The sequence below is a fragment of the Squalius cephalus genome, assembly GCF_949319135.1.
Source record: "Squalius cephalus genome assembly, chromosome: 1".
NCBI classification, from domain to species: domain Eukaryota; kingdom Metazoa; phylum Chordata; class Actinopteri; order Cypriniformes; family Leuciscidae; genus Squalius; species Squalius cephalus.
In genome coordinates this window covers 44,067,576-44,138,145 of record NC_137122.1, presented here as the reverse complement: position 1 = coordinate 44,138,145, position 70,570 = coordinate 44,067,576, and the positions used below count along the sequence as shown (strand labels likewise).

Here is a 70,570-nt window from a genome sequence, read left to right as displayed (position 1 = left end):
GCTGTCAATGGACGGACAGAAAGCGCTCATATTTCATCAAAAACATCTTCATTTGTGTTCCGAAAATGAACAAAAGTCTTGCGAGCTTGGAATGAGATGAGAGTGAGAAATTAAAGAAAGAATTTTCATTTTGGGTGAACTAACCCTTTAAATATCTTGGGATCTCAAAGTAAAACAGATTTTTATTTTTATTTATTATTATTTACAATTACAAGGAAATGAGCCAAAACATTATTCCGTTAAGTAAATGAATCCCATATGTGTAAGTCCCATAACATTAACTTCCGTGTCACTTGGCAATGATAATGTGTTGGTTTTCACCCACGTGCCATACGCAAACAAAAGAAGAACCAATTTCTGTGTATGAGAGAGAGAAAGAGAGAACGAAAAACCATTACGTAAACTGTCCCATGTAATTGATTACAACAATTTATGCACAAATGGATTTAAGTACAATTTACACAGAAATTTGTTCTGCTTGTATTTTATGAATAGCCTAAGGTCATGTGTTTAAATAGCAGAAGCTGTAAATGTAAACTTTATAGCCACTAACCTTTGTCTATCCTTTGTCTGTCTTGACAACCATTCAAAGATGAATAAAAAGATGAATCAAAATAAAAGAAAATGTTTGAAAATGTGATTTATAAATAAGTAAAGGCAGGGTGGGTATTTGTTCCAGAAACATTTTTTGTTTTGCTGGTTGAAAGTCTCTTCACATCCTGATTGCAATCACTAAGTTATGGTCTAAATATGTATATATATTGTCTGTGGAAGGTGTAGGACCATAAAATGTTTGTCCAATCACAGGTAGGATACCCCTACTGCGTATTTTCATACCTCCGTGCACCCTGCTCGCGTAGACATCCCACGTCATCAGCTATGCAGAGTTTTAGACAGCTGCCTTTTACAGTTCTTGCTTAACCAAAACAACGAGCATATGCTACATTCACACCATAACTGCTTTTACACTCAAATTGATTCTATCTAACCCTGGTGCATTTGCGTGCATCTTGCGTCATCACAAATGTGCACGCCGCATGATAGAAAACAGAATGCGGGTCAACTGTTTATTTTATTTTACTTTTCTTTCAGAACAATTGCGCACCTGAGACCATGTTGCTTACAAATTCACGTGAATCGCAACACAGTTCTAGTGAAACCTAACTCAGAGCACCTCCTCCAGGTAGTCTCGGGTTCGGTACCTCAGTGCGCTCCCAGGTCATCATGACAGCTTTCACATTACCAATTTCTCATGCGAACCGTGCCCCGTTCCGAACTAAACTGCGGGTGTAAAAACGCCATAAGTTGTTTATGTTCACATTGTAACATTATGTGCTTGAGACATCTCTTGTGACGCTTTGCAGACTCTGCTCTGGCTGTGCGCTCTCATGTGTTTTGAAAGAGGCGTGGCTTTGGAGAGCGCTCTGAATGGAGTTGCTTTTGCTAGCCCCTCCAAAACTGCCTACTCTGTTGGGAAGTTCTTGTCAGAGATTGTCTTATTATAGGGAGATGAGAGGGTGTTTATATCTAACCATTGGAGAAAGCGTAACGGCTAACTTGGATCACGCAAGGTACCTCAGTTTATAGCGTAATGGCATGACATCAGTACCCGCTGTTTAAAGTTTTAGGCTTGTTCGACTTCATGCAGCGCTGCGCAGACCGATCAGCGGCTGACTTGAAGCAGTGCATACCGGTAAGAAATTTTGTCCGACTTGAGACAGCGCCGACGTCACATGACTGTGACGTATGCCAGCAAAGTACAGCGCGAGCGATTCGAGAGCAGCCGGATTATTCATTCTGCACAGCTTCTCCAGAGCGACTGCACGAGCGCTGATGATGACACAGCTGTTCCACAATGGGCCGGATTCACCACAATACAGCGATCACGTGTGTTTCGTATTTATTCTAAAACCTTCAGTTCCACTAATGCTCACAAATCTGTTTTTTAACAGTAAAATCTCTTTTAGTGTTGCGTTGTTATATTGTCATGTTTATCTAAATAAAACTGATAAAAAAAACGTAGACCACTTCATTAATAATATAGGCTTATGTTGAGCTTTATTATTGTACAAACAGATGTTGTATTAAGCAATACATTGAATGCACTCCTCTTAGCTTGTTAATTTCCCTGTTAGCCCCAAAGCTCCACCCACCCAATCTCAAGCCAATCAGAACTCTCTCACAGGCTTTATTAGCTGAACCTGTGCCCACAGCTTCTTCTTTATTGTTGCATGTGGCTGTACTGTGCAGAGGACTATGAGTTTTACTCCTTTCTATCTGTTTTCCCTGCGTGCGCATTGACCATGTAAAGTTCCTTTGTTTGATATTTAAAGATTATTTTGTATGACTTAAGTTTGTCCTATATGTGTTTATTTTTATGCTTGCTATATTTCCTTTTTAGGCTTGTGCTTTAGTTGTTTAAATGTGCATTTGCTTATAGTATGTGTAGATTACTTTATTGCCTGTGAATTCAGTGTAGCCTAACATTTGTAGTTGTTCCCTTTTCATTTCGGTATCTTTTCTCTACCTTTGCCATTGTATTATACAGGTATAGACTATTTTAATAGAGCCCAATTTGCTGCTGCCTCATAAAAGCAGGAAACTGAATTTTCCTGTAATTTATCTTTCTTCTTTGTGAAGAAAAATGAGAGAAGTAGAAATAACGTATGTTGTAAATGTGCTACTGCTTTTGAGATATGACATAGGGCTTACACTTTCCCAAGGATGTGAGAAATAGGGGTTAAGGTGCTCTAATTAACAGCACTGTCACTTTATAACGACTTGAAATAAAGTCAGTTTCCACCTTTACTCCTAATGGTATTTTTATTACCTACCAACCAACATATTAAATGGCATTAAAAAAAAAACTTTTAAAGGGTTTTTAACCGCATATTTCACTCTCAGGGCCGCTGACAACATTTTCATAGTAACAATTTATAGTAACATAGTAAAAAAACAACAACATTTTTGTTCATAAAACATGGTAGGATGCTATAATATAAAAATAAGCAATTAATTGTTATACCTAGTATATAGGCTACTGTAAGTCTTCTATTTGATCAAAAATCCTAAAATGACTGATAGTAATAAAGTTATCCCTACGGTACACTACATACCATCAACTGCCTATAGGGAGATAGGGAGGGAGATAGGGAGGGAGGGAGGGGGAATCAGGTTGGGTGGAGGCAAGAAAACTCCTGATGAAGGCAGGAGTACTTATTCTTCACAGGTCAATAGAGACTTGACAGTAGATGAAACAGCAGTCACAACTCAGACCAGAACAGAAGTATGCATTTTAACACAGTCTTCAGTGTGGCTGGGGCCATACTTCTCAACATAGCAGGTACTTCTACAAATAATTTGCTTTTGTTAAACTCTCTATGTTTATTTTTAAAGTATGTTAAATAATTGACTGAAATAGAATTGAATACATATTAATAAAGTCTTAACTCGTAACTCGCACAAACGTGAAAATAGCAACACAATTCAAGAAAAAAGATGATAAATAATAAAGTAACAAAATAATAAGTCATAGAATAATAGACGTAAAATGTGAAGTGAAAATATTTAAAATATTTGGATAAATCATTTAATTTTCTTTTTTTTTTTTCAACTGTTGAATAGCCTTGGTTAATATCTAAATCTATAAAATGTTATTAAAACATTTAAATAAGGATTATTTCCTTCGGCGGAGACACTTCAGATGCGCACTGTTCACCATGATGGTTTTGAATTGCTTGAAATCTGATTGAAAAAAGGAAAAAACAGTTAAGTGCAACGTCGTATAGGCTACATAAAATTATAATGAGAACATTATAATTGTGTGCTTGGGACATAGCTTTTAATAATGAGACTTTGTTTTTGAAATCAGGCTCTTAAAAATGATATCAACTTTTGGATTTAGATTTATCGGACAATATATCGGTTATCGGCTTTCAAATATAAAGAATTATCGGTATCGGTATCAACCAAAATGTTCATATCGGTGCATCCATACTTTTTAGTTCCTGTTTAAATATACATGAAATGTAAATTGTTTGTTAAATTTTGTCATTTTGTTTTATTATTTTGAATAATAATTATGTAATTTTTTTAGCCTATATTTACCATAGATAGCTGACTATAGATGCTTTCTTATATTTTCAGTTAAATGAAGATCCCTTTTAATATATTTAGGGCTACTACTTTTACTGTTAACAATTACAATTGTCGGTGACTCTAAAAATCTTTTTTGTGAATGTAGAATCTTTTTTCTACTTACAATTTGTCAGTTTATCAGCTCTGTAAGTGTTTCCTCCTGTATGGCATGGATCCAAAAATATTCACATGAATCTTGTTTTCTGTTTTATAAAAGTTTTATAATAAGACAAAACTACAAACAAAACTAAGACTAAACCAGTTTATCAGCTCTACCAGCACAAACGTCGTTCAATTTTTGGATCTCAATTTTGACTGATCTGAAAATGTAGATCAACAGGACTTTAACAATCTTGATAATTGATCTTGATCTTGATTTTTTTCTTTTTCTTATATAGGCTGCTTGGGTCAATTGGATGGTAAGTTGTTAATTCAAACTCACGTTCAGTCACACAGAATGTTTTGTTTTAAATGTTTTTTGAGCAAACAGAGAATTCTCATATTATCTTTTCTCTCATAAGTATGTGGCCAAGCCCCCCTCAACACCAAGATTATTGGAGGGCAAAATGCGACGGCAGGGTCTTGGCCGTGGCAAGCCAGCATTCAGAGTGTGTCCTTAGGAGGCTATTACTGCAGTGGGAGTCTAATCAATAAAGAATGGGTTTTGTCTGCAGCTCACTGCTTCATAGGGTATGGAGTGCCCACTTTTAAAAATAATTTCTTTTTTTGAATTTCAAGTGCCCAAGTATCATATAGTCTATATCTGTGGATTCATATAGTGTAATTAAATCAGTCTTGTATTTACAGTGTCCCCGTATCTGACATTGTGGTCTACTTGGGACGTCTGACCCAAAATGGCCCAAACCCACATGAGACAAACAGGACAGTGATTAAAGTCATCAAACATCCTAAATATAACAGTCTTGACCGTGATCTAGCACTGGTCCAGCTGTCTTCACCTGTGAATTTCTCTGATTACATTAAGCCAGTCTGTCTGGCTGCTGCTGGTAGTGTATTTGTTGATGGTACAGAGAGTTGGGTCACTGGATGGGGCACGATCAGTTCTAAAGGTGAGGAACATCACACCCATTCATGGTGTCACAAAAATTTGCTAGAAATTATGAAGCATTTTATGATGTTTCCACTAATCAATATATTTATTTTGTAACAGAAATTCAGTTACCTGACATTCTGCAGGAGGTGGAGACCCCTGTTTTGAACAACTTTGAATGTGATGTTGCCAATGGAGGCATCATTACAGACAACTTGATATGTGCTGGATTTTTAATTGAGGGCGGCAAAGCCCCATGTGCGGTAAGACATTTTATCAGGCACTTTTTATCCAAAACCAATGTTTTTCTCTATAAACGTGAGAGACCTAAATGTTGTCTCATCTTCTGGGTCACTCTACTAAATTACCAACTTAGATCTTTATCCATTTGTCAACCATCATAGCTGTGGTTGCAGGAACTTTTACTGTAAAATACAACATTAATAACAGTAACAACATTACAGGTTTTGATGGGGGTGAAAACATTTTTAATAAATCAATCTATTGAAGTACTAATATCTAAGAAAAGACAAAACAGTTGTTTCAATGAAAAATCATCAAATGTAAGCGGTCACACGTTGGAATGTCAATAAATGATAAGATAACTTGAATTTTTCACTTCCAAAACCTGTCAAATTAAATGTCCTGTTAGATTTATTAGTTTTTCACTGTATATAAAGGCAATTCTTACCACCAAATTATGATCATTTTTCACACTGTATCTCACACTCATGTCTGTATCCGCTGTCAATATGTCTTTGCAGGGAGACAATGGAAGTCCACTGGTCAGTAGGCAGGGCCCCAGGTGGATTCAGTCCGGAATTGCGGTGCACTCTATAGGATGTGGTCTACCTGAATATCCTGCAGTATATGTCAGAGTGTCTGAATATCAGGACTGGATCAGCTTTTACACGAACAGCAGCATGCCTGGATTTGTCCCATTCCCCCTTATTCTTTCTGTCGGAGATGGAGGCTCGATCTACCTCCTCCCATTTTCCTTTGCTCTCGCATTTTCCATCATCCCTCTCATCTTCTTACACTTTTAAAGACTGTCATGATAATTTTATGGATACAGTTCTGTAATGATTATGACAGTTTGCTATACACATAGGTGAAAGGTGTTTGTTTTTATGATAAAAAAACTTTCATATTGATTAAATTCTGGGATCATAAATATGTTTATAATGAAACACAAAAAACTTTGACATATAAGCATTCTCTTAAAAAAGATAACCTTCACTGACAAGATTCATTACAATTGCACCGCATTTCATTTTTTCAATACGATTTTATTAAAATAAATCAGCACCTGTTGCAATGTGATCATATACATTTTCCTGTATTTTCCTTGAACAAATCATTTTCTTTGTTGAATAAAGAAAGCACAAATGTAAAAAAGCTTTTGAATGATTGTACATCTCTATTGAAAAGTGTTGAAGTGAGTGTTATGATCAAGTCAAAGTGAATTTCTGAAATAATACAATTTCAAGATTTTACTTTGGTTTTCAAATCTGCATTCTATACATTTAGGACACTTACATTTTAAAATGCTGATGCTTTTAAGCCATATTTCATGGGTAAGACTAGTGTGTGGGAGTGAAAATAAATGATAACAAACGATAGAACACAGAAACTTGTGTTCTTGTTGGCATCTTATTTAACACATCAATCCCACAGTGTACAAAAGAACAAAAAATAGACTATTGTAAAATGTATTGCACTGACATTTGCATGACGATTAGTTGCTCATAAAACACGCAACTTGCAAACATGTGAAAAAGTCCCCAAAATATTCAATTCATCATGGCTACATGTATCTTGATACACATTTCTGTGAATGTCTCCCTATGCACTTCACTTAAGCTAAATGGGGAGTCTCCTATTCGACACCTACAAATTTATACTCCATTTGACACCTGCTTCGAGTCGGACGACATCTCGCCCCAACACTATCACTTGGGAATAAAGTCTCTAGTGTTCCACTTCAGCACTATCACTTAGGAATGAAAATAAGATCTCTAGTGTCTAGCCTGATTCAGCAGTAATGAGACAGACTCAGTCAATGCCTTCGAATATGCTTTAATAATGGCCGGGTGGATCTCAGACCAATTTCAGAGAGAATTCCCCCAACAAAAAGAGTACAAAAGTTTTTAGAGAATTGTAGCCAAGGTGACATGATTCATTACATCAATTTTCCACAATATGATTGGTTCTTCATATGTATAATTCAGCAAACCTTTCTGTTACTAGGTAAAAGCACATCTGGATTTCTTGATTACTTCCCCTTGAGGTATCAAGTCGTGAGGTTAAATGTTTAACTATCTAGGTTTGTTTCGTCTTTTAATTCTCAGACACACTAACTTTGGCCCTAGTGTTGGGGACGTTTAGTTTTCAAAAGCATATAATTGTTAATCCAGCAAGAAAAATAAATGTTAGTTATGATTAATTAAAGTCCTTCACAGTCTTTTGCATTGCTTCTTTTTTAAATCTTACTTCCCTATTTCCTTTTGCACTACAGATTTGTTCTAATGATATTATGTTTTATATTTAGCACCATTGTACTCATTTCCTTGTTTATCTCAACACATAATGGGATGACTTGAACTTGAATAACATTAACTTGACCAAAACTACTGAAGGAATGCAATTTAGCAGGTTGGCATAGATTTATGGTGATTGACCAGAATGCATGTGACTGTGTCACCCACACAATCTCCACGACCAGTTCTTCCTTTTCACCTCAGACACTTTCAGCTTAATGGATTGGTGCAAAATGTATCACAATACCAAGTAATCATGATATTTTAATGGAAATTCACACATAAATGTTATTAATATTATAGTGAATTATATATATATATATATATATATATATATATATATATATATACAATATATTAAAATATAAATATATATATAAAGTATATGAATAGTATACAAAATATAGTTTAGAATGTGTGTTAGTTTTTTCACTTTCACACAGCATTGCAATGCAATATCTTTTCTATAAAATAACTATAATCAGATGTTTACGTCTTTTTTATGAAGATGAAATAACTCTTTTCTTTGACAGAAACGTTAAAATAGAATCATCAGTATATGGTTTATAAAACAGCTAATTTTTTTTAGCTCAGTATTCTTTTAAACATCTCTAGTTTACAATAATCTACAAGCTGTTTCTCATACAGTATTGGGTATGAATTGAAATTTGGCCAAAATCTGAGGCACAAAAGTACGTAGAACACAAAGCATCCAGGAAATAAAAGTTTCCCTTTTATCATTCGCATCTCTGTGAGAACCGACATTTGAGACTGGCAAACCACAATTGAGGGCACTGTTTTTATACAGATGCACCGCATTCACTCTAATAAACTTACTTTATTTCTGTAACATAACCAAGCTGATCTCTTTTTCCTTTATTCACTGAATGAATACTGCCATGATCCCAGTCTTGTGATCCCTTGTTGTATAAAGGACTTTTGTGCTGAAGTGTATTTTATGTTCCTATTGTTTCTGTGTTCTTTTCCTGTGTTTAGTTCCCGTTTTCCCTTGTTTTATTGTCAACCTTGTTTCCATAGTTACTCTCATTTGATTTCATGACTACTAATCACCTACACCTGTCCCTCATCAGCTCTTTTGTATATTTGCAGCCTTTGTGCATTTATATCCCAGTGTTTCTGGTGTTCCCTGTCGATTCTTGTTCCTGAACGGATGTTATGTTTGGCGCACTCATTCTGTTCTTGGTTATAGTCTTCGTGGTTGATTTGTTTGTTTATTTTTGTCAATAAAACTGACTGCATTTGAGATCCAGCTCTCCTTTGTTTTTGAGTTCACCCTACGTAACAGAAGACTCGACCCACAAACGGATCCAGCAGTGAGGATTATGAGTCTCTTCCAAGGAAATCGAAAAATTGAGAACTATGTACAGGACTTTGTTGAGCTGGCTCATTTGGCCAAAATGGTGGAAATATCCCTCATGATCTTTTTCCGAGGGGGGCTATATGAGCACCTTAGCTTGTTCATGCCATTGCATGAACCTCACTGGACTCTGGAATTGTATAATGATCTGGCATTATAACTGTCCAGCTTTAAATTTCTGGGCACACACATCTCAGAGGATGATAAACATCACGGTGCTAGTAAATGCCTGGTGTCATTCTACCACTGCTCAATTGAGCGTGTCCTTATACACTGTAAAAAAAAAAAAAAATCTGTTAAATTTACGGTAAAAAACTGGCAGCTGTGGTTGCCAGAAATTTACCATAAAAAATACAGTAGCAACATTTTAGATTTTACAGACTTTACTTAAAATTACAGTAATAAACCGTATTTAATTATATGATATAATGTTAATTTACTGACTTATTGAAGTATTAATATCTGGCTTGTACTACAGGTATACACTGACAACCACCAATCACAGTGGTGATGACAATTACATGATGAATTATAGCTCATCACAAGCAGCTCCTTCACAAGAATATTAATACTTATATATAGAAGCTGCACAGTGTCATTCACACAAACACTAAACACCATCATGGTAACACACATGAAATTTAAAAAATGCAATAAACTTTAAATTAACAACATTAAATGTAACATAAAACCCTAATGTCATAACTAATTAGAAAAAACTAAGAACACTATGAAGAAACAGTTATTTCAACAAAAATACATCAAATGTGAAGTGTCACAGGGAATTGTGGGAATGTCAATTTACGTTTTTTCACTGTAAATTATACAATGACTTGTTCTTTTTCACTTCCAAAAACGGTATTTTACAGTAAAATTACATTAAATGTACCGTTAGATCTATCACAGTTGTTTACCATATATAATAAGGAAACTTTCTGTTAACCAATTAACAGTTTTTCACTGTAGCATTTTTATAGTCTTTGACCGTTAAAATCACGATCATGGCATGCTGGTTTGGTATGGAGGCATCACAAACCAAGTCACCTGCCCTGGATGATATATTTACCTCCCGTTGCCTGCAGAAAACACTCAACATTCTGAAGGACTCATATCACCCTGCCCATCATTTGTTTGAACTGTTGCCGTCTGGAAAACGGAACAGGTCTATCAAAGCACGCACCACAAGATTCATGAACAGTTTTAATCCTAAAGCTGTCACCAAACTGAACTTTGAAAATACACCTTCCAACTACAATACATCCTTGACATGCTAGAACCATCTATGTGCAAGAACATTATGAGCACCTTAATTCATTTTCAAAAAAAGAAAAGTGAAGTCCGCACACTGTACACTGCAGATTGCACCTGATGAAGACCTGATGGTCGAAACGTTGTGCTTTTAATAAATATACCTTGAGTAGTATGCAGTGTGCGGACTTCACTTTTCTTTTTTTGTTTATGTTATTTTGATGTCCTGCACCTGAGCCCAATCTGGGTGTTTGGGATGTGCATACCAGTTTTGCATTTTTGCACCTTATTTAATTTACCATGTATGTGCAATAACATTATGAGCACTTTATTTCATTTGCAATATGGCCTTCGTTTGTAATATGCATTTGATTATTCTTTAACTGTATAAGTTGACAAGTCCATCATTTCGTTGTATGTTTGTATGATGATAATGAAGAAAATAAATCTTAAATTTAAATCTAAATCTAAATCTGAAGGAATGCAACTTAGCAGGTTGGCATAGATTTATGGTGACTCACCAAAATGCATGTGACTTCACCCATGTTCCCCACACAACCTCCACGACCAGTTCTTCCTTTTCACTTCAGACATCTTCAACTTTATGGATTGGCACAAAATGTATCACAATACCAAATCATGATATGTTAATGACAATTCACACATTATTATTATTATATTATAGTGAATTATTTTTACTTTCACACAGCATTGCAATGCTGTATCTTTTCTTTGAGATTAAAGAACAATCAGATGGTTACAGCTTTTGGATGAAGATGAAATAACTTTTTTTTAATCTTTTCTTTGACAGAAACTTTAAAATAGAATCATCAATATGGTTTATAAAACAGTTTTTTTTTAGTTCAGTATTCTTTTAAACAAATCTAGTTTACAATAATCTACAAGCTGTGTCTCATACAGTATTGTTGTGAATTTGATATTTGGCCAAAATCTGAGGCACAAAAGTATGTAGAATGCAAAGCATCCAGGAAATAAGTTACCCTTTTTTCCCAGAACCGACATCTGAGACTGGCAAACCACACATGAAGGCACTTCAATTGTGAAGGCACAGATGCACCGCATTCACTCTATTAAATTTACTTTATTTCTACTAAGAGTTTCAATTGTGCACTATAATAATAATCCTGAAGAACCTATGTTTTTTACTGTTCCAGACAAAACTAAAAATCATCTCATTCTATTCGTAAAATTTTGGGGGTACATCCAGACAATGATTGAAACATTATCTGTGGTAACATTTTCACTTTAATTATTTTCTATTCGATTACTATTCAAGTTATGTTTCAATTTAAATGATGTTGTATGTTTCTATTCAAGTTATGTTGTATGTTGCTGGGGCCATACTTCTCAACTTAAAGGAACCGTACGTAAGATTGTGGCCAAAACTGGTGCTGCAATCACTTTCAAATTACTGTAGAGCGGTGTATCCCCTCCCCCCTGACTCGAGGTTGCCAGACAGGCTGCAGGATCCAGGGGGGCAGGGTTTTATATTTTTTTGAAGTTTCCCCTGGTGCCGCCATTGATTAGCGGACCCCCACTTGCTGTTAGCATTCCATTGACTCCCATTCATTTTGGCGTCACTTTGACAGCGAATAACTTTACATCTGAGGCGTTTAAAGACTCCATTTATCCATTATTTATTTCTAAAGAAACACGAAAATGTATAAAAGGCTCCATTACCTTGAATCTTACGTTATAGCCCCGTAGAAGCAGTTTTTGTAAAAATAGGCTAACGATTGCGTCATAACCTGCGACTCTCTGTCGCACAGTAGAGAAATTACCGTATGGACAGGAGGAGAAGCTCGCGGCCAATTGGGGGGACGAGGAGGCAAAATGACAAAATAATTAATCAGAATGCCTAGCAAAAGTTTCTCCTGCTCCTAGCTCATGGACACCTCCTACTCACGCTCTCTGTCTCTGCAAGATTCGGAAGGGAATGATTCAGATTTCTCTTGGCACAGCTACTAGAAGACAGACGGGTTGCTCACGTCACATCTACGTCGTCAAGCTCAGTTTGAGTCTGCGCAGTACGCTCGACCCCCAGGAAGTGTGTGCTTCTAACTGACTTCACTTGTCTCCGTTGAATCCAATGGGGTCGCTGTGTCCATTTCTTTTACTGTCTATGGCAGGATCCAGCAGGAACGTAAGCTGCAGTTTGTAGCTGCAGCTGTGGTAACTAGAGCCGCTCTACAGTAATTTGAAAGTGATTGCAGTACCAGTTTTGGCCACAATCTTACATACGGTTTCTTTAAACATAAAAAATACAAATGATGTGTCTGAATGAAAGAAAATTAAATACTCATTATCATCTCTTTTTTTTTTTGGTGTGTAACTCACCAACTGGGGAAAAAAAATCAACAATAAATAAAAAGGTGATATGTAGAAAAATATAAATGATTTACTAAAAATGATGAGAACTGAACTGAGCTGGACGATGACATCACTCTTTCTGTCAGGACCACGATTGTCAAAGATGATTGACAATTAACATACAGTTTGGACTGGCGGTATGGTTCTGTTCTGGGCAAAAAATGGGAGCTCTAGCGCAAGTTCTACCGGAAAGACTCTAATGTCACATCATTAACCACAGATCTATTCAATTCAATTCAATTCAAATTTATTTGTATAGCGCTTTTCACAATACATATTGTGAAAAGCAGCTTTACATAAAGTGAATTTCAGAAATGTACATAGAAAAATACAGTTAGTTAATCATGTATAAATTTAGGGCATAACATATCGCCAGCGCTGAGTCGTCTCTTCACAGGCGTCGAGTCGTCTCTTCACGGGCGTCGAGTCGTCCCTTCACGGGTGTTGGGGCTAGCCAATCATCACTCGACATATGGAGTATAGAGCTGGTAAGTCCCGCCCCTTCCGCTAACCCCGCTGGACCTCTAGGTTGAAAAATCGTTAATGCAAGTGAATGGGAGAAAATAATTATTTTCTGGTCCCGTTTGAATTGTGCCATGAATGTGAACATATGTTGTTTGTGAATTTTTTATATAATTTTTCGTGTAAAGAATGCTACAATTTAGCGGGTAGAAGTTTGATATGGTTAGACTTTGTGTGAGAGCACTTTGTGGACTTCACAGACAACATATGTTCACATTCATGGCACAATTCAAACGGGACCAGAAAATAATAATTTTCTCCCATTCACTTGCATTGACGATTTTTCAACCTAGAGGTCCAGTGGGGTTAGCGGAAGGGGCGGGACTTACCAGCTCTATATAAGTCCAGAATGAATAAGAGCCAAGGGGCAACATTCTCATCTGTAAATGAAGCCTACCCGGAAGTGCGAAAAACTGCAATACATCGAAAATCCGCTAGGGGAAGGTCCCAAAAGGGAGCAAATCTCCATAGCCCCCATGTCAAAATGTCCGTTTTCACAGCATAAATTCATGTTTTTACAGGTTGGTCCCATGGACTTTTATTGTATTTTTCGATAGGTTCCGAGTGCCTGACAACGGCGAGGGTAGTGAATTTTTTTCTAACTCGTTAGTTTAGATAGTATTTAGATATAAAATGTATGACAAATAAGGGCGTGGTTAACTTTGATTGACAGCTTGATTGACAGCTTAGGCTGCGCCAACTGGAGAATGACAACATAAGAAGCGCCATTTTTTAACACATTTGAAATATAATACTACTGTTTCTGTATCATGAAATGTAGTTTTAAGAGTTTTTCAGGCGAGAATGTAGTTGTTTAAAGCTCAAATCTGTGGTTTATTTAAAGATTTATGAAAATTTTATCCAGTTGTGAGATCCAGCGATGATGACCGGGCGCTCGGCGCATGTACCCCGCCTGCAACAGCTTTTCCTCGGCTAGTCGTTCGCCGCTGATCCTGGCGTCTCTGTAGTGGTTAAACATGAGGTATAATTCGTCTTGTGTATATCTAACGGGCGATTTTTGGTTTTGTGAATCTATAACTTGTTCCCTGGCCAATCGTTTTGGCTGAGGGGAAGTTTCATAACTTTATAAGCTATTTAACTTTACCGTTGGTTAGACTAGATCGAGCGCTGACTTTGTGTGTTTGACTGAATTGTTTGCTTTATTTGTATAGCTTCTTATACCTTTTACTTATACTTTTATAATGCTAATATTGATAAAACTGAAATTTAACAAAAAGAGACTGGGTTGAGTTTTGTCATTTTAAATTTTAATACAACGAAGATGATCTATAATGTTGTTTACTGCAAAATCTGTTGTTTAGTACAAATGCACATATTGCCTGGACCATATTAAAATGTTTAATATTTTTATATTATATTTAAAACGAAAAGAGGCAGGTTTGTGTTTTATATTTTGTTTTTTTATAAATAGGCAAACGTTATGTGCAGTGAATATAATCAATACGCGTTGCCTGAACCACATTTGTGTGGCTATAATGTTTAAGATTTCTTTAAATGAAAACGAAAAGAGTTAGTATGGTGTTTTATAACATATTTCGTTGCCTAAAATATACACAAAGATGACCGGAGTAGCAGAGTGAGCTGAGTGACGCGCGCTGTGTCAGAAGGTGGGCGGGGTTAGGATTTCCCAAGATTTCCCAAGATGGCGCCGCCCATACCCCCCATAAACGGCTTCAAAACCGTTCTTCAGAAAGTCAATGGGTGACGTCACAGACGCTTTGTCCATATTTTTTACAGTCTATGATAAGAGCACGGAGAGCAGCGATAACCCCCCAAAACAAAACCATATGCTGATATCCCACAAACTGAGGGTGAAAAATCTGAATGCATTTTTTTTCCATACTGGAAAATAGGGCTGCACGATATATCGAAATTATCAAAATATCACAAATGTGCATATCACAATATGTATATGGCAATATCTTGCAATATATAAAAGATTTTAATAGGTACTTTAAAATGTTGCGAAAAGTCAGTTTTAGGTCGCCGCATATAGCAGAGAATAGACTGGGCATGCGACTGTCACAAACGTGTGACTTGCTTGACATTAAAAAGAGTTAGTTATTAAGCACAGTAAGCTGTGGAAAACAACTTTGCGGTACACCCGCTGTCAGACACTCATCTGAAACGCACCAGCAAAAAGCCACGTGACAACCTGAATTCAGTTCTCTTTCGTGCCTTATTGCTCTCGAATACATACACAGTTATGTCAAAATGCCTGTCTTGGCAAGTATTCATGTAACGTTAAACACAGTCGGTTTTGTCTTAAAGGAGAACTTTTAACATTGAGCTCATTTTTTTGTACATTTGGAGTGCTGTCAGTACAGAGAACAACGACAAAAATCGGTGTTGCCTACACCGTGTTATCCTCTTTTTAAAATTTGCACCCTGTTGACTTAAATGGGGTAAGTTTTAAACCTGCTTTTAGCCTCTTAACATCCTTGATGTGTCATTACAAGTGCACAGGTCATGTGAGTGATTCCTTCAGAGTGAACACGGTGAATCTGACTGCAGTAGATGTGAAAGATATGAATAAAAGTGATGTTAATTCCATTCAGCCAGCACTCATACCTGTATTTACATCCTGTTTTCGGTCGAAGTCCACAGTAATCGATTGTCGAGTTCACGCGCATAGGTTTAGTACCTATGATCACGCGCGTGAACTCGACAATCGATTACTCAATCAATCGGAGAGTGAAATATTGCCAGCTGTAACGTGGGCACTGGATCTCCTTCTTGGCATCTAAACATCTAAAGATCTCATCTAAACTTTGTTATTGAGGCAGTCACATTAGTATAACTTCAGCGAGTCAATATCAGTAATGCAGTGAGGTGAGAAGCAATGCTAATTCAGGTCACTCGAAATCAAGAAGCTTACGATCAATGTAGCCAATTCGCATTGAATCTGAGGTGAAATCCGTGTGGGGAATGAATTCCTCTCGCTAAATCCCCGAATGCACAATTCCTAGAGAGATGATGCGGTTTTGCCCGCTGAATTTGCCTGTTGATAATACTGAATGGGCCTGCTAACTTGACTAGACAAATTATTATTTCTGATGAAATACCTTTTTTTACTTTATTTTGTCAAAGTGAAATTACAAAATGTTCCTCAAAATTTACAAGTGGGGTAGTATGAACTTATATAAAAATATAATTTAAAAAGTTGAAAGTAATTATAGGCTACTCAAACTAGTTTATCATTATTGCAGGTTCATTACATTGTCTAAATATTTGGTCTTTTTTGTTCATCTCTATTACTTGGCCACCTTTGAGTTGAAAAATAGACCTGTTGCCACAAAAAAAGTTAACTTTAATAATCTAATGTAAATAGTCTAATTATTTGACTATTGTTTTGTCACTGTCTCTTTCTCAACCTGTCTCTCTCAAATAGATGGTAAGTTGTTACAACCCAAACTTATGAATGTTTTATTTGTGAGTCATTTAAACAGGGAATTTCCATATCTTTTTTTCTCACATCAGTATGTGGTCGAGCCTCATTCCTCAAGATTGCTGAGAGGAAGAATGTGACGGTCGTGTCTTGGCCGTGGCAAGTCAGCATTTATACAGGCCTTTTCTTCAATGGGAGACTAATCAATAAAGACTGGATTTTGTCTGTTTCCCTGTCCATACTCAAGTATGTAGTGCCTTGAGCTAGTTATAAGTACCATATAGGATATGCAGCTGTGGATTCATAATTGTAAAATTAAGACTGATTATTTGCATTGTCTCTGCATCTGACATTGTGGTCTACTTGGGATGTCTGACCCAAAACGGCTCAAACCCACATTAGACAAAAATAATTTCCTATTCTGTAAATGTTAGCAAATTATGGAATTATAGCACTGCTCCAGCTCTCTTCTTCAGTGACTTTCTGATTACATTAAGTCAGTCTGTCTGGCTGCTGCTGGAGGTACAGAAAGCTGGATCACTGGATTGAGCTCAAACCTATTTTCAAATGAGTGAACTCTGCTTCAAATGACTCAACACAACAAGATAAATGTATAGCAAGACACCAGTCTTAAGTTTCACATTTCATCCAAATCAATTCACAGTAACCTGGAGCAACTTTTTCACTACTATATAGTGACACTTCTATAGACAGACCTAAATAGTGAGTGCAATCCTGTTTTATCTTCTGTTACAGTTGTTGACAGTGTTATTGTAAATGTAAACTGTTTGCCTCAGCAGAATGACGTTGGAATCTATTGGTCAGTAAGCAGGGTTATGACAACACTTCTGGTCTGTATATCAATGCGTCCGAATATCAAGACTGGATCAACTCTCACATAAGCAGCAACCAGCTGGGGTTTGTCTCATTCCCCTTGAATGAGAGTGGCTCACACAACCTCCTCTCTTCTTCCCTTGCTGTCACATTCTCCATCATCACTCTTATCTTCCGCCTCAGTAATTTAATAATTATGGCTCTTAAATGAAGTTGACAGCTGACAGGCCTTTTTATTTTCTTTAACAAACTTCAATATTGATTAGTGGTAAGATTCTGGGGTCGTCATCAATATGAAAAATACAAAAAAAAAAGTGATTTTGCTTTATAATTCTACTCCATTTCTCAGGATCTGAATTTCTGTAATAGAGCTCACATAAGCAAGATGTTCTCTTTAAAAACATGTAATCACTGACTCGATATAATCAAAATAAAGAATACAAGAATTCATTGTGGGAATGTTCTTTTTTTGTCTACATTGTGAGATATATGCCTTTAAGTCAAAGCACATTTCTAAAAATAAAAACAAATTGTATAACCATGTCCGCAAAAAAAGACATGGGAGAAGGAATGGATAATGTAAAACAAATTCAATATACATTATTTTATTTTCAAAGCTGCATGAACCTCATTCTACACATTTGGAACACTTAAATATACTTCAAAGTACAAACTAGCAATTATAAAACGCATGAAAGTATAGAACAAACATATCGGAAGGAAAATCCAAACACATCCTACAATTTTTGAGGATGTACACATAAAAATCCTTTGCCAAAGAACAGACTGGTTCATTAGAGCAGGTTTTTAAACAGTTTGTTGTAAAACAGAGAGCAGGTGCAACGCAGGAACCGATTGTATGTACAAGGCACTTGCCATCTAGTCGCTCTCCCCGTCATCACTGATGATTCCTTGCAGGTTGCCCCAGGGTGCTCCTCTCTTGCGGCCTGTGTTTGTGTGGTCTTCCCCACTATCTGAGTCCGAGTCCACAACACGTTTATAGGCAGAGGGGGGAGGAGAGGCATTTTGTGCGGGAGGCCACGCTGCTGCCGCTGCTCTCCTTTTGGGACGACCTGATGAACAAAGTTGTCATTTCATTAGGTTTAGGGCTGAACAGGGTAAAAATCCCACATTTAAAATTCCCTGATTTCAAGGTATTCATAAACATGGGAATCCTTGAGATACAGAATCAAGTGTCATTACCCTGAGTGGTGATGATGTTGCTGAGGTCTAGCTCAGCCAGTTCCTGTGCTTCTTCTCTCTTTAGTCGAGCTTTCTTACACTTCTCTATGGAGGGCTGACCTGGGAGAGACACATTTCATGGGTAATAAATGTGTTTGTACAAAAATAATTTATAACATTTATAGGGCCCTATTAAATCAGTTTTATTTTTTCCCAAATTCTGTGTTGTTTTCCCCAAAATTCTGTTTTCCATTTTATTTTATTTTTTATTAAAAATGGTTTATTTACATTTTAATACTCAAATCATGGCTAATCAATTGAATTCACAAAACTTATAAAACATTAATAGGGCCTTATGAAATGTGTTTTTTTTCTGTTATAATTTTCCTGGATTCTGTGTATTATGATTGAATACAGAATTTATTATCAAAAACAGTGTTAATGAAATGAATGCATTAAAACTTTACCAGTTTAATTAATCTTTTTAAAATTTAATCAAATGAATGGTGCACAATAGAGGTTTACTGTTATGTTAAAACAAACAAACAAACAAACAAACAAACAAAAAAAGCACAAAAAATGTATATTTCTTTAAAAAAAAAAAAGTTAATAAATTATTATTACTGTTTCTACTACTATGAGAAGCACATATACTGTACAAAACTAATATATTTCTGTCATAAGACCTTTGATTTTCTGTGTTCCTGACAATAGTATTATCAAATTAAATTTGAAGATGAAACTCGTATAGTGAGACGCTGACAACACCACAAGCGTCACGCATGTTTGTGTAGTAAATAAACCTTTCCGAAAGACTACAAAAAGCAGTCTTACTGAGGGTTAATTGTGTGCGCGCTCCCCCGTGTGTCCACACATGCACACTAACCTTCCACACCCAGCTCCTCCAGCTCTTTTTTCAGCACAGCCACCTTCGCCTTTACTGATCGGCAGCCGTCTAACAGCTTCTTGTAGTTGCGTCTCACACCACAGAGGGCGATGTAGCGCTTCAGCCTGGACACAGCCTTATTCTCTTCATCCTGATGGTGAACAAATGATTCAAATCAGTTATAATTTTCACTATCTTAGCCATTTAATCATTTCTTGGTAAAATTATTTTTACTATTCTATAGAATATTTTTCTAACCATTCATAAACACACATTTGGTGTAAAATGCAAGAAAATGTAAATACATTCTCAATCTGAGCAATTCTGGCTATTACAAATAAACATTAAACACAGAAGTAGCTTTAAATAATCCACAAAATATCACACACAATAAACATCTCTGTGTTGTTAGATTACATGGCTTTCCATTGCTGTCTGCCATTGCAGTTGTTGGGAGTCATTTCTTTATGTTTGGTCAAAATCAAAATCCATTTAGAACTAGAAACTACACCTCAGAAACAATTAATGCAGACATATGAGAGCTACAGGTCACTACTGTGTCTGTAAAGGCACTAAACAAACACTTTAGATTTTGCTTGATTACCTAGCTACACTTAGCTATGGAAGCTTGTTTCTGTCACAGAACAAAAAAACATAATTTTGACTTCTCAATTCTTTCAACTGTGAGATATAAATTTGCAATTGCGAGTAATACAATAATATTTGTGAGATATAAACTCACAATTCTGACTTCTTTTCACAGAATTGTGAGATATCAAGTCTGTTTCTGATGGGAAAAAAGTCAGTTCACAACTTTATTACACCAGGATTCGTGCAAGGTGCTTGAAGTACTTGAATTTGACTTCTGAAATTTAAGCCCTGGAAACCCCTTGAAAACAGACGAGGTTCTATTTATGAAAAGGTACTTAAAGTGCTTGAATTATTGAAAGACTATATATATGAAATTAGTGTTTAATTTTGTCTAACACATTCAATATTTTCACTCAAAATCAACGCTGCACCCATATGATATATAGACTGATTTCGTATAGCTATAAGCAGGATATTGCTCATACATTTTCAAGTATATGATACAGCTTTCATTCTTCAGGTCAGTCATATATTCATGAGGAGAAAAAAATCAGTTTGAATGAGGAAAGCAATAATAGTATCCTTTCAATGGTTAAGTGGATTTCACATGACTGACAGCTCTGGTCAGTGGTTTGATCTCTTTGAAGTAAAGCGTCAGATTCAGCTTCACCCCGGAGCAGCTTTGCTTGTCGGTTGCGCCTTATAAGGTGTTGTTCAAAGTTAAAATCATTTCCTTGTTTACAGCCTTGCTTCATTCCAGAATGAATCACTATTTTTTTTATGAACGGTCTACTAGCACACTCTTGAAGTCAGTCCTTTGCTGCCACCTACTGGCAGAACATTGTAACCTGCACAGAAGTCGTTGATAAACCCCCATCAGACAGTTTCTCAATACTAAATATTATTTATTGAACAAAAATAGCATTATAAACTTTGTATTTAATATATATTATTAAATAAGTTGTGTTATGGATACCTTATATCTGTAATAAAAGTAATAAAAAAATCCTTAAATTTATATTTTTAGTGCAAAGAAGTCATTAGATTGCAATATAATAAACTTTGTAGTTAACTACATTGAAATGCAGTACATTTAACAAATGAAATCCTTTCTGTTATTACATCTTTAAATAAGAATCATATAACAAGTTTATGCCCTCTTTCTATTTGCTCTTCTATGCACTGAAAACTCAAGGGCTTTGTTCCCACACTTAAAGTTGCAACAGTCACTGCATACAGTTTGCATGTTCTGCACTTTATTTCTTTTATTAGTATATTTTTATTTATCTATTTACTTTTTTAGAATTTAAAAGATAATAAAGATAGTGTTTCATAAGCAAGATTTCTGATTGTGGTCCTTGAAAACCCAAAAAGTGGTGCTTTAAAAGTCCTGGAATTTTATTTTACAGTATCTGTATGATCCCAATACAAACAGCTGCGAGTTTATATCTCGCAATTCTGACTATTTTTCTCAGAATTGCAAATTTAGAATACGAGTTTATATCTCGCAATTCTGAGAGAAAATTCTGAATTGTGAGCTAAAAAGTCGCAATTACCTTTCTATTTATTTTTTTATTCCGTGGTGGAAACAAGCTTCCATACTTGGCCAAGAATAGAATATTGTGAAATATGTAAAATGTTAAGATGACAAAATTCATTACAGGGTATTTTATCCAACATTTTAAATATCTGGAGCATTTTTAACCCAAACCAGAACTATTGTTCAAAAGTTTGAGGTCGGTAAGTCTTTTTAATGTTTCTGAAAAAAGTATCTTATGCTCAACAAGGCTGCATTTATTTGATCAAAAATACAGTCAAAAACAGTACTATTGTGAAATATTATTACAATTATTACAATTTATATTTGAATATATTTTAAAATGCATTGTATTACTGTAATGGCAAAGCTGAATTTAAGAAAAACTTAATGCAGAAAACAATAGTGCTGCTTAATATTTTGTAGAAAACGTTATACATTTTTTTAGAAGTCTTTGATGAATAGAAAGTTCTATAGAACAGCACTCATTTGAAACAGTAAGGACATTTATAATCTTACAAAATATTTATGTCTGCTGCTATTCAGAATAAAAGCACTCTTGCTTGTTTGATATTCCTTAAATAAAACACAGTGGTGAAAAAAAAGTTGTGTGTGTGTTCTCAAATTCATCTTGCCTTTCCTCTGGTTGTGTTCTCCCTATCCTCACTGCGTTTTTTCTTCTTCACGCTTTTTCCCTCTTCCTTCTTGCCCTTCTCTCGCTCCTCCTCGTCCTCCAGCGAGGTAAGAGACGAGGAGTCTGAGTCCTCTGCCGATTCCTTCTGACTGCCCTTTAATTTCTCCTCTGTAAAGAAAAGAAGAGATGAACTATGTAAGTAGAGAGATTTAAACGTGCACCCACTTTAACCTCTGAGGGATTCTTACCATTTTTCTCGGTGTCTTTAGATGATAAAGCAGCAGCGTCGTTTCGTTTATCTGTCTCCTGTTCACTGTCTCCAGTGCTTTCATTTTCAGAGTTGCTCTTGTTTTTTGTTTCAGTGCTCTCGTTCTTCTCCTCCTCACTTTCAGAGCTGCTCCCAAACACTTCCCTCTGCACTTCTTTCACAATATCGCTCTCGACCGGCTTCTTTTTTCTGATATCTTTTCTTTTGCTCTGTGTCTTCGCTTTGCTCTTCACTTTTTCATCCTCTGAATCACTCGCAGACTCACTTTTTGCTGGTTTATCACTGGTTTCCTCCTCACTGTCTGAATCCTCTTTCTTTTCTTTCAATGGTGGTTTTTGCCTGGCCTCCTCCTCATCAGAATCCATCAACTCATCTTCATCCCTATCCATCACCTTCCCTTTCTTCTTCGTTTTCTTTTTCTTGTCATTGTCCGCTTCTTGTTTGCCCCGTCTCTTATTCTGTGGTTTTCTTTTAATGTTCTTTTTCTCTTGCTCCTCCTCACTGTCTTCACCCGTGTCTTTATCACTTCCAGCTTCTTCCTCCTTTTGCCCTCCCTCGTTCATAGCCTTCTCTATTCCAGAGTCAGGGGAATCTGGAAAAGAGAGATTATAAAGTTACTCACGCAACATCCAATGAGGAAATAAAACAAGGACAAACTCCACAAGTACTACACAGATACCTGGAGAAGACTCCTCTAGCCGTGATCTCTTTGTCTTTCCCACCATTTTATTCTCTTCATCCCCACCATCATCGCTGTCATCATCCTCCCTTTTCCTTTTGTTCTGGCTCTTTGACGGATTCACACTTTTAATAAGAGGCTCATCATCATCACTGCTGGCCTGAAAAGATAGATTACCTTTTCTAAGCCTCAACTTTAAAACGTTACTGACAAATCACACTGTTGATGTACACCATATTATCAGACAAGCTTATGTTCTTTTCTCTTTTTGGGTGTTTGGAAAGTTTGGCCAAACGTTGTGGTTGAGACACTTACAATTAAATATTGAGAAGTGCATACTGTGGTTTAAACTGTGTCCATCTTCATTCCCAAATAAACGCTAAAGCATCTTTAACTGACTTAAGGAACGTAAATGTCAATAACTTATGTTTATTATGTGTATTCATTCAGATTTTAGAAGAGATTATCAAAGTAATGTTTGATTTAAACAGTTTTAATAATGTTACTGTATAACTAGCGGTGGATGATATACCAGTAGAGACAATAAGCCGCTAGAGATTTTTGACTAACATCTCGATTACGGCTATGCTCTTGTGACGTTGCCAAACATGTCATTTGCAGATGTTTTTAAGCATTGTGGATTAAGCTTTATTAAGCATTAATAAGTGATTTTAAACCAATGAAGGTCAATGGCAGTGAAAGACAACTAATTTAGGTATATACGTAGCCTAGAAATCTAGACGCACCCTAGCGGCAGCAAAATTTATTATGCAGCCAGTGTGGTCTAGCAACTCTCCGTTGACTTTTGAGCTGGAAAAACCAAACTCAGGTCAGGCCAATCACATCGTGTATAGAGTAGGCGGGGCGGGCTTAAGAGTTGCGACGGTTCCCTGCTACTTGAAAACAAAGAATGGCGGCTGCTGCTGGAGAACAGGCTTTCGAATCGGCTTTGGCCGCGAATCTGGAGGACTTGGAGTTAAGCTTTTCTTAGAGAAAAGAGCAAAGAACGGCACTTAAGTCCTTTTTAAAAAAGGAAGATGTGTTCGGAGTTTTGCCGACTGGATACGGCAAAAGATTAATATACCAACTAGCCTTCTTCATTGCTCTGATTGGTTGTAGCGCTGTCCTATTGCATGCAGAGGGATTTTGAGAGACAACCGTTTATCCCGCCCCTCGGATTGAGCCGTGCCAATGATGAGTTGCCAGACCTAACATCTTGATGTAGGTCTGGCTTAGTTGCCAGGCTAGTATATACTCACACTGTCTGAGAAACTGTTTCTGAGCACACACACATAAAGCCACTGCTCATAAGCTACGTTCTCACTGTCAGTCCAAACCCGATTATTTATGTATCCGATTGGAATCTGATCTAAAATTACTGACTGTCCACACTGTGTATCGCAACTGTTCAGATCCGATTTGTGTGTCCATCCCGCTCTTTACCTGCGTTGGTTTCTATTGCAAAGGCAATAGTTGCCTAATAATTGTTGGCAGGTATACGCCAAAAACAACAACAAGCCCAACATAGAGGGGTTTGCAATAGACAACATGACATGTCATTTACAACATGATAATGTGTAGCCATCGCGCTGGACTACTGCGTCTTATGATGCAGCGGCAGAAACGTAGGAGGCTGGTATGAGCGGCTTCATTCTGTGTTGTCGTCTCCGCCGGGTTCAAAACACGTGTCTGTCATAGTCATTTACTGCTCGTCCAGCACTTTGCAACAACACAACCTCATTTCTGCAGCGACTTTCAGCATGTTTCCTATAACAACGTCTGATGTTTACGTTTTAAGTGGCATGAGAAAATTACATAAACCACGCAAAATCCATTCAAAGCGGTCAGACTGAAACAGATTTCCAGAAATGCGATTTGAATAGGATTTCAAACCCGGCAAAAACATATTAATGTAGCTCGAAACAGATTTGTAAAAATTGCATTTCATGTGATTTTTTGCCATCCACACTTGCTAAATCTGATTGGATTTCAATCGGATATGCACAAAAATCGGATGTGCACTGACGGTATAAACGTCTGATGTTTACGTTTTAAGTGGCATGAGAAAATTACATAAACCACGCAAAATCCATTCAAAGCGGTCAGACTGAAACAGATTTCCAGAAATGCGATTTGAATAGGATTTCAAACCCGGCAAAAACATATTAATGTAGCTCGAAACAGATTTGTAAAAATTGCATTTCATGTGATTTTTTGCCATCCACACTTGCTAAATCTGATTGGATTTCAATCGGATATGCACAAAAATCGGATGTGCACTGACGGTATAAACGTAGCCATAGAGCGTGCACGAGTACTGAACAGAGTTCTTTTTGGCGCCTTATTGGGCTTAAACGGTTAAATACACCGTTATTACTTATGTGTCAAAATGCCCGTCTTTGCGAGTATTCTCATAAACATATTTGTTTATGTCTTAAGTGAACAAGAACAATTGAGAAAGAAACCATATGTGTATTAGTATTATTAGTATTAGTATTATTATTATAAGGCATCAGTGCATTTGATCTTAAAGTGACGGCAACCTAATAAACCTGCTGTCATCTGTCATAAATGTTAACTATCAAACAACAAAAGACAAAAATAAATTGTCTGTAATTATAATAAGAATAAATGTAAATTTAATTAGTTCATACTGAAGACTATGCAGTGTTTTTTTTTTGTAATTGTATGTACTTTTGTGTACAATTTATATAGTTCTTATTTCTAGTGCTTGAAGTTTTTCAGGTGGGTCTATTTCATTTGCGTCTTTGTTCTATTGCAGTTTGATGTATTTTTGCTTGTATTGTAATTTGTTTTCTTTTCTTTGTTATTTCATCACTGACTGTTTGTCTTCAGTAAGCTTGAGGTTTTTGTTTTATTTTCTTTACTTAGGCTAGAGTTAGTTGCTTTGTGATATTGAAATTGGTGACAAGAATTCTGAAATTTTTATATCATAAAAACCTTATTTAAAGCTAAAATATGTTTTGTTTTGTTTTTAAATTCACCGCTAGGGGTCGCTAACCTCTTACAATAACAAAGGCATAGATTGATGATGCAGTGATAAGCGGAATAATGGAACTTGTCGTCATGCCGATGGATCTAATAATGTTTATGAATGAGTGAATACATTCATGTTTTTTAACATGACTGTGGTATGAAGCAGGGCACGATTGCTAATGAGAGACAGATGTCAGCGCCACACGCGAGTCCCGTGGATTTAAAGGAATGAGGACATTTAATTCTACCGAACTACCCGCAAGTGCTGAATTACTACTCACACGGGTCAGTTTATTTGACGAATTAAACTTGTGAGGTAGCGCAGCACTGTTTCACTTGGTCTAATGTTACATTATCATACTAAACTGCATTTGAGTGAGTTGAAAGTTATAATGTTATTCTTTGTGTTAGTTTGTTGGCTGTATGAGACTAGCAGTAAGCTAGATCAACATGAGAATAACATACTGATCATATTCTAACATTTCATCATGTTGAGCTATATAACATTGATTCGTTTTATGTACATTTGCTCACTTGTCTAATAAAGTACATGCAAGAGCGGCGTCTCTGTCAAGTCCAAGTTAGTCGCGGCATTGAAAATGTCACGCTGATATTGATCCTTATTTTAGTTTTCCTTTTGTCCCAAAGTCAGCTTGCCATGGTCCATAATGTTTGAACGAAACAACAGCGTGCCGCTAGACGTTAAGCACTAAGCAGTTGTCCACATCTGTCCCCATGGTTAATATGGCAGTACAAGCGGAAACCAGGGATAATGCGGATATTACGTCATTGACAGGCGACAAGTGAACAGGGACGGGCTCTTTTTAAAATTTTGTTTATTTTGTTTAAAATTTACTAATTCTTGGAAACTTTTAGGATAATGGAAGTTATCAATTGAAGGAAATATATAACACTGTGCAAGTGGTTTTTGGATTTTTTGATACAAAATTCTTACATATTGTTAAAGCAAAAATGACTATATTGTGATATATATTGTTATTGTGAAATAAAATGACTCATATTGAAATATAAGATTTGTCATATTGCCCACCCCTATGTGTAACAATTTATTTTAAGGAAAACATACTGATAAAAAGATAAAATGTTTTGCAATGTTACAATTCATTCCTGTCCATGAAAAAATAATCTCCAATCAATTGTAACCACTTTATGAGCAGTTTTCACCAATAATTGCAATGCTCAAATCGACCTCAACTCTAGAAAAGAAGTGCAACACTCACTCATGTTAAACACGAATATAACCTTATTTCTTTAGAAACAATTATTATTTTAGACTTTCAGTAAAGTGTGTTGGAGTTAAAAATCAATAATCAAAGGGTGGAGCTTAGCAAAGGGTCGTTTTCGGCCAGATGCATGACGGTAAGACCACACGACTTTACAGTCTCTTGCTCACCTGCATCTTCAAGAGTTCCTCCTCGACTATTTTCTTCATCAACTGTCTGTCCTTGGTGCTGAGCGACTCTCTACCCACCTTCTCCAGGTATCTCCTCCGCAAAATGCCTAAAGTCAGTGTACTTGAAAGGTTGAAGAGCAACAGTAAATTAAACATGCAAATGTAATTCTGATGGACCAATAAAAAATCCGTGCAAAAAGTCACATGACTTAACACCACATATATTGTACACAACAAAACAGAAGCACACTTTCACCTAATAGTGGCTTGTCCATGCTTTTACGTAAGCTGCGTCACACATCATTGTAGTGTCCCCTGATCGTGTTTTACTCGACACATGCAGATTGAAGCGTCTTCATACAAGAATCCAACACTAACCACCCCTTTATATCTTCCTTATCCGTTCCTTTCTCCCTTGATATCACTCACTAGCTAGAAACCGAAGTGAGACCTGACATGCGTGCGATATTTCTCATTTAACGAGTTTATGCTTCAGCCCTGACTTCCACATAACATAACGTTCTTTGACATATAATGATGATAATAACCTCCGTTTTTGACAACATTTCTTTCAACCCGCAGTTTACCTGAGATCCGAACACTTGTGCAGTTCTCTCACAACGAACTCTCGTATCACGTCCTCTTCTTTGGCCATGTTTTTTTACACATTTGCGCCACTTTTTACACCACTGCGTACTGTGCGTACTTAGCGCGACACCCTTCCTTGGCGCGCTTTGCTGTGCTCGGCTACGTTGCTTTACGTCATCACGCACAATTTCCGACAGACGCGCTTACGTATTATTTAAAACATCATACAGTTGGTCAAAACGTTTCTTGTGTCCGCTAAAACTATTCTCTTATAAATACGCTAATTAAAATATTTTAGGTTAGAGAATGTATACGTCTTTAAAACTTCAACAGATACTTTTTTTATGATTGATTTAGGGTTTTCTTTTAAATGTTTACTTATTAATAAGTAATTTAATATTCGCATATTTATAATTTTCATCCTTTATTTGGTATGAATAGGTCATTTTGGCACTCTATTATGATCGACTGTGTTTTTTTTTATGGTGTAATTCTTTGGAATATTTTTTTTTTTTAAGACAAAACCAAAATAACTTCAAAACCACAAGGATTTTTACCAAAAAGCATTTTTATTGAAAATGTTAATGGAATATTAATTCGATTAAAATTCCAAGACAATTTTTGGACGGCATTCCACATACTAATTTAATTGGCAGGTGTTTTTTTGGTCTAGGACAGTGAGTGCATACATTTATGGCTTACATTGGTCAATAAAACATCGTTTTGTGAAGTGGTTTGTAACTTAGTGGTAACTACTGTCGTCATGCCAGGCGCCATCTTTGTCTAGAAATGATTTAGAATAAAATTATAACATAGTTTAGTGCTGGAAGTATTTCAATCCTACTGATGCGTCTAACCCATTGCTGTTGTAGAGTGTGTTCAGTGATATCATGTTAGAAACTACAGTGATCATCGTCTTTTTAAACAATAACAATATTAGTTTTAGAAATATTGTTTAACATGCCCATCCAAATTTTACGTACCAATCGTGAGGCACAGTTGTGTACAATTATTTACTTGTTAAGCTTTCTATTTGTGTTACAAAAAGGATGTTTAAAACTGGAGCCCCTGCTATCAATGGCTGCAACAACAAGCTGGCGCAAATTTGGTCAGTTTCCCAGAAGATCTGACAGTCCTATGCAACATGACGCCTCCACGTACCTCTCATCATTCTCAACACCTCAAGTCAGCGTACATCACAGTTTACTATTAAACACTGAAAGATAAACTTTCACATGGCCCATTCAAACAAATTAGAACATTAAAAAAAACACAACTTATTTCACATTGAAACTTGAAAAAGTGGAAATTCTGGACAATAAATTAACTGAATAATAAATTAAATTTAACAAAAATGAAAAAAGATAAATGTAAATTTATCTCACAGAACAAAAAAAACAAAAAACTGTGCCACACTGTGGCAACTTCAGTATTATTTCTAAACTAGCCCCCACCCCTCCCATTTCAGTGCAGTATTAAACATACCAAAGTTGTCTTTCTTTTCTCAAGCAATCTTTCCATTTTTCACATGCATGATTCAGAACATCTTTGTACCATTCTGATTCAGTCTTTGTAGACAGTCTGCTGTCCGTGACCCCTTTCATCATGCATAATATGCCTCCGAACATGGATACGCCTCACCCGCCTATCCCCGCCCCCTACACCCGCCCCTTCCTCCTCCGACTGGCCCACACCTGGTGACGAGACGCCCCCTGACTCCAGCAGGGCCATGCCTCCCGAACCTCGCCCATTTTCATAGATCAAAATGTTGAGTGTCTCCTCAAAGATACGAGCTTCTGGAAACTCAACCTATGTGAACGGATGGGTAAAAAAAAAGAACAGTGAGAAAACAGACATATATGCACACAGACAAGAGAGTTTAATTCCCATTGCTCACTTTGGTCTGCTTCTTCTCAGTGGCATAAACAATGGAGGTGCAGCAGACTTCGGCAATCTTGCGTCCCTCGCCATAGAAAGACCAGCAGCATATCTCATCTCCCAACACATCTTTAATAAACAGCACTCTGCCATTAAAGCGCAGCCCCAGCTTATCGAACAGCTCGATGTTCTTCAGAAGGTTATCATCAGAGTTGCTGAGGGAACAAATGGTCATTTTATATAGAAAAAGAAACCTCTCACTCACATTTACATTTATGAAATTGGCAGATGCTTTTATCCAAAGCGACTTACATTGTATTCAAGCTATACATTTTTATAATTCATGCAATCCCAGGAAATCGAACTCACAACCTTGGTTTTGCTAGTGCCATGCTCTACTGTTTGGCATACAGGAATAGTGATGCGTTTTAAAATCATTTAGGATTTTTCTTACTGCTTCCTACAGTCACCAGGCATAATTACAAGGTGCCATTGAGCTATATGATTTTGCCAAAAAGTGAGGTGTGCGTGTGACGACAATTATTTATTTAGAATATAAGTCACAATCACATTATGGCTCATATGCTTTCTGAAACGAGAAGGTGGTATGCTCAGAGTAAACACTGTTCTTTTTGAAATAGCAGAAGGAGCGAGAATGAGGGCTGAATGTACCTGGTATAGGAGTATTTATTGTTCCCTCTGTTATTCTGCAGTTTCACCACTGGCTGCAATGAGGAAAAGATTATTCATGAAACAAAGACCACTTTTTTCCTCCATACTGTACGCCCATACCCCATACTGTACACAGTAGAAGGGTTTTATTTGGATCCTTAAAGGCCAGAATACACAACACCATGATTAAGAAAATATGTTTTGTATTACAAGTTTTCTGAAATGTTATGCTTAAATATACAAATTATGCATTTTCCAATTCAATATGCTCTAATTTGCATACATTTCCAGAACAGAAATCTGAACATTGGATAAAGCCAGGTTCAAAAAGAAAATTTCTGCCACATAAGAGTTAAAGGTTTTTGGCTCTCTTTTTTATTACTCCATAAATCAGAAAGTACTGTCAACAGGCAGAATAAAGAAAATCACCATGTTTTTAGGAATAAAATGATATATAAATCAGGCAAATGATATATGAACAAACCCCTCTGTAAAATCCTTCAGAATATAGATAGGAATAAATCAAGAAAGTTTGGTGTATGTAAGTCCGACCTGAAGTGGAGATTTCTGGCTCAGTGCATGAGGGAAAATAAAACTCATTTTGAGAAAATGGCCTTTAAATATATGTATTGTAATTGAAATCTACAGATGTAAATCGATAAAGAGTAATAAAATAATGAGTATATTATGGAGGTTTTCTGTCCTCTAGTCAAGTAAAATAGCCCAAAATATCAAAATTAATTAGCGCATGAAAAAACAATGGTTTTAAATCAGAACGGATCTAAAACACTAGGCATCATGCATTTGGCAACTTTGTAAATGGTTAATGAACGCAACAAACTCGCACAGAAACATGCACCTCATTGCTAGGACATGCATGACAATTTTTTTTGAAAAAACCCAAATATTTCTGATATCCTCTGACTGGAGGACGGTCTGTGCGTGTGCCTATGGTACACTACATGATTTTCTTTAAAATCAGTCCTACTGTCCATAATCTGCAGACTGGCTCTGACTTTTAGCAACGAGCATTGACTCCTATAGACAGCAAATCTGGGCAAAAGCAGTATAGTGTATTCCAGCCCTAAGAGATCACATTTTTCATGTGTTATTTTTGTCAGAGGAGAAGTAAATATTAAGCCTCTGTTATCTCACCTTCCTACAGGTGGCTATCATTCTCTGTTCCTCTTTGGCTGAAGTGATCATAGGAATGTGACAACCCCTGCAGACATCCCTGCGTTTCTGCATCAACATCAAAAAAGCCATAGTAAGTGTCAACAGCTGTCAAACACCTTCCTTGGCTCAAAGAAGCATTTTAATTCTATGCAGACATAGGCTTCTTTGAGCCAACACTAAAGGGACAGAAACACAAGCCCAGTGGATCCTCTGACCTGTAATGTGGTGAGGCAGTGCTGTACAAGACCCTGGAGCCTGTAGTATTGCGCCTCTTTCAACACTTCCTCCAGCTCCCGTGTGCTCTCCGGCAAAGGAACTGTCCCGTCCCGCAGGAAGTTCAGCACCAGGGAAAAGTGTCTCCCACATCGGTCTAGCACCACCCAGCCTTAAAAGATGAGTGAACACACATTATACCGTATATACATCTGTTCTAGTTTCTGCATCTAGACATTTATAATGTTACAAAAATATATCTATTGGTGAGCATAAAGGCCCGTTAACACCAAGGGCGATAACTATAATGATAACAAAGATATAGTTAAAAAAAAAATAGTCGAGTCCCGACTCCCCACCACAACTATAACAATAATGGCACAGAGAAACAATATCGCTGGAATCACTTTATGAATGATTTTGTCCAGCTGATAAATGATCAAAACATTGACAGCCGATCAGAATCCATTCTGCTTTAAGAGCTCGAGTCAACTAAACTGCAGCACGTGCTTAAAATAAACAGAACAATATCGTCCGCTGGTGTGGGCGCTAATATAGTTATAATTATAGTTCTTGGTTAAGAGACTTCTTTCAAAAACACACCAAAAAAAAAACTCTTTTGAAAGGTTGTGTACAACACATTCTCATGCTTTTTCTTACCCTCAGAGTCTATGGAGACCTCAGTGCTCCCATCACAGATACTCCTGAGCAGACTGTCCTCCTTGCTGAGCGTCTGGACGGTGGTGTAGTGGAGAGTTCCCCCCACATTGAGCTTCACATACTTACTCCCCGCCAGGCTCCTGTCAGCCTTTCCTTCCCCAACATGGCTGGAGAACGATGGGCCAGAACCGGATACAGTCACCACATTCCCACCAGACGAACCAGATGCCTCAGCAGACATCAGGGGAGTAGAAATCAAATACTGCTTATTTATTGCCTAAAAATATAAAGAACACAAATAGAGAGCAGACAGAATTTCAAACTTGAGTACTTCATAATTGTTTATTCACCCTCATGTCAATCCAAACCTGTATGATTTTCTTACATCTATGGAACAAACAAGGAGAGTTTCTAAAGAATATTCTCGTTTCCATTCATTTAATGAAACCGAATGAGGACTGGGGCTGTCAACCACCAAAATTTTCAAAGCAGCACAAATGCGATCCACAAGAATCACGTAGCCTACGATATTCCAGAACTCTAAAGCCATACAGTAGCTTTGTGTGAGGAACAGACCAAAATTTAGGACATTTTTGATAAAAAAAAAATCTCCCCTAGCTCTCTTTGGCATCACGAGTGTTCATGAAAGAATGTCCAATTTGTGAACAAATTGTCCTTTATTAGTTGATCTAGTTCACAAAACTGGTCTGAACACTTTGTTCACAAATGGGAGTGATCGAGTTGTGAAGTTCAACTAGAGCAGTTAACAGCCCACTGGAGGGCATATATTTCAGTGAATAGCATCTGTTCATATGATTTCAAAATGACCATATGGCTTCAAAGGAATACAACACACAAGTGGATATAATGCTTTTTAACATTTCGAAGCTTGACAGCTCCAGCCCTTCTAAATATAGAACGAATAGCCTAAATTTTATTTACTTAAAGAGTAAATGAGTTAGAATATATATTTTTTTCTATTTGTTTCAAAGCCAAAGTATGGCATCAAAACAATATCTGGTGATTGCTCACAAGATTTCACATATGTACAAAAGACATAAAACTTTATGAGGGCAAAATAAACCAATAAATGTTGTGACACATCTTCAAAGATATGCATGAACAAGGTGACATAACAACATTAAGTGTGCACACCTCATGATATGACAACAACCATTGAAACTATTCCAGAGCACATGTAACAAAGAAAACTTACAGAAAGAGGCAGAAATATAATATCTAATAACGTACATAAAGCAATGCATTTAGCATCTGTCAAAGAGCATCCGATGATCGATCTCACTGGGTCTAAAAACATATCCCTAAAAACACAAGTGAATAACACCCGTTTAGCAATAGCCTGGAGGGTTGTGATTGTGAATATCAGTCCAGTCCACTGGGGAGGCCACAGATGTGTTTCTGTACTGATATCAGAGGAAATGGACAGAATTAGGTCAACACATTCAGTAAGATCTTAACTCCAGCTGAGAGATCTCGCTAATCCTCGTCTAGACCACACCAAATTTGTTTCCCACCATTCACTAGTCATTTACAAATTGACAACTGACAGTTAAAGGGAAACACATGAACAGAATCTGACCAGTGAGCATGATGTATGTGTCTTATAATGATAAGCTTATTAGCTCTTGAGCTAGCTCTTGAACGAGCTGTCAACGAGCAGAACACTTACCAAGCTGAGTCCCCGCGATAAGGTGCACAAAATATAAAGTAATCGCTACGGACTGTTACATCTATAACAGTTAACCTGAAATTATTTTTCAACAAATCATAATTTCCTCTGTTGTCTCGCAGCACGACTGTCCTCTTCCTCTTTCTTGCTTGTTGTGGGTTGACAATGGCTGCTCACCCTCGCGAGGAGTGTCTTTCGTTGACTGATTGGCCCAAATCAACGTCTGTCAAGCGAGTTAGCCCCGCCCCCTGTAACGGCCTACAGCGAAGCTTTTTGAATTAGGGCTATTTTATTAGGTCATTGTTTTCTTCTGTAACACAAAATGTCTTACAAGTTTTAAACCTTTAAGTCTTAAAAATGTGGAATATGTAAATTAGTGTAATTTTTGTGTGTGTATATATATATATATATATATATATATATATATATATATATATATATATATATATATATATATATATATTATGGGGTATTAATGTGGAGTTGTTCCCCCCCTTTGCAGCAACAGCTTCCACTCTTCTGGGAAAGCCTCCACAAGATTTTGGAGTATTTCTGTGGGAAATTTTGCCCATTCATCCAGTTGCGCATTTGTGAGGTCAGGCACCGAAGTTGAATGAGAAGACCTCTCTCACAATTTCCGTTCTAGTTCATCCCAAAGGTGTTTGATGTGGTTGAGATCAGTGCTCTGTGTGGGCCAGTCAAATTCTTCCATACCAAACTCATCCAATCATGTCTTTATGGACCTTGCTTTGCCTTTGTGTACTGGGGCACAGTCATTCTAGAATAGAAAAGGGCCTTTATGAAGGTAATATGATGCCATAAAGAATCGCATGCGCAGGGTAAGATTTGTGAAAGTGTAGGATACATAAGATTGTAAGCGTAAATTAAATTTGCGTGTGCAGGAGAAGATTTGTAAAGGTGTAAATCGCCTTTCAAGTGTAAGAAAACAATATTTGCAGCATTTCACTGTTATTCGTAAGTGTAATGCATGTATTGTGAAACTGCAGCTTCATGCTTATGCAAAATAAATTGGATCTGTATTCTTCTGACTTCCATTTTTCCGCGCTTACACTTTTGGCACGTTTTTTTCGCACAAATGCGGCCAAAAGCATTGCAAGCCTGTGAACAGCAATTTGCAACTGAAAACAACAGAGTCAAGAACTGCTAAACACATTGATCGCGTAAGATCAACCTTTGTGTAAAAAAATAAACTGTTGCAAATGTCTAAATGACTTGTTGTGTACATGCGTCAAAAAAGTTCCCGAAATAACCCTGTACAGTTGCGTCTTTCTTTTACCTGCGCTTACAGTTTTGGCAAACTGTAGGTTTTGGTAAACCTTTACAAATCTTCTCTTGCACACGCAAATTTAATTTACGCTTGCAATCTTATGTACACCTTCACAAATCTGACCCTGCGCATGCGATTCTTTATGGCATCATATTACCTCCATAGGCCTTCCCCAAACTGTTCCCACAAGGTTGGAAGCATAGTATTGTCCAAAATGTCATTGAATGCTGAAGCAGCCAAACCTCTGAAAAATAACCCTATACCATTATGCCTCCTCCATCAAACCTTTCAGTTGGCACAATGCAGTCAGGCAGGTAATGTTCTCATGGCATCCGCCTAAAATTAGACTGCCAAACAGAGAAGCGCGATTTGTCACTCCACAGAACACGTTTCCACTGATCCAGAGTCCAGTGGTGGTGTGCTTTGCACCTCTGCATCTGATGCTTGGCATTGTACTTGGTGAGGTGAGGCTTGCATGCAGCTGCTCGGCCATGGAAACCCATTTCATGCAGCTCTCGCCACACAGTTTTTGTGCTGATATTAATGCCAATCTAAGTTTGGAACTCTTCAGTTATGGAATCAGCTGAGTATTGGTGACTTTTATGCACCGTGCACCTCAGTACTCAGTGACCCCGCTCTGTGTCTTCACGTGGTCTTTCACTTCATGGCTGAGTTGGTGCTGTTTATAAACACTTACGTTCACTTACCGTTGAACGTGGAATATCTAGCAGGGATGAAATTTCACGAAGTGAATTATTGCAAAGGTGGCATCCTATCACAGAACCACAGTTGAATTCACTGAGCTCTTCAGAACGACCAAGTTTTTCAAAAATGTTTGTAAAGGCAGACTGCATGGCTAAGTGCTTGATTTTATAAACATGGGTCTGACTGAAACACCTGAATAAAAAAAATAAGTGGTGTGTCACAATACATTTGTCCATTTAGTATATATATATATATATGTGTGTGTGTGTGTTAGTGCTTTCAAATCGATTAATCGCATCTAAGATAAAAGTTTTTGTTTATATATTTATATATATATATATACTACATATATTATTATATATATATATATAAAATATTTTAACTTAGATGTAATTAATCATGATTAATCTCTCTCTCTCTATATATATATATATACTGTATGTATATAGGGGGAACATGGAATATATTCAGACACAAAGTACTCATATTTCTTGCTATTAGCAATTTTATTATATTATATATATTATATATATATATATATATATATATATATATTATAATTTACAAAATTATATATGAAGAAATTATAAATAAATTATATATTATTAATTATATATAATATCTATATTTTTTACTTTAATATATAATTAATATTTTTTGCTCATAGCAAGAAATATGTATTATTAGTATTATTAATCATAAAGATTCATTTATAAAAGACATGTTCACCATCCAACAGAGACTTTTATTTAATCTTAAATCTCAGCAAATTAATGTCTTCATGACAAGTATAATATGTTGATAAATAAATAACAATCAAGTAATACTATAATGCAACAAAGCCCTCCACAACATGGGCTCTGGTAATGGCACAGTGGAAAAGACGAAACTCACTGCATATTAACAAGAAACCATGAGATAAATAATAAATAATTTAAAAAAACGCAATTTATAAAAAGCATTTCAATTCATTTACTGCATCACAGCAAGCAGTTTTTTTCTGTATATATTTTCCTCAACATAGTGCATATGCAACAACATCAACTCTGATAACAATGACAGTAAGTATAATTGATCATGAATCCTAAGCTGAAGCGGTAAAATATACAATCGTTGCGTGCCGTAAGCGAGAGGACATTCCGCTCCTCTGAAACATGGTCATTCAACATCAAGCAGAAATAGATTTTTAAGAAACAGCAAAGAACAATATGAAATGCTGGCATTGTCCTCATTTTTACATAATAATGTGAGAAATACTATGGCAACCAGTGAAATGTAAAGTGACGTCACATTATGGGATGTATTTTGGCACTGAATCTGTTTTGTATACTCAATATTCAATCAAAATATTTACATTCAATATGTTCTTCTCGTCATGTGCATGTATATGAATGTGTGGCCATGTATCTGTATACAAACATGAGAGTATAGTTTTTGTATTTTGGATTATATACGTATGTGTACTTATATTTGTCTCACTTGTGTCAAAGTCTCTCTCATTCTTTCTCTCCCCATCTCACTTTCTATTTCTCTTTCAATGCTTCACCACTTTACAGTCCTTAAGGCACCAAACCTTCCGTTACAAAACATGCCTGACTGTAGAATATGTACTTAGAACAATTTTGTTGTTACTTTCAGTACTTCATTACTGTGATGCCAATAACATTCACACATATGTAAACGCACGCTAACATAAAGAGGCACCTGCATGAACTCACAAGCACACACACTTGTTCAGCACATACATCAGTGAAACGGCAAAGAGAGAGGAGAGAGAGACTGTGTAAAGTGAGATTTATGTGTTGTAATTATTGGAATAAAACAAATTAATGTCTTGCGGAGAGAGAGAGAAAAATAACAGTATCCTTCCTTCTCTTTTCCTTTTCATTTACCCACAATTTGGATTCATTTGAAGACTCGTCTCAGATGGACACCTCATACTCTCGCGTGTCCTACAGTGAGAGAGAGGAAAAAACAAACACACTTTACCACCATATAGGATGGATAATATAATATAATATAATATAATATAATATAATATTTAATGGTGGTTTTTATCCAAAGAATTAGGATTTATGAATGAACTCATTAAGAACTCATTAGAAGTGTGACCATTAACCAATATATATTGACACTAAATACAATAACAACAAAACAAAACGTCCAAATTTATAACTGAAACTAAAACATGATGACAAACAGCAGCATCTACACTAGCTTATAAAATTTTGGGGTCAGTAAATTTTTTTTAAATATTTTTTTTAAGAAATGAATATTTTTCATCCTTGCATTAAATATATTAAAAGTGACAGTAAATACATTCATAATGTTACAAAATATTTCTATTCCAATAAATACTGTCCTTGAACTTTCTATTTATCAAAGAATCCTGAGGAAAAATGTACCATGGTTTCCACAAAAATAGTAACCAGCACAACTGTTTTCAACATTAATAATTATTATAATAAAATAGAAATATTTCTTGAGCACCAAATCATCTGAAAATTCAGGTTTGCCATCACAACAATAAATTACATTTTATTTTATTTTTAAATAGTTAACTACTTTGAACATCTATAAAACTTTTTTTTCATTTTTATAATATTTCACAAAATTTGATTTGTGTTTTTACTGTATTTTTGATCAAATAAATGCAGCATAAGAGACTTACTATACATATTCTACACATAAAATATGATAGAGAATGCTGTGCTGTGACTTCTGCTCAGAGACTCAAATGAATCAGTGAGTCATTTAAAGTATACCGTCCAAACCGATTGACTACAATGAACTTTAGGCTTCCCAAGATTAGATGCACGAGATCAATCATAGCAAACAGACTGCGATTCCATGCATGAACATGCATTTGATTTGGTATTCAATCGTACATCCTAACAGTTAATAAGTACAAATTCCACTTGGTTGTGAGCATCTTACCCCTGCCTCATAGAGAGGGTTGTTGAAGTCAGACTCCACTGTAATGGGGCTGTAGGAGTGGGTGTGAGAGAGAGACTTCCAGAACAACGGTTTCCACTGCCACCTACACACACTGAAACGGCGAGAGGTGTTAGTACAGAAGACCTAAATAAGGAGCAGCTGTGACGAAGGTTTTGACAATATCAGTGAAAATAACTGAATTTTAAAGCCAACATGGAATAGCACTTACAAGCCATTTTCTTTGGTAATGTGAGTTATTTAAGATGAGGTTTGAATTGGATTAGGAAATCATGGAAAGTGGCCGTTTTATGCCAGGAAAAAAAATCCACACCTTTATTTTATTTTATTTTTTTCTCTGAGATAATGCTCAATAATAAATAATAAATGTATGAATCAAAACATGGTCAAACGAACGTTCAAACCAAAAGCATTCAAAAACTCCTAAACTTACTTGGTGTAGTACATGTATATTCCACCAATCAGAAGGATGACCAGAATGATTGGCAGGATGATAGCCAATGCAATGTTCTCACTCAGCATTTGATGAGACGCCTCTAATGACTGAGAAACTGAAAAGAGGAAAGTTAATAGCATGGACATCATTACATGACACAGTGGGCCAGATTAGCAAAGCAAATATGGATATCACTGATACAATGATAATCAACGTTACCCTCCAATTTATGATCGTCCAGTAGCCCTTCATAGGCCACTAAAAACAAATAAAACGTGACTTTAATTTCTTCAGATAAAAATGGCGACTCAATGTATTGGACTAGTTCACATTCACATACCTTTACAGAAGGGTGGTGGGCTATTCCACTGTGAGGGGTGTCCTGGGACACAGTTGATGATGACTTCCCCGATGAGCTCATAGCCCTCATAGCAGAAGAAACGTAGCGTCTCACCTGCCTGGTAACTGTGCTTGTACAGAGTCTGGTAGCCGTTGTCCGGCACACCCGGGTTTGGGCATGGGTCATATTTTACTGATTAGCAGAAAAATAGCAGGCAATATGTTTGATTGATGGTTTATCGGTTAGTACATTAGAGATGAATCTTCATTGTACTTGGGCTAAGATATTTAGCTGTATCTGTAAAGTTTTATCCTGCATACAGTTGAGATCAAAAGTTTGGGGTCGGTAAGTTTTTGTCTAAGGTGTCATGACATCAGAAATCAAATTTGCCTTGATCTTTTGACACATAAGTGGTCTTTGTACCATTAAAACACCCTAAAAGTTTTCGAGCTTATAACGTCCTCCTCGTTATAAACAAAGCATTTATTTACTCATCAATCTCCAAAAACAGCTCTTTTAGATAATGGGGGACTTGTGACGTCACACGGACAAATGCATTAGCATATGTCTGCCTTTATAGTAAGACATCAACGAACAGTTTTACATCATTGCACCAAAGGTCAAAAGCAAACATCATGTCAAAAGCAAATAGAACCCATTATAATCACTGATGCTGTCTACGCTGGATACAGTATACAGACGCCTGTTCCCTCTACTCCACGAGCTCGAGTCTGTTGACAAGAGGATAAATAGAGGCGTAAAGGAACGTTCGCTTTGATGCGTCCTGTTTAAACAGCTTGTTTGCGTCTCTGTACAGACTTAAGCAGGATACGTCAGAGACAAGTGGATGGTTTATTTTTAATGTTGTGTTGGATCGTGTCAGAGGATTATATGTTTGTTTAGAGACTTTAACTGCAGATTTGCAGGTTTTTTAAACAAGTTACAGTGTAATGGAAAGTTCGCAAAGAAACTTTTGTTGACAGATGTATCAGCCAACTGTATTGGAGCTGCAGGAAACGATTTCATGATGCTTTGACTGTAAATGATGGCTTTATATGGTTAATGTTTTCAAAACACTTACTCGCGTGCAGCAGCGAGGGGGCTTTGATAGTGTTTCCTATGCAATGACGTTAGCCAATCATAACAGTGACCGTTTACTGACCAGCGCCGCCCCTCAAATATAGATTTTTTTTGTGCAAATAACTTAACATTTTAAGTGAACCTTAAAGAACAAAAAATCCATGTCATGACCACTTTGAAAGTCTCTTATTCTCATCTAGGCTGCATTTATTTGATAAAAAATAATAAAACTGCCTCAAAAAAATAGCATTTAAAAAAACTGATTAAATATATTTAAAATGTAATTTATTCCTTTGATGTCAAAGCTGAATTTTCATCATCATTACGCCAGTCTTCAGTGTCACATGATCCTTCAGAATCATTCTAATATGATGATTTGCTGCTCAAAAAACATTTATCATCATTATCAATGTTGTAAACAGTTGTGCTGCATAATACAGTATTTTTGTGGAAACCATGATATATTATTTGACGAACAGAAAGTTCAAACAGCATTTATTTGAAATAACAATTGAATCTGATGGATCCTTGCTGAATTAAGGTATTTATAAAAATAAAAAAAATCTTACTGAACCCAAACCTTTGAACAGTACTATATGATTTAATAATTTACCATTATTAATAAGACTTTAAATCTTTAATCAGGATTTTTTTTTTTACTTATCGTTTTTTGTTTGTTATTTTAATTTCATTCAATGTATTTAACCATTTGCATGTATGCATTCATTTTGACAGCCTTAATTATTAATAATAATCCATTTCAAATTCTACAGAATCAAATCCATATAGATTCAAGAGGGGATTTCTTAAATAATTGTTTGAAAATCTATTTTTCCACGACCAGACGCAATCCCTCACACACCTTACTTTCTAACATGTACTCACAGACACACTTTGGGCTGCGGTCACTCCATTTGGGCATGCCGGTGTCTCTGCCATGGCAGGAGATCTGGCTCGGGCCTTCCAGCTGATAACCTTGGTTACATGTGAAGCGTACCACAGTTCCCACTGCAAAACCAGACTCCGGATGTACGGAGCGTGCTCCATTGACCACTTCTCCTGGGTCAGGGCACTGCTGGACTGGAGGCACATTAAAGCCAGGAGAAAAAGAGCATGTGTACAATATTAATCAATTAATTAAACCGGCAAATGATGGCCACTGGCCACTAAACAATGACCAATCAAAGTCATAACTCTTAATCCTTTACAAAGTGTTTTCTAACCATAAAAAAACATATATAACGCGGCTCACTTTTCACACAGGTGGGCGGGTTGTTACTCCAGGAGAGATCCCATTGGCAGGTGATGATGTCAGAGCCAACGATGTCATAACCAGGCTGACACTGATAGGTTAACACACTGCCTCTCACCAGAGATGGGTGGGAGGAGCTGCTCCAGCCAAACTCAATTTGCGGAAGGGCAGGACATGTGTCATTTGGTTCCACCTCTGCAAGAAATGAAAGGAAGTGACATCACAGCAAGCAGTAACACAAAACAAATGAAAAAAGCCCAACCCTTTTGATGTATTTACCTCTGTAGTGAATGAGGAAGCCTTGGCTCAGTATAAACGTAGAGTCATCGGGATCGCTCTGAAACTGAATGGTGACCTCTGAACCTCCTGATACAACCCTGAACCTCTCTCTTGAGCCCAGGTACTGTCCAATCACATGTGACATCAGATCATGACCATCAAATAGAGTGAGAATGTCGTTATGGCGGATGTTCAAACTGCAAGCAAAAGAGAGGGAAATATAATTAAACCATAAATAGATTTAAACACAAACTGGCACAGTCAAATAGATATACTTACATTTGTACATCCAATTCGATGCGTTTGTCCTCGCTGACATGTATTTGCCACACACAGTCCTGCCCTTTAGAGTAGCTCTGTGGCCAGTCAGGAGACAACACTGTTCCCACTGTGTCCGTGAGCTCCCCGCCACACAGAGCTGAGAAGAGGAGAAAGAGGAGGAATCTTATAGAGGAAATATAGCTTTCATATTATTGGGCTAGAGGGATTAGATGAGATGAAGCCCCTTTAGGTAAAATCTGAAGGCCCGTTCACACCAAGCACGATAACTATAAAGATAACTATAAAGATAACTATATATGCGTCGACACCAACGACCGATAACGGTCTTTTTATTCTAAGCACGCGCGCGCCCGGATGATCCAGATCCATTTTAAATGCGCGAGACCTTTAAATTAGAATGGATTCTGATTGGCTGTCAGTGTTTTATCGTTCGACAGCTGGAAAAAAATTGTTCTGAAAGTGATCCCAACGATATCGTTCCTCATATCTTTATCGTTTATAGTTGTGGTGTAAACTCTGTTATTCTTTAAAATGGAGAACGATTTTTAGAATTATATCTTTATCGTTATCTTTATAGTTATCGTCCTTGGTGTGAACGGGCCTTAAGACTCTTTTGAAAGTTTCTAAATGTACTTAGAATGATCTTTAAATTAGAATCACTTTAATGTTACAAGGATTATTTTCTTCGTAATTGTACTAATAAATGAGTTAAAGGGATAGTTCCCAAAAATGAAAATTCTGTCAGTAATTACTCACCCTCATGTTGTTCCAACCCCGTAAGACCTTCGTTCATCTTCGGAACACAAATTAAGATATTTTTGATGATATCTGAAAGCTGTCTCATTCCTTCATAGGCTTCTATGTAATCCATATCTGCCATCCCAGAAAAGTTAGTAAAAACATTGTTAAAATAGTCCAAGTGACAACAGTGGCTCAACCTTAAGTTTATCAAGCGGCGAGAATACATTTTGTGCGTAAAAACAACCAAAAATAACGACTTTATTCAACTATTCATTTTCTTCTGTGTGGGCCTCTGAGTGAGTTCACGTAGTGTAACAGCGTAGTGTAGCGCTTCTGGGTTGTAAGTCGGAACGTAGGCTTACTATTGGCCAACGCTGGTCATGTGTGTGATGCGTGTGACGTACAACACAGAAGCGCTGCGCTGTTACACTACATGAACAGAAGAAAATGAATAGTTGAATAAAGTCGTTATTTTTGTTTTGTTTTACGCACAAAATGTATTCTCGCCGCTTGATAAACTTAAAGGTATAGCGGAGGATTTTCCCGAATTTTAGAAAAGAACCGCCCTCTCCACTTTTTGAAAAAATGCCCATGCGCAACACTCTACCTGCTCCCGAGAGGGAACGCCTATTAAACGTGTGCACGAGAGAGCATGCACAAGCTAATCATAGCTTACATTAACTTTTACTAGCAGTGATTTTAAATGGATTTCTCCAGATAGCATGCCAAACTTTACCTATCAAGTAGAAACTTCGCGACTGAGACATCAGTGGGAAGCCCAACCTGTGTTTTGAGCGCACGCCATCGTGTGAATCGTGTGCACGAGCACGTACGACGGCCTTGCGTAAACATATCACCAGAATGATTGACACTTAGGAGGACCAATAGTCTTGATGATCCACCCGGAAAAAGAAAATCCTCCGCTATACCTTTAAGGTTGAGCCACTGTAGTCACTTGGACTATTTTAACGACGTCTTTACAAACTTTTCTGGGCTGGCAGATATCGATTACATAGAAGCCTATGAAGGAGTGAGACAGCTCTCGGATTTCATAAAAAATATCTTAATTTGTGTGAGTAATTACTGACAGAATTTTCATTTTTGGGTGAACTAACCATGACAGTTCTAATGATGATCAACAGATCATTGTGCAATTTGTTTTTGAAAGAAGGTTCTTTTGTCACCAAGGCTACATTTACTTGATCGGATATACAGTAAAAAATAATATTGTGAAATATTATTACAATTTATATTTTTGAAATGTAATGTATTCATGTGATGACAAAGCTGAATTGTCAGCATCAGTACAAACGTCAGATTTTAACAACGTTAAAATCTTTTGTCACTTTTGATCAATTTAGTGTTTAAATAAATGTTGAATAAAAGTATTAATTTCATTTATAAAAAAAAAATATATATAAAAAAATTAAATCTTACTTACCCCAAACTTTTGAATGGTAGTGTACAGTTGCTGTACAGGTATATGTCTCAAATATTAGGTTATATGTGATGTCATACCTCTGCAAACAGGTTCACTCTCGTTCCAGTGAGGGTCATTGGGGTCAACACACTCCATAACTCCTGATCCCTGCTCCATGACGAAACCAGGAGAGCACGAGAAGGTTACTATAGTACCCAGAGGGAAGGTGATGTCACTGCTGCTGAAATTCCCATGAGGCAAGTAAGGTTCATAACAGTGTTCTCCATCAAAGGCTGAAAGAGATAGGAAAAAGAGTAAGGATGGGAAGTTATTAAGTGAGAGTGAAAGTATTTGTAGAACCCAGACTTGAAGGTACAAAATTGTAATTTTGAGTTTCTTCTTTTTCCTGAAATTAGTCTGACATCACAATAACCAACTGCATTCGGCATTCTTTAGACAAGCATCTTTTAAGAATTATATAAATGTAAAAAAGTTTTTGTGTTAATGAAAATGAACAAGTTTATAGTGGTTTATGTGGCTTATAGTGATGAAATATCGTTAGGCTGCGTTTACACTGGCTAAAGAAATCCGATCTTTTACTCACATCTGACACAAATCGGAATTTGTTGCACACGTATAAACAAAAAAAATCCGCACGAGATCCGAATTTTTTTAATCTGGGCCACTTCCAAATGTGGTTTTAATCAGGTACATATCCGATATCTGGTCATCCGACCTACGTCTACACACGCATATCCGATTCCCCATTGAATTCCAACCCACCACAAGGCGAGGACGACACGTTTATTCACAAAGATAGCTTTTTAATGTTGTATTATTCATGAGGCAGACGTGCCGTTATGCGCTCACTCACAGCTTTTTATTGAGGTGCGAACGTTATCTTTGTAAAGAAAAGACATTGCGCCAACACAGAAACATTCAGGAGCTGGTTTTCAACCTCTACCCGTTAATTTTAATAGCACGGCCATTCAAAACCAGGGTCTACCATGTGCATAGCAAAACGATCACCGAAAATCATTTTGGGCGGGAATTAATGTAAACACAGACATCGAATACCAGTCCTGTCTAAAGTGAATGTAAACAGGCGAGCCAAAAAATCGGATATGGTCAAAAGATCGGATCTGTGCATTAAGATTTGCAGTGTAAATGCAGCCTTAGACTCTTTTTTAACAGTGAACAAAACTATTTTGTTGAATGTTTAACAGGTTGTCTTACCCTCATAGCGGAGTGCCAGCAGTAGTGGGATGGAGGAGGAATCTGCTGTGAGCTCCACATAGAGACACATCCCCTCGCTCACGAAGCCTCGTTCTGGAACGTCATCCAGATCCGAGTCGAAGAGGAGCGGAGCTGTAGAGCTATTCCCACTGCGCACAATCAGCCTGGAAAAGGGAGGAGGGGCATGGAAAAGGAACAAAAACTACATTAGGAAAGGTGTGACATTAAGAGAATGAAATGATTCTGGAAGAATCAAGATCATGGCAGGTTGTGCAGGAAGAAGAGGTAGATCTCGGATGTTCGTTTATCAGCAGCAAACTAGAATGTTAAAGGTATAGCGGAGGACTTTCTTTTTCCAGGTGGATCATCAAGACTATTGGTCCTCCTAAGTGTCAATCATTCTGGTGATATGTTTACGTAAGGCCGTCGTACGTGCTCGCTGCGATTCACACGATGGCGTGCGCTCAAAACACAGGTTGGGCTTCCCACTTATGCCTCAGTCGCGAAGTTTCTACTTGACAGGTAAAGTTTGGCATGCTATCTGGAGAAATCCATTTAAAATCACTGCTAGTAAAAGTTAATGTAAGCTATGATTAGCTCGTGCACACGTTTAATAGGCGTTCCCTCTCGGGAGCAGGTAGAGTGTTGCGCATGTGCATTTTTTCAAAAAGTGGAGAGGGCGGTTCTTTTCTAAAATTCGGGAAAATCCTCCGCTATACCTTTAAAAATAGTCTAGAATGTAAAAACAGGTTAAAAATAGTGTGTTCATTTAAATGAACTGGTTCAAACAAGATTCAATGATTCTTTTGAATAAACTCCCTGCACAGCATTCTAGTCAACTTTTTTGTAGTGAAATAAAAAATGTTGACAATAATTCTGCCATTTACCATTATGTTTTCAATTCAGTAATATACACTACCGTTCAAAAGTTTGGAATTTGTTATGATTTTTTTCATGTTTTTGAAAGTCTACTTTGAATCACAAGTAGTTTTAAAGTGGCTTCTCCAACACTAATAGAGATATAAGATAAGTAACTTAATACATTAGTGAGCAAGACATGAACTCTTACTTGTCATTGTCTTCATCAAGAGCCACCCTCTCAAAATGAAGGTGGAGCCTGTGGCCTTCCTTGGCTTCCAGCAGCCAATGACAGCTCAGGTTGCTACCGCTGCTATGGTTACTTGCAGAAGGGAGGGTTGGAGAGAGGATGCGGCCAACAGTAGCATTTCTAATCCATCCTCCACAAGATACAGCTTTAATATACAAAAACACATGTGAATGCTTATGCTTATAAATGGAGGTGTCTTGAAGCCACTGTAGATAATGAAACAAAATAAATAAGTAAATAACTGAACGGGGAACAAATGCAACCCACCCACACACTGGGGTTCTGAGGTGCTCCATCTGGGTCGGGTGGAGTTCAAACATGTCGCAACCTCGTGACCTCTGACCTCAAATCCTGGATCACAATGGAAGTGAGCCTGACCACCAGGATGGATATCAGTTACAGTCACTCCACCGGCCTCAGGGGAGAGGGGGAACGAGCAGGACAGGAGGAACGCTGGAATGGATGTTTAAAAGAATAAGACACTTCTGTCATTCCAGGCATGTCAAAACACACAAATTACAATTAAATTACTGTACAGTTTAAAAGTTTTAGGGTGAGAAATATATATATATTTTTTTTTTAAGAAATTAAAACTTTTATTCAGCAAGGATGCATTAAATTGATCAAAAGTGACAGTAAAGATTATAATGTGTAATGGTACTAAAGATCTCTGAAACACTTATTAATAAGGTTCCATCATTCCATTCCTTATTATAAAGAATGATTTCTGAATATTTCACAATATCATTGTTTTTTAATCAAATAAACTGCGTTCACGGCATTCCAACTTGTAAAAAGCATCCACATCCTCGTAGAACTCACAATTACAACTTGTGCACTGGGAATTTTCTGAGAGCTCCGACTTGCACCATGTGACCGCTGTGCCAACTGATCGCTGCAGATTCATTTAGGCATTGATAGTGTTGCCATAGATATGCATAATTTCCAATCCGAGGACGTGAACAGGTTAGAGTAGGACGTCGAAATTACGGTAATTATGACATGGTGTGTATTCAGCATAAATGCAGCCCAGGAGACTTCTTCCCAAAACATTAAACAAATCTTACATACCCCAAACTTTTGAACAGTAGTTAAAAGAAAAATGAATACCTTGATAATGAAAGCTGAAAACACCATGATTGGCTTGCTTCAGGCTCTTATAGTGGATCTGCACTTGATTGGTTGAGCTACGAATCACCTGACCTTCGCTCATTAGCGTCTCATTGGCCAAAAGCTGTGGAGCTGCTGTCCCACCCAGCTCCAGAATGGTAAGTGACTCCTCCTTGGACAAGTTTACTTTCTTTACCTTCAAGACAGACAGATGGTGTTACCATAACAACAGCTAATGATGTCACTCCCCAAGATTGTATCAAGGGCAAAGATTCCAGAACTCATTAAAATGACATCCCCCATGCAAATGCCAACAAGATGCATCAGCTATGTTAACAGGCAGTAACCATAGTGACCCACGGAGAGGCTAAATGAGGGTACAATGGAAACCTTGCTAACGGTGAGGCTATCACACCTGTATCTCAACCCCATATCCAGGATACACAGTGATGCTGTAGGTGCACTCCAGTGGGGAGAAGGGAGATGAGGAGGAGAGCGGATCAGGGGACTCGACTATTCCCTCCGTTCCTGACAGGCTGGCATTGCATTGAACTTGAGAGAGACAGTTTAAAAGTTTTAAAGTCAACATAAATTCATTTAGAAATCATTTGAATGGCCCCATTGAGGGACATAATCTGTGAAGTTTTCATATTGAAAATGATTCGATGTCTTCAACTGTTATGCGGTATTGTTGGTTATGATACCTGGGGTGTGCACTGTTGTTATTGTCGTTGTAGTAATTAGAGTAGTTGTGGTCTCTTCTTCAGCTGGTGGTGATGTCACGGCACTCCCAAAACCTGATTGGCCTGCATGAGGTGCAGCCGATGAGGTCACTGCAGTAGTGAGGATTCCTGGTGACATCACTGTGGAGGCGGGTTCTGATTCTCTGATGGACGGGATGGCCTGGGTCGGGTTAGTAGTTGTACCTGTGAGTTAGATCACAGGTTTAGATGAACTGGTTCGTTATTGAAATGATGCAGTTTGCTGTGTTCTTTTTAGGAAAGACTGACCTCTGTTATTAGGGGTGTGGCCCAGGTACTCCTTACTCAGTAGTGCAGCATGGAGGAGTTCCCCCAAGGGGCGGGGACTAGAGGTCACGGTGGGAGGAGCCTCACTGTCTGTTGTCCCTAAAGATGCACCTGAAAAAACCACGGAACTATCAGACTTAGTTTCTTTAAGCTAAAGTGATCGGCATGTACTATGTACATTCACCTTGCATGAATAGTTAAACATACAAAAGCACTCACACAAGTATGTGCGCATTACCTGAAGTCAGATGCAGCAGTGTGACAGACAGTGTCACAGCAAAAACTGTGGACACCATTATTTAATATGAGAAGACAGCCTGGGTGCAAGCAAACGAGAGAGAAAAGAAGTAGTAAGAGGTATCTAGAAGGAAAAAAATGGGAAATATCAAAGTTAAGGAAGACTGTAAGTCAAAGGTTGTGAACACATTATATCAAAGAGTTCTGTGACTTTTATTTCCTGTCTGTTAGATTTGAAGTCATCTATATGCTAGTGTACTCCTAAAAGTGGATATACATACAAATTTGACTCTCCCGTGAAAAGGTACCAAAAACAATGATGATGATTTACAAAGATTTCAATCTCAAATAAATGCTGTTCTTTTGGACTTTCTATTCCTCAAAGTATCATGAAAAATGTAATCGCGATTTCCACAGAAATATTAAGCAGCAAAACTGTTTTCAAAAATGTTTCTTGAGCAGCAAATCGGCATTTTAGAATGATTTCTGAAGGATCATGTTGACAATAAATTACATTTTAATATATCTTAAAATAGAAAAGTTATTTTAAATTGTAATAATCATATTTCACAATGTTACCGTTTTACTATACATTTTAATCAAATAAATGCATCTTTGGTGAGCATTAGAGAATTTCAAGAACATAAGTCATCCCATACTACCAATTTCTTTCCAATCATATGCTCAGTCTTGAGAATGAAAATGTCCCTCCCCATTCCTGAAACCCACTATTTAAATCACATTAATCAAAACTTATTAGCTATTGCTTTTTACCCACCTAAACTTGCTATCAACAGGAAATACAGGGACACTAGAAAGAAAACTGTCTGTCAAACAATTTTATGGGGTCTTTAAAGCTATGAATGTATGAGTTAGGATTTTTATCTGAAATGTAAAATAATTAATGATGACATGTCGCTAAAAATCAGAGGTTTAAAATAAACATACTGCAGAAATGCGTCATCTCGTAAAATATTCCCTCAAAGTCATTGGTGCTTTTGCCATATATCAGATCTTATTATGGCCCCGCCGTGGCCCTCAAGGCCTGACAGTGCACGAGACATATGGCTCCTGACGTGCCCACGTTCAGTGATCAATGATGTCACCGCTAAGGCAGGTAGCAGAGAGCAGGTCTGGGCTTCTAGTGGCCCAGTCACCATCACGAGCCTCATTTAGTATTTACCGCACACACCGACGCTGATTAGAAAAAAAGGGCTTCATAATACAGATGAAGATGAAAGCAATTTGAGGCTCGTCGTTAGTTTATAATACCCACACTAACAGAAATTATGTCCACGATCAAATATGCTGGCAGATGATGTTGCTGACACTGCGGGCAGAAGCGTTCAGATAATTTATTCAGACGCTATTCAAAAACATTTCCTCTTATCCTTTCCTATGACGCAAGACGCCCATTCCCCCCAAAATAAAGCATTAGCAAGCCGTCTAGACGAAAAAAAAACCCCGAACGAAAAGCAATACTGGATCAATATAAATGGTTTACAATGATTTCATGAACGCATCCATTGCATCTTTATGCAGCTGGCTGTCGCGCGACATAACAAGCTCGCGAAAACATCAGAGGGAAACAGAACATACGCACCCGCAATACGCAGTTTCGCTTTTTTTTTATTCGTCAGAATGAATCCACTGGGTTTCTTCTCTTGTCCTGGTGATTCTTTTAATATTTCGTGTGTTTTTCCCCCAGCACCGCTCTCGCTGCTGCGTTTCTAGCGTGATCCTCCGTCTCTCGCTCCTCCACCCCTCCAGAATACCACAACTGGCGCTGCGCGTCAAACGGAATTTAAAGAATCATTAGAACGCTCCCGAACGCTGTCAAACACGGGTGTTCCATTCGAACCCTGGGAGAAGACAGTACAGATTTCGACCCAAGGAAAAAAAACAGTTTGCCTTCGTTCTTGGTTGTATTTTTTCAGTCGCTTATTTTTGTCCGTTTAGGCCTATGGCAGGATAGCAGGTGAGTGGAACGAACAGGCATAGATGGCAGCAGTTCCTACCCGTGTGGTTGGCGCGTTGACTGTCAATTAGCGATGTCCGAATTATGTTTGGGAGTCGGTTCGTTTTAATGAACCGGTTCACAAATCCGTTCTGAACGATTCACCCACGGACTGAGCGCGCCCGAGGACTTTTCGAGACAACAACAACAGTCTCACTGATACGGATTATCACGTGGCTGTCCTTTTATTTTGTTCCTATAGGGAGTAGGCTATCTTAATGTTTCTTTCACCGTCACAAATATTCAATAAATAATGAAAATTGTTTGGACCAAATATTTAAAAACGCCTTTCTTGTTAAATCACATGGACCATGCAGAAAAAAAATCATTCAGATGTATTTTGAAAGTAACAATAAGCATAAAAATAAGGTTTAAAAACAGTGTTTGTGGTAGATATAGGAGGTTCGTAGAGAGAAATGGGTGTTCTGAATTCTGTGATAAATCGTGATAAAGCAGAAATAAAATATCTCATCCCCAGTGGGCAAACAGGAATTTGGCCATTTCATATAGAGAAAAGTCTCAATTGTTGTCGCCTTTGTTGTCTTAGAATTTGACTAGAGAAAAACTCAAAATTGTGGAGCATACAACGCCTATATCACTGTATACATATATAAGCTCCTTCAGCAGATATTGCATTTCTCAGGAGCTAATTACCCTCCTCCATCCCCAGCTCCTCCTCTCGTCAGCCAGGATTTGCCATTCTGATTCCCCTTGAATCAGACTAAAATTCTCTAATTATGTTGTATATTAAAATTAATTAATGATATCTGCAATACATTCATGTTGGTTCTGTTCTGTTTACCCTAAGGGGGTTATTGTTGCTCTTATCCGTGCTAGGCTGCATGGAGTTCTTGCCCAGAACAGAACCATACCGCCAATCCAAACTGTATATGCTAATTGTCAATCGTACTTGACGATAGTGGTCCTGACAGAAATAAGCCATTTTTTTTATTTTGATGGCTGCAACACACTCCAAAAAAGTTGGGACAGAGGTTTACCACTGTGTCACATCACCTTTCCTTTTAATTACACTTTGTAATGATTGGGAATTGGGGATACTAATTGTTGCAGTTTTGCAAGTGGAATTTTTGATACAAGACATCTGCGTGCTATAGACCTTCATTTCCAAATCCATTTAGCTTTTATTTTTTTATTTTCCCGAGCTTTGAGTCTTCGAGTTTTTTTACAGAAATATAAAATTCTTAACCGCTAATGAATGTGCTGTTGTTTTCAATGCCATTCACTCTGGAGTGTTTCTATTTCTGTAAGGTAGCCTACTCCATTTCCATGTCCATGTACCATTTGAACTTAACTGACAGAATCATTGGAAACATATGCTTTTCTGTAGAGCAAAAAATAATAATAATAATTCAGAGCTATAACAATAACAATTCCTTGCATACCATATTGGATTAATAGGCTATACCATGGGGTCCTTGTCTCATCTGTTTACCAATAAAGTAAAATAAATAACACTGAAATTGATTCATAAGGTTAACTAAAACCTTTCTTAGGAGAATTAAGTCAGATATTGCATTAAATAGCTCTTTTTGTCACTCGTCTGAGGAAAATGTTATGGGAATGTACACACACACACACACAGAATTTTTTATTTTTAAGTGACACTTTAAGTTTTAAAGATGATTTCTTTAGGTTGTTTGAATATTCAAAAAATATTACATAATTATGTTTTCTAAATTTCACATATATAAACTAAGATTTACTGGCTCTAAACCTCTCTTTTCTTTATTCAAAGTTGATCTAGATGGAAACTAAAGCTCTTAATCTTATAAAGCAACAATAAAGTCTTTGTCCTGGTCCTGGACCCCCACTGCACATTTTATGTCTCCCGAATCAAACACACCTGATTCAGCTGGATAGTAAAGACTCCAAGGTCTCAGATGGGTTTCAGATAAGTGAGTCGTCAAAAATGTGCTGTGGTGGGGATGCTCCAGGACCAGGGTTGGGAACCACTGGTTTAGTGCCAGTGACCACGTGATGACATGAAATAATCACTAAACCGATTTTGGGTCCTGTTTAGTGTTCATCGAACACAACTGTTCGAAATAACTGATTCGCCACTATTAATCGGACTCCATAGTGTGGTGTTTGGTTGGTTTGAGGGTGTTTTTGTGTCCATCTCACTAGCGCCACACTGTGGTTGTACTGCAGTAGCGCAAGACGTAGACGGCGCTCTGCATAGGAGCTGTCCAGCGTCTCGGTGCTGAAACTTGCCCCGGTGGCTCTCTCGGCTAACAGCAAGAGGCTTGGTAGAATTTTAAAATACAGCTTAACAACCCAGCGACGAGTGACTGGCTGATTCCGATGCGTCAGTACATGGACAAAGGTAATAATAAAACATCTTCGGTCTGTTCCGTAAAGAAGGAGGAGTCGTTCTTCCATCCTTACGGAAGCACTGAATGCGGAATTTACTGTATTTTCAGGGCTGCAGATAAACAGAGGAAGGGACGTGGTGAGAACGAAGGGGGAAAGAGAGACTGAGTAAGACGTGGAGAAGTGGTAAGCGAACACACACAGAGCACAGCTTATTTAAAGTGTCCGTATGGTAACTTGTAGCCTAACGTTCGGTAAAAATCGGTTCTTTCCGTCGTCACGCTCTCTCCGGATATCCGTGTGAAATGTTTCAGCAACGGGAGTTCTGAGAAGGAAAGCGACCACACAAACTGACTGCAGCAGGAATCATTATGCAATATACCGAGAGAGAAGCACTCTATATCTTCGAATGGATTCATATTAACACTTTACAATAAGGTCTCATTTGTTCACATTAGTTAATGCACTAACTAACATGAACTGAAACAATGAGCAATACATTTGGTACAATATTTATTAATCTTTTGTCAATAAAAATCCAGCTGTTCATTGTTTGTTCATGTTAGTTCACAGTGCATTAACTAATGTTAACAAATACAACATTTGATTTTTATAATGTATTAGTAAATGTTGGAATTACCATTTACTAAGATTAATAAATGCTGTAGACGTATTACAATAATTCTTAGTTCATGTTAACTAAAGAAGTTAATTAATGTTAACTAATGAAACCTTGTTGTAAAGTGTTTCCATGTTCATTACCTGTGGTCAGCTGAATAATTATTCATAAACATAACTCATAAACACAGAGGAAGGGAAATCAGTCAAAGTGTATTGATTTTACAGACTGAAGAAAGTCTCATCCACCAAGCACAAGTTCATGAATATCATGTTGAATAACTTTATCCTTGCAGAATAAAAGTATTAGTTTCTTTCTTTCTTTCTTTCTTTCTTTCTTTCTTTCTTGGTGAAGCTCACTCTCTCAGCATCATGTCCTGGTCTCTGGACTTGGTCCCGCTTCCCCCATGTGCGTTGCTAGGTGGTCCTCCCCTCAGCGGGCTCCTTTGGACCGTCCTGCTCCTCTTCCTCTGGTACTGCTACCGCGTTGGTTCTGACCCACCATCCCACTCTGGAATGCTGAAAAGCAGCTCCAGCCGGTCCTCATTCTCTCGGTCATCCAGCCGTTCCCCGGTCAACCCCATACACTCTGCCCCTAAAGCATCTGCGGCCATCACTATGGAAGCGGTGGAGGATGAGGAGGGAACAGAGAGCTACCTGACACCGGTGTTGAGCCATGCCCCGTTCCCCACCGACGCTTCAGCAGGAAGCAGGAAGTTGTATAGAGCACTACAGGAATATGCTAAGCGCTACAGTTGGGCCGGCATGGGGCGAATTCACAAGGGTCTGCGCAATCAGGTCAGAGATGGGAAAAGTAGGATAACTTGAGGTTTATCTACAATTTCTTGAATATTTGTGTTGTAGCTTAACATTTCTGTCACTATTTGTCCCTCAACTTCTTCCTCGCTGCTGTCTAGGCCAGGAACAATGATCGGCCATCTATTCAGAAGCCTCATCTTTTCTACCTCCCAGATGTTCCCAGCATACCTTTCTTTCCCAGGGATGCTCATCGTCACGACATTGAGGTTCTGGAGGCCAGTTATCCCAAAATCCTTGCTGAGTTTCAGGCAGTGTACCAGAGGGGGATTGATACAAAGCTAGGGTGGACCTACCCTGGACCAAAGGTGACTAAACGTATTAGTCTCAAGCAGCCATTTCAGGAATTTTAATGTGTCATAGTAATAAAAGTCGCAGAGAAATCTGTTCATTTGATTTTTAAACGTCCACACAAACTATACAATCACAGTTCATCAGAATTGTGCGGCTTTCACGACTGAATTGAGAATGCCTTTTTAAATTCCAGATAGATAGATTGAACAACAGATAGATAGATAGATAGATAGATAGATAGATAGATAGATAGATAGATAGATAGATAGATAGATAGATAGATAGATAGATAGATAGATAGATAGATAGATCAACAAAAACATATTTTTATTATCCTCCTTGGTCGAGTAAGTGTTCCATTTTGACATTCAAAGAAGAAAATAATCCTTTCGTTCCATGGTAGACAATCAGTTTTCTTCTCTCTATTATTATTTTCTTCATTTGTTTATTCTTGTCAGTTTAGGCCTTTGGCAGGTTAGCAGGCGATAGCTTGCCTATTTTTCTGCTTTAAAAAAAAATATTTTTAATGAACCAGTTCACAAAACAGGTATGATTTATGCATATATAAGATGTAAGATCTTAGTTTTACAATCAACAGACATGGACGGATAGGCGGACTGATGGATGGACGGACTGACATGTAGATAGAAAGATGATATAGCAATGATAGCTTTGTGTGATCAAAATATCCATCTTTGCTGCTGTGAAGTTTCTTCAAATGATCTCACTTAGTGTTTCACAGAAGAAGAGAAATAACAGCAATTGGGTTTAAAAGAACATGAGGGAGCAAATTGACTTTTTTATTTTTAGGTAAACAAATCACTTGTGTTCTGCCTCACTGTATTTCATCCAGCATGCTCATTCACCAAGAGTCTTTCATTCTCTGGCTGTCCTTGTCAGCCTCTCTTAATATCCTCCAATCAATATCTGCACTGCACTGCTGTTAGGGATCGGTTTGCATTCAATTCATCATTCTCTCATAGTAATCAGGCTACAAAAATGCTGTGTCTGTTACAAAAGATTCCCAGCAGGTATATAAAGAAGGAAAATGTGTCGTGTGCATATGCATGTATGATGAGCTCATGTATTCCTCTCTCAGGGCCAGACAGTGTTCCCACTTTACACTGCTGGGGTGTGTGTGGTCAGTAACTGCCGTGCGTGTCCGTGTACATACCGAACCCTCCTCTCGCTCAGAACCTTCATCAGCAGTAACTCTCTGGGGTCCGCTGGCTTCTGGCTCCTGGGTCCAGGGGCCACACTGGGAGGGGCCTATGGCCCTACAAACACACGTCTGCGCTGCCATCTGGGTAAGTCACATCACTAAATCACTGAGAAAAATGTTGTGGCTTGATCCTCTTATGTGGACTGCCTGTAAACAATTGGCTGATGATACGTGTGTGTGTGTGTGTGTGTGTGTGTGTGTGTGTGTGTGTGTGTGTGTGTGTGTGTGTGTGTGTGTGTGTGTGTGTGTGTGTGTGTGTGTGTGTGTGTGTGTGTGTGTGTGTGTGTGTGTGTGTGTGTGTGTGTAAAATGTATAATACACCAACATAATGTGGATGTCTCTGTCAGGTCTTCAGACGCCTGCTCAGTGTGAGCTGGTGGTGGGTGGGGAGCCTCAGTGTTGGTCAGAGGGACACTGCCTCCTTGTGGATGACTCATTTCTGCATACCATCTCACATAATGGTCAGAAAACTACATTGTACAAACCTCATTAACCATAATATGCTAGCTAAAGGAGAGGAGCTGCAACAGATCTATAATCAGCTCGCCAAACTACAACAATAAAGATAATAGACTTTCTGAAGGCGAAGAATAGAGGAAAATCGGACTCCTCAGTGATTACTCTTTCATAGACCAGAAAACTATATGGAGTTCTCGGTTATGCAAGAGTTATGCAAGTTATGCTATGCATTTATGTTTCTGAGGTGGGACCAGTGGTAGTCCTGTGGTAGATCATGCCCTAGATGAAATGAGACATGACCAAAGAAAAAAAAAAAAGAAAAAAACTTTTTAAGTATGTTGCATTTGTGTAAAATGGGATTAGTTGAGTGTTACATAAGCAAAAATCTGAGAGGGCACATCATTTTCAATGAGCATGATGCTTTTTCATTTGTGTCAGCTGGGTCTCAAATGTTTCTCTTAAAAAAGATTTGATTAAAATCAAGAAATAAAACCAACAAATTTTTATTGACATACACTACCATTCAAAAGTTTAGATTTGTAAGTTTTTATGCTTGTATTTCTTTTTCTTTTTTTTATAAACAGTAAAAACAGTAATATTGTGAAATATTACAATTTAAAATAACTGTTTCAATTTTAAAATATTTAAAATGTCATTTATTCCTGTGATGTTGAATATTCAGCATCATTACTCCAGTCTTTAGTGTCACATGATCCTTCATAAATCATTATAATATGCTGATTTTCTGATCAAGAAACATTATTATTATCAATGTTGAAAACAGTTGTGCTGCTTTTGTAAAAATGTTTTTACTGTCACTTTTGATCAATATAATGCATCCATGCTAAATAAAAATATATAATTTAAAAATAAAAAGAAATGTTTACTGACCCAAGCTTTTGAACGGTAGTGTAGGTAAAGCAAAAATAATATGAATAGTTAGCTTACATAATTTAGTTACATGAGAAATGTCTGCATTCGTTTGAAGATTTTGAGACATCGTTGGGGGTAACGCATTACAAGTAACATGAGTTATGTAATCAGATTACTTTTTCAAGTAACTAGTAAAGTATTGCATTACTTTTAAATTTACAACAGAATATCTGAGTTATTTTTTCCAATAAGTATCGCAAGTTACTTTGTTTTACCATTTATTGACTGACAGCTCTTGTGTCCCCATGTTGAGAGAGAACGGGAGTAATGTGCAGAGGTGTTGTGTGCGCTTTAAACATGATGATTATTGTAGTTCTAGATTACAAGTGAGTTTGCATTTACTCATCTCACTTGCACAAAAAGTAAAAATGAATGAAAACAGTGAAATGCAAACTCAGAATATTACGCAAACCTGCATGTTTAATAACACAAATGTGACCCTGGACCACAAAACCAGTCAAATGGGTCAATTTTTTTAAATTGAGATTTATACATCATCCGAGTTAGTTATCCGAGTCAAATTGTTAGGATAGGACAATATTTGGCCGAGATACAACTATTTGAAAATCTGGATTCTGAGGGTGCAAAAAAATCGAAACATTGAGAAAATCTCCTTTAAAGTTGTTCATTTATGTCCGCGACTGTGCTGCATTTGTAACGGAGGCCAGCTAGTAGTTGCTGTGCGAGTAAACCTCACTCCTCTGATCTCAATTGGCGCTCTAGCGACAGACACTATAGGCTGCAGTCTTTAGCCTCCTTGTTAGAGCGCCTACCTCCATGCCGGAGACCCGGGTTCGAGACCCGCACAGAGCGGGGTGTGAAGGACCCGGATGAGAGGGGTTACACATTCACCCACAAAAATAAGTGTTTTATATATTTACGGTAGGAAATTTACAAAATATCTTCATGGAACATGATCTTCACTTAATATCCTAATGATTTTTGGCATGAAAGAAAAATCGAACATTTTGACCCATACAATGTATAGTTGGCTATTGCCACAAATATACCCGTGCGACTTGTGACTGGTTTTGTGATCCAGGGTCACAAATATACTTTATGCATTTAATCTTTAAAAAGTGACAGTGATGAGCGCTGCGTTTTACCCAAAGTTGAACATTCTTCAACTCTCGGCGACCTGTAAAAAACGGCGAACGCTCAGCGCTTCAGCGTGAAAAAAACGCTCGTTGCCTACGCTCATGGCGTTTTAAAAACGCAGCGCTCCCATTGAAAACAATTGAAAAAATACGCCAGCCGCGTGAAAAAACGCTTTGGTGGACACACGGCCTAAGCGTGTTGAACTTTCTTCTCCTGCGTCCTATTCATAAGAAATCCTGCAATATTCCATAAAAAAAATAAGAATAACAATGTCAACTTTGATTTCATGGTGACTTTAAACTGTAAAAGATACTAGAGATCTCATATGTAAGCAACATTTTTCTGTTTGTCCTCTAGGGGGGCCTGAAGATGGTCCCAGAGTTATCTTCAGTGTGGACCTGTGGCATCCTAATGTGGCTGCGGCGGAGAGACAGGCTCTAGACTACATCTTTGCCCCTGAGCAGTAATTCCCAGGATGCACTGGTCAAACCCACTTCATGTCGTAGCAAAATGCAGAAAATGTTGTTTTAAAGTTCGCAAAACATCTTTTGGTTAAGTTGAAAGTTCACACTGAGGATATTTATGATTAACTACCACATATTTAACGTGTCTCTGTTCAACCGAAACCTTTTGAAATGTTTTAGTCAAAGCAGTTCAGTCAGAACTGCAGAACTGTTGAGCCCTGAGCGCACAGATACTGTGATGACATGCGAACAATTTTCAAACTTCATATCTACATTTGACTTGTGCCTGTCTTAATAATCCCGCGCTCCTGTTCTATCGTTTTTGTGCCTGATTTCTTATCTTGACCTCTCTGATGTATACTGTGATACATGGTTCTCCGTAAATACTGTAAACGCGAATCACAGCTATGCTATAAATCTTGTTTTATTTCATCAGATGCCAATTTATTTTCAGACCTGTGAAGCACACTGAAGACAGCATTCTGTATATGACCAGACTAATTGCATGCGTCGTGAATTTTGATCGTGTTGCCAACAATGCACTTGATGACTGTCCTGCAAATCAAGTATGTATTCATCTGAGTTCAAATAAAACATTTTGTTAAATTTAAACTATCTAGTCGCTGATGACATTGGAGGGTGGAGGGTGGAGGGGGAGGGGAGGGGGCTATCAGTTTACTTTCACCTTCACACACTCACAGCAGGAGAGTTACACTCACTCAGCACCCAAACACACACCTGAGGTTGGAGGTCTCCTCTGTCAGCAATTTTATCTTCCTGCATTGAACCCTGTGAGAGTAGAGAAACAGAAAATAAAGAGGATAGAATATCACGAAGGGGTATTGCATGCGAGACAGGGCAAGATGACGAGACAGACAGGAAAATGTGTTTAGAAATAATGTGTGTGTGATGTAATGTGTGTTAGACGATAACCTTTTTCTTGTATTAAAAAGTGGTTAATATATTTCAACAGATGTTATAATCCCAACAGTTAATCTGACAATGTGCTTTAACACCGGATACTGGACACACACAAAACAAGATTAAACAGCCATTATACTTACACACACACACACACACACTGGTTTCCATGTTTTATGGGGACTCTCCATAGATGTAATGGTTTTTATACTGTACCAAATTATATCCCATATTACACTAACCCTACCCCTAAATCTACCCATCACACAAAACTTTCTGCATTTTACATTTTCAAAAAAACTCATTCTGTATGATTTATAAACTGTTTTCCTCATGGGGACCAAAAACATTTCACCACAAGGACAAGGATTTGAATAAAAAAAAAAAAAAAGTGACAGTAAAGACATTTATAATGTTACAAAACTTTTTGTTTCAAATAAATGCTGATCTTTTGAACTTTTTTATTAATCAAAGAATCCTGAGAAAAATGTATCACAGTTTCTACAAACATTTTAAGCAGCACAACACTTTTTTTCTTCAATGTTTTCAACATTGATAATAATGAGAAATGTGTCTTGAGCAGCAAATCATCACATTATAATGATTTCCGAAGGATCATGTGACAATGATGATGATGAAAATTCAGCTTTGCATCACAGGAATCAATTACATTTAATATAATATTAAAGAAAACAGTTATTTTAAATTGTAATATTTCACAATATTACTGTTTTTACTATATTTCTGATCAAATAAATGTAAGTGAGCAGAAGAGACCTTACTGACCCTAAAATTTTGAAAACATTTAATATTTTCATCAATTACAGTAATCTTTCTATATTCATAATTTTATAAAAAATATATTTATAAATCTATTTATAATGATTATACACAATGATTATTTTCACTGGCTTCAGTTTATTTTTAAATGTTATTTTTTAAATTATCCTCTGTATCTAAAACAATATTTAATTCCATTTCACTCTTCATATAATTTAAGGCACACAGATCAATTATTTTTTTACGTTCCCAAAATTAATAAAGAAGTAGGTCGTCGTGCATTCAAATTTAAAGCTCCATCAGATTGGAACAATTTACCAAGTGCAATTAGATCCATTTCCTTGTTTAATCTCTTTAGGCCATTATTATACGATCTTTTGCAGAATACATGCTCTTGCTTTTGACTATATCCATTTTTCAACTATTACATGAACTTCATTATACTGAACAGTACTGAACCTGCATGTTATGTGTGATAATTGTACACTTATTGTATCAATGAATGTACTTAGAGGGTTGGTATGTGAGGAGATAGTTATGGAGAGCTGAATGTAGGTATGAATGTGAAGTATTATGTGTTATACAATGTAATATGTTGTCTGCATTAGTGCTTGTTCTAAGGACCCCCTCAAAAACGAGATGTTGCATCTCAAGGGGTTATCCTTCAAATAAATTTCAAATTTCAAATTCAAATAAATGTAAGTGAGCAGAAGAGACCTTACTGACCCTAAAATTTTGAAAACATTTAATATTTTCATCAATTACAGTAATCTTTCTATATTCATAATTTTATAAAAAATATATTTATAAATCTATTTATAATGATTATACACAACCCCACCCCTAAAAAAAACTTTTTGATATTTTTTTAATAATTTTCCCCAATTAAGGATGTTTTCAGATGCCACACACACACACACACACATTCTCTCTCTCACTCTCTATCTCTGTTTTTATTGGCCTTGTTGTTTTTTCAACACACCCTTGCCCCAAAAGTGTTGATTTCGAGAGAGGTGTTTCTAGTGTCCTCTCTCACTCTTATCCATAAATTATTATTATTTTTCCTTTTAGTGAGTTTGATTCAACAGAAAACCGACTGTGACAAAAATTTTGATGTCAAAACATTGTGATCACAATTTTGCCATCAGTCTTCATAGTTACCGTGCGTTTTATCCTCATAGACATTTCTGTTTACCCTGTCTTCAAGCTGTTTCAGAGGCAGTTATGATGATGTCATTCTTCTACTTTTATCCATCCTCTCAATATCTTTCCATCTGCTCCTTGTTGACATTTCTCATTCTGTCATGAGCATTTGATTTTTTTTTTCCTTCTATTCCACTATCCTAATCCTCTTTTCTTATGCCCCACTATCTCTCTCTGTCTGGTGAATGGTCTGTTAAGCAGTAATCTTAGCATCCACACACTACTAGAGATGGTGGGGAGCGCAGAGAGCTCTGGGATTACTGGGCTATACTCTTACGCAAACACATTTCAGGATGCAAGAAAATGCTTAGTATTAGCACTTTACGTAACAACAAATCATATATGTATGCATGCATTGAAATATACTGACACAACTGAACATGATGACGGTGTTGTACGTCAGTTAGCTCAGTCCTTATATAAAACTCATACACACATACAGATTTATGATACATTGGCATCTGAATTGGCAGGACACTACTGCACTGAAGAGCATTAAAGGTAACCTTGTTTTGTGCTTTTGGAAATATAAATGGAATTGGAATTAGTTTATTTTAAAGCAGATTATTTTTTTAAATATTGGACATGCATGTAACATCCAGATTAAAGAAAAAATCAGAGGAAAAAACTATAAACAAAATAATCAAATTCATGTCAGTTATTTGCAGTCACTTTTGCCAGGTCCTGCTTAAGAAGCTGGATTTGATCTCTCTGACTCTCTCTCTCTCTCTCTCTCTCTCTCTCTCTCTCTCTCTCTCTCTCTCTCTCTCTCCCACTGTCACTTGCTCACTCATGCATTTATTCTTTGACTTGCTACCTCCCTCTGTATCGTTTAATCATTCAGGAGCTGCTGACTGACAGTGAGAAAGGTTTGTTCTTGCACTGAATCAAAGAACAGGAGGAAAAGAGAGTTGGCTGGCAGAAGCGAAACACAAAGCAGAACAAAACTAAAGAGGACAGACCTTCTTCCACTCCTTCCTGTGGACAGAGCAGCTGAACAGGTGAGGGAATGTTTGTTAGAAACTTCTGAACTGCAATGTAGTGTCACATAGTTACTATAGTAATAACTATAATTTATGCATAATTACATGCAACTAACCCTAAACCAAATCAAACCCTATCCTAACCCTTTAGTTCATGTAGTTAATTAATATTATTCAGTAATTATATAATTACAGTGTAACAAAGACACCTTAAAATTAAGTGCAACCAAGATGTTCTGTTTCATTCAAGAAATGTCTCCAAAGAATATGTCAAATTATAATTCAAATTCATAATAAAAAAACAAAAACAAAAAATATTATAAATACCAGCGGTTGCACATTAAGACCATACTTGCTGCAAACTTGTGATGACAATTTGGTGTTATATTCAATAGTTGCAGAGTCAAAGTTATGTTTATTTTGTCACAATACAAATTACAGTATGTTTAATATCTGAACATTTTTAAAGACACTCAGAAGACACAGAAGAGGCTGTCAGATATGAGTCTGGGGCCGGCATGCATTTTCCTAAGAGGATCTAAAAACACTGTAAGTCTCTTTTTCTTATATATGTGTATCCTGTATTCTGGTACTGTAGTGATCCAGAGTATATTGCATTAAAAACAAAACAATTAAGTTCTAGCAGTTGATAATACCTGAAGTTTCCTCACTGCTGCACTATGCACTAAGGATCTCACTGTTTGTTCACACACTAAACTTTTGCTGAGCTCATTCAGAACCAATCTGTTAATATCCATCTAGAGTTATAAATCTGAACTGGTCTGTCTAGCACAAGAATGATCTCTCTAATGCTTTTGGATATAAGAGATTAATGGGTGCTTGCAGGAGAGAGAATGAGTTCAAAATCTGTCCTAAGACATCAACAGATTGTTGCTTGCATAAAAGTTGTGCTGAATCCAAAAATGTGGGTAATTGGGTAAATATGTAAAGTTGATGCACATACAAGGAAGCCTAACTGTCGCTGTTTTACAGGAGCGTCCGCTCGCTGATGAGGAGATAGAAGGCAAGTGCAATTGTTTTTACTGCTTTTATTCTAAAATAAAACTTTACAAAAAATGTACAATTTACTTAAACAAATTAAATGTATTTAAAACCGACATTTGATAAAGATTTCATATTTACCTTTAACAGAGAGTTAATTATTTCTTGAAAATGAATTGATTAGATAAAATTCAGAGATAAAATGAGCTATTTATGTATTTGTGATGTGCTGAATTCAAATATGCCAATTAACTAATTGGCTAATGTTTCCAAGATATTTAAGTTTTTACATTTGACATCTATACTAAATATTGTGTAGATATTACCTGTCACCTGTCCTGTTTATGTAATAGCCTACTTTAAAAATCAGCAAAGGGTTATATATCATATTAATATCATAGTTAAGCTAAAAAAGAAAGATTGGTGGTTGCGGTTTCTGGTTTAAATTGAGATCCTTTCCCTTTATAACTCACTTATTTTCTGCCATTCCCAAGTCAAGGTTCGCATACCGACCCAATAGCATATCTTGAAAACTAGAGCCAATCAACAATTTTAAGCATCATTTTCATTCTCAGTGAGCCATATATTTATTTCAGATGCATTTTGGCTGTAAACCAGTGTTATTTATTTTATTAAACGGTTTTATTTTCTAATGTTTACCTCCACATCTCTGGTTCATTTATATAACTACATTAATCTTACAGAATAAGATAGATGCAAACCAGCTGTGAAGTGCCAGATGCCAATGTAATTCAGTGAAGTCAATGAGAGTACTACTGAAACCGCTTCTGTTTTATAATCTTTTCTAATTTAATATAATATTTGTTGATACAAACTGACAGGAAATATTTTCGTCAATTAAGTGAAAAGTTGAACTGAATGGATTTCAGAAGTCTTAGTATTGGGTTTGTCCTCTCACTTTAATGACAGAAGTTTAGTCGAATGATCAATGTCACAAATGTACTTATTTTGATTAGTAGCTTTTCTTAGCTTCCAATTTTTCAAAATCCTAAAACTTTTTGTATATTTCTATTGGGTTTAAATGAAATAATAATAATAAATCCCAGATTTTTGAATGTATTGAAACAGTTGGTCGTGTACCCAGAACTCTGTTAATTAAATCGTCTTGTGTGTATTGCAGAGCTGCGCGAGGCGTTCACAGAGTTTGATAAGGATAAGGATGGTCTGATCAGCTGTAAAGATCTGGGCAACCTGATGAGGACGATGGGTTACATGCCCACTGAGATGGAACTGATTGAGCTTAGCCAGAACATCAACATGAACCGTGAGACATCTGTCCTCTTCCCATCTCCGTTTCACATATGTGCTATAGCAGCTGTTTTGTGATTTGATGCTCGTCCAGTCAATGTGTTTTGTACTGATGTCTGCTCATCACTCTGGCTGAAACACTGTATGTTCCATCTATGTATTTATCATGTGTTGATCTCATAGATATCTGCCTCTTTTTTCAGTTGGAGGAAGTGTAGATTTTCAGGATTTTGTTGACCTCATGGCCCCAAAGCTACTGGCAGAAACATCTGGAATGATCGGACTGAAAGAGTTGAAAGATGCATTTAGAGAGGTAAAGAATGTACCTTTTTCATTTTTCATTTCCCAAACATATTTCCAACAAAAAGCATAAATGAGTGTAATCTTTTTATATTCTTGTGCAGTTTGATATAGACGGTGACGGCTCTATCACCAAGGAAGAGCTGAAGCATGCCATGCTAAAGCTGCTAGGTGAAACCACAAACAGTAGGGAAATAGAAGCCGTGGTCCAAGAAGTAGACAACAATGGAGACGGGAACGTTGATTTTGAAGGTAAAATAGATTAATATTTCAACATAATGTAGACAGCCAAAAGCCTATTAGCACAGTTGTTCTTCTTGGCAATACAATATTCAAAGCTATTTCCTCTGGTATTTCTGCTGTAATTATGACAATGCTGCTTGTTTTCAAAGTTTTTAATAACAGAAACTGTGAGTGTTAATATCAGTGGTGGACAAAGAAATAAAGTAAAGTATAATACTCCAAATAAAAATACAAAAATACTAGTTTTTAATGTAGGCTACTTACGTATTAAAACTAAAAAGTAGCCTACTGGATATGTTTATTTATTTTCCAATTTTATGTAGGCTAGTCTACATTCTGCTCAAAATACGTGTGGGTGTTTTTTGTGACAAACCTCATTTGAAACTGCTATGGCAGCGGGAAAGAAGCATTTTTCGTTATTTTAAAGTTGTTTACCTAAAACTTAGTTTTCAGACGGTAAAAAAAAAGAAAAAATGTGGGCAAAATTTAGTTCACATATATGGCAAGCCGTTTTAGCTTAAATTGTACCAATCGTAATTGCATTTTTACTAGTAAGATTTCAATTAGAGAGCTCTACAATTCAATTCTTACTAGTAAGAATTACAATTACAAAGCTCTCTAATTCAATTATTACTAGTAACAATTACAATTAGAGAGCTCTACAAATGAATTTTTACTAGTCATATGTCTCCATTGACTTCCATTCATTTTTAATTACGGAGCTCTACAATTGAATTGTTACTAGCAAGAATTACATATAGAGAGCTCTCTATTTCAATTGTTACTACTAAGAATGCAATTGCAGAGCTCTTTAATTCAATTACAGAGCTCTGCAATTATACACATCTTTAATTCGTTTTTTTACTAGTAAAAATTCAATTAGAGAGCGCTCTAATTGTAATTGTTACTAGTAATAATTCAATTGTAGAGCTCTCTAATTGGAACTGTTACTAATAATAATTGAATTAGAGAGCTCTCTAATTGTAATTCTTAGTAACAATTGAAATAGAGAGCTCTCTATTTGTAATTCTTGCTAGTAACAATTCAATTGTAGAGCTCCGTAATTAAAAGCAGGTGACGATTTCTTCAGTTCAAAATTCAAAACCACGTGTTTTTATGAAATGTAGTGGAGTAAAAAGTAGGCTACGATAGGCATATGCTTTTGAATAGTGAAGTAAAGCTTCCAAAAATAAGTCTATAAAGTACAGGTAGGCTTCTTGAAAAATGTAGCCTAGCCTACTTTACAGAAGTTACAATAGCCTACTTCGTTAGCCAACTGTTCTGGTTTAGTAAAGAACCACTGCATTGTAGGATGATCTTCACACTCTGTTCTAGTTTAGCACTGCCACACAGGCTTTACACACAGATATAGCAGAACCTTTTCAAGTGCGGAAATGCACGCAAATGGACTTTAAACACCATAACGCTGGACTGACCTTAGTAATTACTGAAGTGTTGAGAACCTTTTTTAACGTATAAACATCGGAGCAGCTGAGAAATGTGAGGTCAAGAACAGGCTTGTGCTGAACCCTGATACTTTAAAATTAGCTTCACATTACGATTAACTAAAATGTACAAATGTTTCCATAACCATTTTATATGGTAATTTTTTGGCCAGGTATCTCTTGGAAAAGAGATTTTTATCTCATTAAGCTGGTAAAATAATTAAAAGTTCTATAATATAGCCTAATATAATATAATATAATATGGATAAGAATATCTAAATACAAAATAGATAAGAATTAATCTAAAATGCAAATCTGATAGTTATACGGACTGGATACTGAGAAATAATCTCACTTTATATCAGCCTTGCTCCAGTTAAAACTAATGCTTTTCTTTTTCTTTTTTTCTTCTTTTTTTATCTCTCTCCTTTAGAGTTTGTCAAAATGATGTCTAAAATTTGAGAATGCACCTGAGACGTTAAAGAAGGCCTGAGAAAATCATTCCAGAGACGGAAACATCTGCATCAGTCAGACCGTCAATAAAGTCAATGGCTACAATACTATTTATATTGGAACTGTTTTATACCACTTCGTTTGTGTATTTGTATCTTACTCCACTTTGTGCCACTTTGTTTTGTTTTACTTGACCTCAAACACTGAATCCTCTATAAAGTCTGTAAATGATAATAATGTCATATATCAGTATTATGTAACAATATTTCAGCGCATGTCTGACATATATGTTCGGAATAGGATTGTATTTTTCATTGGACACACATACTTGAACTTTTGGCATAAAACCAAGTTAAAAACTCTCTCGGACTGTTATTACTTTTGCATTAGTGTATGTCCTGATTTTGAATTTTGCATTAGTGTGTATGTCCTGATATTGTTGTAATTTGATCATAGGCTTTAGTTAAGCTCATCACTGAAAACTGGAACTGGAACACAGTCTATCCGCTCTCTAATTCTGTATTGCATCAATGTGTGTCTGTAATTATTTACTTATATACATTTTAAACAGAAAGAGCATCACATGAGTAAATATTATGATAGAAATCTGCCATAATCTGCCTGTAATTTCCTGATACAAATTCAATCAACATTTACATGAATTAAATTAGCGGCCACATCCAAGCAATTTACAAATACAAGTAACAGAAACAAATGTTATTAATAAAAAAATAGGCACTGTAAGGATGAAAATCAACAAAGACTTTTGCTTTTCTGTTCCAACCCCTTTCAAGGGCTGTTTGGAATTCCTAAAGGCAATGATGATCAAGGCCTGTATTGTATACCTTTAGTACGATGCCAGAAGAACTGTGGCAACGTCGCTTGAAGAAACATACCTGTAAAGCCGGTACTGTGAAATGTTTTAGGCACTTGTGTAAAAATGCTTTAAAGTAAGGATGCTTTCTAAAATAATGTCATAAATAGATTTTAATCAATCAAATCAATATTTGGTGTGACCCTTTTGCCCTTGGGACACTTGAGCCGCGTTTCCACCGCAGGAACTTTCCCCAGGAACTAGGAACTTTGGGCTGGTACTCGATGTGTTTACACCGCAGGAACCAGGGTCTAAATGAAGTTCCGGGTAAATATTTGCCCCTCCGATAGTCCCTGCTCACGAGGTAGTACTTTTTCAAAGTTCAGGAACTTTCAGGGGTGGGACTTGTGCGCTGCACAAGCTGATTGGTTGTGTTCACGCCGCATTTTGGTTGGATGACTCCACGCAGCATTTTCTTTATTTTTAACCTCCCTTTTAAAAAGTGGCTTCATGCAGTAAAGTTGTCTGTCTGCAAATATGGAATTTAATAAAAAAAACTGGGGGACTGGCGACGAGTTTCAGGCTTTATTATTTGGGTATTTGTGGAAGAGGAAACTTTCTGCGCGTTCGTCACAGCCATCTCACGGCCAATGTCCGCAATAGCTGATAACATACAATTTTATATCTAACGTTAGCATTACGAGCTCTGAACACGCTTTATCAGTGCTCGTCTCTTTTCTGCCACAGCTTTTAATATTAAGTCATTATGTTTACACATTGTCATCTATTGCAAGGCAAACCATGTTACAAATTTACTATAACAGGATTGA

The 70,570-nt window shown here is 36.9% G+C and overlaps 6 protein-coding genes across 9 annotated transcripts; 3 read left to right on the top strand and 3 right to left on the bottom strand.

The window, feature by feature from the left end:
• The first annotated feature begins 3,229 nt into the window (after positions 1-3,229).
• On the top strand, positions 3,230-7,642 carry LOC307160597 (trypsin II-P29). The gene is made up of 6 exons (XM_079874777.1): positions 3,230-3,343; positions 4,536-4,556; positions 4,659-4,827; positions 4,945-5,207; positions 5,309-5,451; positions 5,953-7,642. The coding sequence occupies exons 1-6, from the start codon at positions 3,289-3,291 to the stop codon at positions 6,232-6,234; spliced, it is 933 nt and encodes a 310-aa protein (XP_079730903.1). The 5' UTR covers positions 3,230-3,288; the 3' UTR covers positions 6,235-7,642.
• A 10,065-nt stretch (positions 7,643-17,707) lies between these two features.
• Positions 17,708-28,446, bottom strand: hirip3 (HIRA interacting protein 3). The gene is made up of 8 exons (XM_079864975.1): positions 28,286-28,446; positions 27,699-27,819; positions 23,288-23,447; positions 22,589-23,200; positions 22,342-22,508; positions 19,579-19,729; positions 18,714-18,812; positions 17,708-18,583 (listed from the first exon to the last, which is right to left on the bottom strand). Exons 1-8 carry the CDS (start codon positions 28,351-28,353, stop codon positions 18,390-18,392), a joined length of 1,572 nt encoding a protein of 523 aa, XP_079721101.1. The 5' UTR covers positions 28,354-28,446; the 3' UTR covers positions 17,708-18,389.
• Positions 28,447-28,774: 328 nt separating this feature from the next.
• kctd13 (potassium channel tetramerization domain containing 13) lies at positions 28,775-34,756 on the bottom strand. Its single transcript, XM_079864950.1, has 7 exons — positions 34,576-34,756; positions 32,886-33,162; positions 32,228-32,397; positions 31,992-32,078; positions 30,837-30,889; positions 30,184-30,379; positions 28,775-30,095 (listed from the first exon to the last, which is right to left on the bottom strand). The coding sequence occupies exons 2-7, from the start codon at positions 33,124-33,126 to the stop codon at positions 29,850-29,852; spliced, it is 993 nt and encodes a 330-aa protein (XP_079721076.1). The 5' UTR covers positions 33,127-33,162; positions 34,576-34,756; the 3' UTR covers positions 28,775-29,849.
• Positions 34,757-37,799: 3,043 nt separating this feature from the next.
• On the bottom strand, positions 37,800-52,296 carry sez6l2 (seizure related 6 homolog (mouse)-like 2). Of its 3 annotated transcripts, none has more exons than XM_079875129.1 (19): positions 51,676-52,296; positions 50,074-50,152; positions 49,818-49,946; positions 49,512-49,733; positions 49,223-49,359; positions 48,808-49,003; positions 47,965-48,150; positions 47,659-47,842; positions 46,590-46,753; positions 45,452-45,646; positions 43,190-43,328; positions 42,911-43,107; positions 42,632-42,826; positions 42,265-42,459; positions 40,300-40,491; positions 40,179-40,217; positions 39,957-40,074; positions 39,506-39,617; positions 37,800-38,520 (listed from the first exon to the last, which is right to left on the bottom strand). In XM_079875129.1, exons 2-19 carry the CDS (start codon positions 50,129-50,131, stop codon positions 38,491-38,493), a joined length of 2,688 nt encoding a protein of 895 aa, XP_079731255.1. In that variant the 5' UTR covers positions 50,132-50,152; positions 51,676-52,296; the 3' UTR covers positions 37,800-38,490. The 3 variants fall into 3 exon arrangements, with proteins under 3 accessions (XP_079731255.1, XP_079731257.1, XP_079731256.1); XM_079875131.1 differs by having other exon boundaries at positions 52,091-52,155; XM_079875130.1 differs by having other exon boundaries at positions 50,074-50,196; positions 51,676-52,096.
• Positions 52,297-54,246: 1,950 nt separating this feature from the next.
• Positions 54,247-60,936, top strand: asphd1 (aspartate beta-hydroxylase domain containing 1). The gene is made up of 7 exons (XM_079865353.1): positions 54,247-54,436; positions 54,534-54,609; positions 55,397-55,839; positions 55,959-56,165; positions 57,251-57,458; positions 57,721-57,834; positions 60,221-60,936. Exons 3-7 carry the CDS (start codon positions 55,414-55,416, stop codon positions 60,328-60,330), a joined length of 1,065 nt encoding a protein of 354 aa, XP_079721479.1. The 5' UTR covers positions 54,247-54,436; positions 54,534-54,609; positions 55,397-55,413; the 3' UTR covers positions 60,331-60,936.
• Positions 60,937-63,598: 2,662 nt separating this feature from the next.
• On the top strand, positions 63,599-70,310 carry cabp5b (calcium binding protein 5b). Of its 2 annotated transcripts, XM_079865331.1 has the most exons (8): positions 63,599-63,732; positions 64,076-64,232; positions 64,684-64,763; positions 65,208-65,238; positions 66,358-66,501; positions 66,689-66,798; positions 66,890-67,037; positions 68,907-70,310. In XM_079865331.1, the coding sequence occupies exons 3-8, from the start codon at positions 64,716-64,718 to the stop codon at positions 68,933-68,935; spliced, it is 510 nt and encodes a 169-aa protein (XP_079721457.1). In that variant the 5' UTR covers positions 63,599-63,732; positions 64,076-64,232; positions 64,684-64,715; the 3' UTR covers positions 68,936-70,310. The 2 variants fall into 2 exon arrangements, with proteins under 2 accessions (XP_079721457.1, XP_079721458.1); XM_079865332.1 differs by lacking the exon at positions 63,599-63,732 and having other exon boundaries at positions 64,020-64,232.
• Positions 70,311-70,570: the final 260 nt, after the last annotated feature.

What these genes read in the sequence shown, in the direction of transcription:
- asphd1 (XM_079865353.1), top strand. Translation starts at nt 55,414, where the DNA reads ATGTCCTGGTCTCTGGACTTGGTCCCGCTTCCCCCATGTGCGTTGCTA. An exon ending in ACGTCTGCGCTGCCATCTGG is followed by an intron (nt 57,459 to 57,720) that starts GTAAGTCACATC and finishes TGTCTCTGTCAG; the next exon opens with GTCTTCAGACGCCTGCTCAG. An exon ending in GCATACCATCTCACATAATG is followed by an intron (nt 57,835 to 60,220) that starts GTCAGAAAACTA and finishes TTTGTCCTCTAG; the next exon opens with GGGGGCCTGAAGATGGTCCC.
- cabp5b (XM_079865331.1), top strand. Translation starts at nt 64,716, where the DNA reads ATGAGTCTGGGGCCGGCATGCATTTTCCTAAGAGGATCTAAAAACACT. An exon ending in CGCTGATGAGGAGATAGAAG is followed by an intron (nt 65,239 to 66,357) that starts GCAAGTGCAATT and finishes TGTGTATTGCAG; the next exon opens with AGCTGCGCGAGGCGTTCACA. An exon ending in CGGGAACGTTGATTTTGAAG is followed by an intron (nt 67,038 to 68,906) that starts GTAAAATAGATT and finishes TCTCTCCTTTAG; the next exon opens with AGTTTGTCAAAATGATGTCT.
- kctd13 (XM_079864950.1), bottom strand. Translation starts at nt 33,126, where the DNA reads ATGTCTGCTGAGGCATCTGGTTCGTCTGGTGGGAATGTGGTGACTGTA. An exon ending in GGTCTCCATAGACTCTGAGG is followed by an intron (nt 32,398 to 32,885) that starts GTAAGAAAAAGC and finishes TCATCTTTTAAG; the next exon opens with GCTGGGTGGTGCTAGACCGA. An exon ending in CTGAGAAGAAGCAGACCAAA is followed by an intron (nt 30,096 to 30,183) that starts GTGAGCAATGGG and finishes CCGTTCACATAG; the next exon opens with GTTGAGTTTCCAGAAGCTCG.
- LOC307160597 (XM_079874777.1), top strand. Translation starts at nt 3,289, where the DNA reads ATGCATTTTAACACAGTCTTCAGTGTGGCTGGGGCCATACTTCTCAAC. An exon ending in CATACTTCTCAACATAGCAG is followed by an intron (nt 3,344 to 4,535) that starts GTACTTCTACAA and finishes TTTCTTATATAG; the next exon opens with GCTGCTTGGGTCAATTGGAT. An exon ending in GCGGCAAAGCCCCATGTGCG is followed by an intron (nt 5,452 to 5,952) that starts GTAAGACATTTT and finishes ATGTCTTTGCAG; the next exon opens with GGAGACAATGGAAGTCCACT.
- hirip3 (XM_079864975.1), bottom strand. Translation starts at nt 28,353, where the DNA reads ATGGCCAAAGAAGAGGACGTGATACGAGAGTTCGTTGTGAGAGAACTG. An exon ending in AGGAACTCTTGAAGATGCAG is followed by an intron (nt 23,448 to 27,698) that starts GTGAGCAAGAGA and finishes CTATCTTTTCAG; the next exon opens with GCCAGCAGTGATGATGATGA. An exon ending in CAACATCATCACCACTCAGG is followed by an intron (nt 18,584 to 18,713) that starts GTAATGACACTT and finishes TTTGTTCATCAG; the next exon opens with GTCGTCCCAAAAGGAGAGCA.
- sez6l2 (XM_079875129.1), bottom strand. Translation starts at nt 50,131, where the DNA reads ATGGTGTCCACAGTTTTTGCTGTGACACTGTCTGTCACACTGCTGCAT. An exon ending in CTTCCTCATTCACTACAGAG is followed by an intron (nt 42,827 to 42,910) that starts GTAAATACATCA and finishes CATTTCTTGCAG; the next exon opens with AGGTGGAACCAAATGACACA. An exon ending in ATATACATGTACTACACCAA is followed by an intron (nt 39,618 to 39,956) that starts GTAAGTTTAGGA and finishes TCGCCGTTTCAG; the next exon opens with TGTGTGTAGGTGGCAGTGGA.